The sequence below is a fragment of the Watersipora subatra genome, chromosome 5 (genome assembly GCF_963576615.1).
Source record: "Watersipora subatra chromosome 5, tzWatSuba1.1, whole genome shotgun sequence".
Lineage (NCBI taxonomy): Eukaryota > Metazoa > Bryozoa > Gymnolaemata > Cheilostomatida > Watersiporidae > Watersipora > Watersipora subatra.
The window spans coordinates 30,244,387-30,316,475 of NC_088712.1; the positions used below are offsets into that span (position 1 = coordinate 30,244,387).

Sequence of the window (72,089 nt, forward strand, 5' to 3'; positions counted from 1 at the left end):
CCGACATCACTCCTACATTACTCCTACCTTACTCCTACATTACTCCTACATTACTCCTACCTTACTCCTACATTACTCCTACATTACTCCTACATTACTCCTACACTACTCGTACATTACTCCGACATCACTCCTACATTACTACTACATTACTCCGACATTACTCCTACATTACTCCTACACTACTCGTACATTACTCCTACATCACTCCTACATTACTCCTACATTACTACCACATTACTTCTACATTACTCCTACATTACTCCTACATTACTCCTACACTACTCGTACATTACTCCGACATTACTCCTACATTACTCCTACACTACTCGTACATTACTCCTACATCACTCCTACATTACTCCTACATTACTACCACATTACTCCTACATCACTCCTACATCACTCCTACATTACTCCTACATTACTCTTACATTACTCCTACATTACTATCACACTGATCCTACATTACTCGTATATTACTCCTACATTACTCCTACATTACTCCTGCATTACTACAGATGGAGCTGATATGTGGTTACATTTCCTAATAAAGGCTGCCTCAGCCCAAAGCATTCAAGTAAATTAATATCGGCTTGTACTTGACCTCTGTCTTTTTAGCCATTGCTGGTCTGCTATCACCCTTAAGGTATGGCCACACGTGATGATTTTATTGTTGGTTCTGACCGAAATCACGAAATGAATAAAAAACACAGAATTATTCGGCTGAAATTCACAGAATTATCAGAGCTGTGCATGTACACCGAAATCGTCGATGAAACGCTTTAAATTGGTTGAACAAATTATTAGCGAGCAACGATTCTAGCAGCTTTTGCGATTGTTATAGTCCAAGACACATGACGCGACCCGCAAGAAAAATACTTACGCGATTTAACATAGTAAATACGATGCAACTGACTTGATTGCGCTAAAGATGGCAACTCTTTTTACTACGAAACTTTTGCTGCTAAAAATAAACTGTTATTGTTAAAAAAGAAAAAAAAATTGTTTAAAAAGTAACTATTTGTAGCCATGATTGCCAGACCCAATGAAAAAACGTCACGTGTTGCCATACCTTTAACCAATGTTTATAGTTTACTCAAAGCCCAATATAACACAGGCAATTCCCCATTCGGTTTGCCGCAGTAGGCAGTGACATCTTCCAGGAATTTTCCAAAGCCTCACATTTTTACTCTGTTTTTGGAATCTAATTTTGAAATCCCAGTTCAATATTTCATTTGGCATGGCTTAAATATAATGGGCAGTATTGGTGATAAAAATTGGCACCTCTCTGTTCATTGTGCTTAGTTAATGGAAGGTTTAATCTCGGCTAGTTCACCAGGCAGGGCAGGGTTGCGCAACAACTGACTCATGAAAACACTCTTACACTCATGAAACACTCTTACAAGTCTAGCAACTATGTCTTGTGTTAGATAGATGCAAACAGAGCTTGAGTTAGTGTTACTTGTTTCCTTAACATTTCATTAAGTATTAAACCCTGAGTTATGAAGGATTGACTGGTGGTAGTACACAGACAACTTCACCTTTACCTTTACTCTGTGGTCGGATGATTGTACAATCAGCTACCTCTACTACTCTAAACCATGGATAATAATGAAGTGTATTCGTCCATTTTGTAAGAACTCCAGCTATAAATAGCATAAAAAATGGAAACAAACCTGGTTAATAACTGGCTTGCTCCTCACACAAAGTAACTTAATCATAAACAACAGTATGTACCAAATAATTCAAGCAATGCTGGCATCCATATAACTAAATGCATGCTCCTATCTTGATAATCCAATGTGGCCTCATATCCTGATAACCTTATGCAAGCTCATATCCTGATAAACCAATGCATGCCAATATTCTAATAACCCAATGCATGCACATATCCTGATAACCCAATCCATGATCATATCTTAATAACTTGATGAGGTTGATGCACTCTTTTATCCTAATAATATAATCATGCTCCTAATAAACCTTTGCATGCTTTTATTCTATTAATTTCAAATTGTTTGTGGTTGTAGTTAGTAAGTATAGTTGACTTGTGAACAAGTGTGAAACACACCATGAAACCTCTATTTGAGCGCTATGGCACTGTATTTATTAACCTTTCCCTTATAGTGGCATTCTATTAGAGGTGGTGTTCAAATAGAGGTTTTACGGTAATCATGTTAGAAGCATTCACAGTTATCACCAAATGTAATCTTTGAACCCGAGACTTTTAAATAGAAACTCGAAGAAATTGAGAAGAAACCTGTGGTTTGTAGTGTTTTTATATTGTATTTAGGCAAATGTAATATGTTTTAGTGCTCCCTACTATGGCCACAAATGCTATTATAATCGGGCATTTTACGCTTATAGCTATGAACTGTTCAGACATACATGTACATTAAATCATAGTTTTGTGTTAACACCCAGAGAAAACTGCTTATGCACATTGATTTTAGATCATTACTACTGGCTATAGAATGTCGATGATAAAAATCTGTGTTAGCTAAAAATTTACCTTCGATTAGAAAGATTTCAGCCATACACCTCAGGTCTCTCATGTCTCTCAGGTCTCTCAGGTTTCTCAGGACTCAGGAGACTCAGGTCACCCTGAGTGACCTTCAGCCATACACCCTGAGTGAGTTTACAAGTGACCCCTGAATGACCTTCAGTTGTACACCCTGAGTAAGTTTACAAGCTTCTTACAAGTTCTTAAAAGGTAAGTCATGTGAAAAATGGGCTGAAGTGAACTGCCATATTAAACTTGCCTTTCCTTTATCCTCAAACTCTCTGATTCAGTGTCTACCAACATTTGCAAGTACTTGTATCATCTTATCACTGCATGACAAATTGCTACATACGTTGCTTATTAAAATATCACTTCACTATCACTATTAAACTTAGAGAAGCGATTGACAAAAGGTGGCAAAGTGTCTCATTCACTGCGATCCATGCATCTAAATCACCAACGGAAAAAATTGCATAAAATCAATTAATAAAGTTTTTTCTCATGAGCTCTGCAGGCTTGAGATATGAGATATATGCAGTGAGACTTGTTTAGACATTATGTATACACAGCATAAGCTACACATAGAAAGCTCATGTCCTGTATATCATACGCAATGACTGTGCATAATTGACTAATGACTAGATCTTGTACCGGCCAGCCAACACAACTATAGTAGACACTGTTATTACATAAACCTCTTTTTACGTAAATTTCCACTTAATGTAAGGAATTCATATAAAGTTTTTGCTTCGAATAATGTAAAAAGTAAATAAATGTTCAAATAATGCCTCTATATAACGTTAAGCGTCAAATTCTCAAACATGTTATGAATAGCGAGAGTTTGGCTATTTAGCCCTATGAGTATTCATTTTCTTTCTCACTTCACTTGGGAGAGAAAACAAATCCATTTTCGTAACCTCTAAACCCAGGTTCGGACAGATGGACAGACAGACAGACAGGCAGACAGGCAGACACTGCACTCATTATAATGAAAAAATATTTTTCTTTCACTTTATTTTAGGCATATACAATGTATTTTTTTTCCGTTTCAGCATAGTCCTTGCTGTAGAAAAAAAGGTACACAAATCAATTTAAACTGACATTAAAGGCTTCTAATTGTAAACTTACTGTAATCATGGACCATAAATCAAGTGAATGTGACAGGAATACTACAGTTACCCAATAATACTACAGTTACCCAGTAATACTACAGTTACCCAGTAATACTACAGTTACCCAGTAATACTACAGTTACCCAATAATACTACAGTTACCCAGTAATACTACAGTTACCCAGTAATACTACAGTTACCCAGTAATACTACAGTTACCCAGTAATACTACAGTTACCCAGTAATACTACAGTTACCCAATAATACTACAGTTACCCAGTAATACTACAGTTACCCAGTAATACTACAGTTACCCAATAATACTACAGTTACCCAGTAATACTACAGTTACCCAGTAATACTACAGTTACCCAGTAATACTACAGTTACCCAGTAATACTACAGTTACCCAGTAATACTACAGTTACCCAGTAATACTACAGTTACCCAGTAATACTACAGTTACCCAGTAATACTACAGTTACCCAGTAATACTACAGTTACCCAGTAATACTACAGTTACCCAGTAATACTACAGTTACCCAGTAATACTACAGTTACCCAGTAATACTACAGTTACCCAGTAATACTACAGTTACCCAGTAATACTACAGTTACCCAGTAATACTACAGTTACGATACAGGCATTAAATTAAAGTGTTAAGTGTAGCTCCTTTTACGTTGAAGGGCCAAAGGGAGGAGTTTGGGAAGATCTTGAAAAAATGATGAAATTTGCATGTTTTATGGTTTGTGTAACGTAAAATTCCTATAACGTAAACATTTTTGGAATGGATTATTTACGGAGTCGGAGTGTCTACCGTATATATACATTGTAAGAGTGTCTACTGTACGTATATATACATTGTAAGAGTGTCTACTGTACGTATATATATACATTGTAAGAGTGTCTACTGTACGTATATATACATTGTAGGAGTGTCTACTGTACATATATATACATTGTAAGAGTGTCTACTGTACGTATATATATACATTGTAAGAGTGTCTACTGTACGTATATATATACATTGTAGGAGTGTCTACTGTACGTATATATATACATTGTAAGAGTGTCTACTGTACGTATATATATACATTGTAGGAGTGTCTACTGTACGTATATATATACATTGTAGGAGTGTCTACTGTACGTATATATATACATTGTAGGAGTGTCTACTGTACGTATATATACATTGTAAGAGTGTCTACTGTACGTATATATATACATTGTAGGAGTGTCTACTGTACGTATATATACATTGTAGGAGTGTCTACTGCACGTATATATACATTGTAGGAGTGTCTACTGTACATATATACATTAATATTGTTACGGGTGTAATTCCTTATATTCAAATCACTCCTCATTCTCATCATTGCTCTTGCTGGCTGACCTAGTGGCCGCTGTCCTAATAATAATATTAATCAGGCAAGTATATGGCATGTTGGCATATGACAGTTTTACAGCATTTAAACATCATGCCAGTTAGGTAATTCTGAGAGGATTTGCTTGCAAATTATTTTGAATGTCTTCAATACATCTTGACCTCTGACCTCTGATCCCTGACCTTTTTTTGCTAACATTGTCAGCTTTTATTACCTGCCCCATTATACGGTTCATTGGGCACAGTCTTACTTCCAACAAAGAGATTGGCTTATTAGTTAGTTGCCATGGTTACAGGCCCGGACAGCTTGTTTGTATATACAGTATTATGATTGAATCACTATTTGATAGAGTAGGGCAACATAAGTGAGCCAGTTAATCTATTGACGCAAACGTGCAAGCACCTTTTCTTACTTGTCGCCAAACATGGACATTCGGAGAGGGAGAACCTGAATTAACCTGATATTGGTACTGCAATAGATATTGCACTGGAAGGATATAGGATAAAATAGCTTTGCTTTAAAGGTATGTCAAAATCTACAATATATTACAATTAACATAACTCCTTATAAATAATACAACATCTTATAAATAATATATTATTTTATTATTTTAATAAAAATATTTTACAAGAATTACAATATCATACATTTATTATATCATCTAACAAATGTTGCAATATCAGCTATCATTACAATTAATGGAATATCCTATCAATAATACTATATTTTTCAAATCATAAAAATATGCAGTATACATATATAAATATCAGTGTTTGTCTGTTGTCTGTCACCCTAAATATGAACTTGGAACCCCAGGCCTGTAGACCATCAAACTAACCCAATACACTATGCCGCGTTTACTATTCTATGATATAATAGGGCACATATTTATGCACTTGCAAAAATGATATCGGCCAGCTTAATGTTACAAATAATGTCATTTCGAGTGATGCCAATCTGGCTTCACGGCTATTATTATAGTAAAAATTTAGACTAGCTCAAGTTACTAGCTTACCAGGTAAGTTACTCAAATTCATTAGGTAGTTATTTTATTAGCCAATGAATAAAATACAATGCCAGGCATTCAGCAATTAGCTTATAAACAGAGAGAATTGAAACAGCCAGTTAAATACTTGCATCACAAAGCAGTGTCAAGTTAAGGGGATAGTAAGGCTTGCATGGTGCTAGTCTTACCACAGAGTTTACTTCTGGTGACAGTTGCAGTTATGCTCTCCCGTTCATTGTTAATGAGGCACATGATGTCACTAAGGGTACCATAATTACTTTATCATTTGCTCAATTTCATCCAATACTAACTCATGTTGAAATCGGTCCAACAAATACCTGGAATACAGAGACCAATACGTAAGGTTTGCATACAACTACGAAGCACCTGCCAAAGCTGTCACTAATACCTGACAACAAATTCTTCTAATAATTAGACCTATTACTTTTGCATTTTAAAAACCTTTGAAAGGCAGGCTGCAAAATAGACAGGTTGACATCTACTACCGTTTTCAAAGAGTGAAGAAAGGAAGGAATGCGAGAAACCTAGGCCATTTGGCATTAGTCAAGTTTCTTCAGAGGACCCGCTATGACTCCCCCTAGGACAATTAACACATAGGACTAGCCAACTAATTACCAGAATTGATGACCCTATTAAGAATAGCCAGGCAATTGTTTCTCAACTATATCTACTGGCAGCAGCCCATAAAACTGAGCAAGTGTTTGGAGGTAGTTGAATGCTTGCTATTTGCGTCCTGGGATGAGGCTTCCCTACTAACCCCAAACCTGGTGTAAACTTCAGCACTCAGCTCACAGATATAAGCTGTTCATCTAGCCTGCTATGGGTATAAATATCATATACTCAGTTGATCACTTACAATCAGTGTTATCTTAAACCATAACTGTCACGTACAACTTTTATCGTAGTTTCTAGGTAAATCAGCCACGTTGATTCCGATTTTGTACTCAAAATAAAGATTGGTCCACTAACCTTCAAAGTCATTTAGGCTTTTTTAAAGCGTTTCAATATCCGTTTCGAAAACAACGCAATCGGCATTACAAGCTCCGCCCATAAATATGTGACGAAACCTAGCTTTTTCAGGAACAGAGGTTAAGAATGTTTAGTCCGATTTAGAATAATAGAGATGGGTGTCTTAAAACCCATTATTTAAATCCAGCCTGTAAAATAATCTCAGTCTTTTATGAATGGTATATAAACTATTTAAAATTGCTCGTAGCTTGTTACATGATGTTTAAATAGGCTGAACGCCGAGAAAAATGAGCTCACAAAGCGTGGTTTTATCACAAGCTAGCGTTGTTATCGGGCTTTTTTAAATATGCAATGTTAAATAGCTTGTTTACCTTTCAGAAAAGACTGAGATTATTTTTAAGGCTGAATTTAGATATTAATGGATTTTAAAACACCCATCTCTATTATTCTAAATTGGTCTAAACATTCCTACGCAATTTCTGTTCCTAAAAAGCTAGGTTACGTCACGTATTTATGGGCGGAGCTTGCTGTGCCGATCGTGTTGTTTTCGAGACCGATATTAAAACACTGTAAAAAAGTCTTCACTTCTCTGAAAGTTAGTGGACTAATCTTTATTTTGAGTACAAAATCAAAATCAGCGTGTCTGATTTACCTAGTGAATACGATAAAAGTTGTACGTGACAGTTATGGTTTAAATTACAAACTTATATATTATGTATTATAATAATAAATACGCATGTATTAAAATCTCAGCCCATAAAATTAATTTTTTTTCACATTTACTTTGTCAATTAAAACTACCAAATATTGGAGCAGATATTCTTATAAGCGTACTTTAGTCTCAAAAAGCATTGATGAATACTTCAAGTAATTATATATTACATAAAAATGTATTTATTTAGTAAAACTATCGAAAAAACCAAATGTTAAACTTGAATTATTTAAAAAAGTAAATTAATGAGGTAATAGTCAGAAAAAAAGGTTTTGTAGTGATATTTCATTTTAGAGAAATGTAAGCAGAGGTAAGTAACTGTAATCTACACAAGATAAACTAAATACCGTACAGGATGAATTTATTCGCGGAGTTATATTTCGCGAAAATTGTCTTTTCATGCATATTCGCGGATGAATTTATTCGCGGTTGAAAACTGCCACTCTCTAGGAAAAGTTAACTCTATTACGTCTAGCAATAGAGTTAACATTACGCATGCGCGGCTGCGCGCATTGCGCGTTCCGTTTTCTATTTAGCTTACAACTACGGGTGGATCGTACTAAGCTATAAATTCTTTGTTGCGTTCAGAAGTTTTCACGAATATTCACAGATTTTGAGGCCTTTGATGAACCAACAATTTGTGGTAAGTAATGAGTTTTTCACATTTACTAAATTAGTTGAATCTTACTTTGGTTCTTCGGTAAAACGCAATATTCATGTTTCCCATCCCTACCAATTCATTATTTGTTTTAGTGTGAGAGAGAGATTTTTCATCATACACGGAAGAACAATGATTGCAAGGGTGGTGTATGTCATTTTTAGAAGATCACGAATCATTCAGGGAAGTCTGGAAATTCAGATAGAAGTGACCGCAGCTACTTACGAGGAGAATATATCTGATTTAAAAAAAGAGCAAAAACGCCTTTACGAGCACAAATCTTTGGCCAGCCGGCAGAACTTTGCAATAGTAAGCTACGAGGAGAGTTCTGATGATAACTTCTTTACCAGCCATGTAGTAGCAAGAGAATCGTCTTTAACATCTACCCAAGACAGTAACAGCGATGTAGAGCTGCTATTACCAAAATAACTAGTCGGAGAGCGCCATTACACGCTAGTATTCACTTATCAAGAGTCCCAGTTTAATTTTTTTGCTCTAGACAACCGCAATATAGACTAAACTGTTTATATTTACTCCATTCATCGTTTGTAAAATTTTATTTGTACACTCAAGTTTGTAATAAATTATAATATATCTATACATGAAATAAAATATATAATTTAATCATGTTTGCTGCAGCGATATCAAGGAGTTGTTGTCAATGAAGGGGTCTAGGTTGCCTGGTTGCTTCTCTGCCAATATTCCTGCCTTGATGAATAATACTACTTGTCTCTAGTTTTCGTAATCGGAGTAGGTTGTTTTATTCTCAATCTGCAGTAAACACAAAAAAGAAAAAAATCTTAACAAGTGTCAAGGAAGTACAAAATCAATAGCTGAAGTATTTAATGAAAGCGATCAGTTTTTAAACAAAAGAATTAACTAATGCAGTTAATAATGGAAAAACGTATCTGCACAGCACATCAAGTACATACCATAATGTCCAGATCAGAATCATGATCGTCCTCAACTTCGGTATTAAAGATTGATGGAGTTGATTTCAATGTAAAAAGACTAGGAGAGCTTTTTGCGATGATGAAGCCATGCCGAACTACTTGTAAAAACCTTGAATAATTTTGTAAAGTTTGCTGCAATGGCAATAAAACTCGAACCCCGGCGATGATTTTAAAGAAGTTTTGGAACTCGGCTACGTTTAGTACTTCTGCCTAGTGGCTATTTTCGCTGTGACGCCATTCTGCCTATCTTGTGACAACCTTGAATAATTTTGTAAATAAATGTGATGCATTGGCAATGGTGTTAGCTCAAAGCCTAGGCAATGATTTTAAAAATGTTTTGGAACTCACCTACGTTTAGTAGTTATATTAAAAACTAGCCTAGCGACTAGTTTTCAATTTGATACAGTAGTTATTCTCCCTTGTGATAAAAAATAGAACTAATTATTCACGGAATTTAATAATTCGCGGAGTTTACTGCTCGCGAAATCGCGAATTTTTATATCCATCGGATATTTTCATCCTGTACGGTATAAGCAGAGGTAAGTAACTGTAACCTACACTAGGTAAACTAAATGTAAGCAGAGGTAAGTAACTGTAATCTACACTAGGTAAACTAAATATAAGCAGAGGTAAGTAACTGTAACCTACACTAGGTAAACTAAATATGGATTGAATCAATTTGAGATAATTTTATGTTTTATCTTTAATTTCTACCAGTTTTCTTTCTTATAAATCAGCAGTTTTAAAAAGCTCAAATATCATGTTATGAAATATTTTAGATGAAAATAATAATTTGTCCAATTTTATGTCTAAAGAGTTTGTATGTAGAAGTGATTGTATGTCAAGGTTGGACTATATATTATCCATTATTAAATAACTTTGACCAATCACAATTCAACAAGGAAAAAATATGGTTTCTGGCAGCTAGGCTAATGCTGATCTGGTCACGTCCTTTAGCTCCTCCTTCCTAGATATTATTTTCTAAAACCATTAATGGATATGCACTGTCAGAGTTCTAAGGTAATAAGAAAGAAGCACTACTCTACGAGTGATATGCTAGTATTTTTATAGGTCTATAATATTAATATTGTTATTATTAATATTGATTAGGAATGAAACCTTGATTAGGAGTGAAACCTTGATAAGAGTGAAACCTTGATAGAAGTGAAACCTTGATAGGAGTAAAACCTTGATAGGAGTGAAACCTTGATAAGAGTGAAACCTTGATAGGAATGAAACCTTGATAGGAGTGAAACCTTGATAAGAGTGAAACCTTGATAGGAGTGAAACCTTGATTAGGAGTGAAACCTTGATAAGAGTGAAACCTTGATAGAAGTGAAACCTTGATAGAAGTGAAACCTTGATAGGAGTAAAACCTTGATAGGAGTGAAACCTTGATAAGAGTGAAACCTTGATAGGAATGAAGCCTTGAATTAAAACTATTCAAGGGCTTGTGACTATCCGAGCAGGGCTTTGACCAAAAAGGATGTTTAGAGGTTGTCTTATTTGATTATCAATTGTTTTTAAATTTTCAAGTTTCCAATTGGCTTTTAAGTTTTCAAGTTCTCTGGATAATAAATGTGATAGCTAATGAAAGTATTTCATAAGCAATATAATATCTATATATAATATAATTATATATATAATATCTAAGATATAATACCTTTTGTTAAATATATACATTTTTACACACCTTTTTTGTATTCAGTATTCTTCAGGGCTCTTGCTAGCATTGTCAGTGCAGAGGTCAGTTGAACAACAGCTTATAGCGGTTTTCAGCACCTGTCAGCAACTGTCAGCAACTAGCAGTGACTGTTAGCACCTGTCAGCAACTAGCAGCAACTGTTAGCATATGTCAGCAACTGCCAGCAACTGTCAGCAACTGTCAGTAACTGTCATTAACTGCTAATGCTACCTAATTAGCATCGAAGTGTTACCATTGAATGCTGCTAAAATTGATTTCTCCCACTAGTCACATTAGGTCGACTAGCGAGAGTGTGAGAGGTGTTTGTCATAGCACTGCTAGGTATAACCTTTTGCACAATTATATACCAGTCTAATTAAGATGAAACAGTTATGGCCCATCAATTACTCACGAGGCAAATACGCAAATACGTGGTTTTGCTCAATGGCCATACAATGATGGGAGATGCATATATTACCATACCTATTACAAAACAGAAAAATTGTTTTAATCACAGCCATCAAATTTTCTGGGGTTAGCTCAAAACCTGAACAAACCATTAAAACGGCTGTTATTGAATTCCGCTGTGACAAGCAGTTTCACGGTTATTGACACAGATGTCACTCCATCACTTTCTTGAATACACAACAATGTATATACACTACCTTATCTCTGATCAAATTAAATGGTCAGTTTTATTATTGTTGAATGGAAGGCAATCAGCTGATAGCAACCAACAACTACAATAGCCATCCTTAGTCTCTGCAATGTACATAGTATGAAATATAATACAATACAAAATATATAATAACATGTTAATAATATTATACAATATACTGCAATATTGTATTATTATGTAGTACAATGTTATGTTTTATGGCATAATAAAATGTAATGTAAGGCTATGTAATATAATACAGTTTAATGCAAAGCACTTTAATGTGAAAATATATTATAACTTCATTTAAAATAGTGGAATATAATAATTCATTATTTTATAGTGTTGCAACAATATTACTATATTGAAATGTAATGTATTACAGCATACTGTGTGATTTTTAAGGTATTATAGTATCTTATGTTGAACTATATAGTCAGTTGTTTTATTAGGGCAGACCATATGAAACTATATTAGTTTCCATTGATAACCACAACAAAACTTACTTTTACAGGAAGATGGGTAGCAGAAGCAGCAACACGACAGTGTTTGACTACCATGTGACAGAGAAAGTAGACACTAGCATTACCAGCGTTGTCTTGGTTCTCTACTGCATAGTATCAGTTGTGGGCGTATGTGGTAACACCCTCACTATATTATCGATACTACTCAACAAGAAACTCAAATCTATCCCAAATGTATACATCGGCAATCTCGCCATCGCTGACTCGATTGTATGCGCTGTCATCGCACCATTCTCAGCTATCGTTTTATCTTCAACGAGTCAAGAGATATCAAGCAATGTCTGTATTTTTATAGGAGCGCTCAATGCTGCTATGCTCGGCAGCACCATGTTTAACCTGGCAGCCATAGCTGTCAATAGATATGTGTTAGTTGTGAAGGGCTCATCACTATATACTAAATTGTACACTAGACGTCGAGTAATTATTAGTATAGTTATCCTCTGGCTGCTTCCCGTATTGTTAGTGCTGCCAGGTCTGTTAGGGCTGGGCAGATTTGGATACAACACCAAGATGGGCACCTGTATATTTATATCATATGATAAAATGACTTACATCTATGTTCAAGGAATTCTTCATGGAGTTTGTGTCGCACCAAGTATCTTCATCACCGTCTTCTCATACGTCAGCATTATCATCTACTTCAGAAAAGCGCAAAATCGTTTAAAGATGTCAGCAAAGAAATCAAGCCATACTCCAACAACGGGAACAAAGACTGATTCAACGGGTGTTGAGTACACCCCTCAAGATTCTTGTAAAGTAGAAGACTATGAGCTCTCAAGCTCTGGTCCGAGCAACAATAACTCAGCTAGTCACATACAGGCGGCGAAACGAAATCGAGCATCCCGCCGAGTTGTTATGAACCTTTGCACGGTTTTTATTGCCTTCATTTGCTGCTGGATGCCGGTTGTCTCAATTTATACTATAGACTTTCACAGTGTACTCCCAGCGTCTGTTTATCATATACTTTATATTATAGCCGTCTCAAACTCTTGTCTCAATGTCTTCATCTATGCTGGCATGAACCGGATCTTCCGCAGAACGTATTCGCAAATCCTGACTTGCCGTTTCTCTCAAGTTGACTCTACATTTTAAAATAAATGATTTTTTTGTTCTCAAATTAGCATTTTTACCTTCTCGGTTATGTTGTTCATTCTTTATTGACCAATATAATTTGACCCAAACCTAATCAGTAGACTGGTGATTATCAGGGCAGAACTTTCTAAAATATGCTGTTGGCCAAACTGTTTAGTTAGCGTATCAATTGTTTATAAATCAACTCATCTGTTTAGCCTTATTAATGTAGTATGTGACACTTAACTAATATCTTGGTATTTGTATAATGAACACAAAGCTCGAAACCTGTCAGCTAACGCAGACAACAATTAGTCAGTTGAAAAGTGGCTTGTCAAACCCTGGCAATGTTTCTGCATCCATGATATATTAATCTTTCAACGGTTTGTCCACTCACCTCGAATGGTGATTGATTTCCAAATACTTTATTTATATCTATATAGTTTCAAGTGCTTAGTTTAGCTTTGCGCTAACTACGAAGTGTGCTTAGTTTAGCTTTGCGCTATATACGAAGTGTGCTTAGTTTAGCTTTGCGCTAAATACGAAGTGTGATTAGTTTAGCTTTGCGCTATATACGAAGTGTGCTTAGTTTAGCTTTGCGCTATATACGAAGTGTGATTAGTTTAGCTTTGCGCTATATACGAAGTGTGATTAGTTTAGCTTTGCGCTATATACGAAGTGTGATTAGTTTAGCTTTGCGCTATATACGAAGTGTGCTTAGTTTAGCTTTGCGCTATATACGAAGTGTGATTAGTTTAGCTTTGCGCTATATACGAAGTGTGATTAGTTTAGCTTTGCGCTATATACGAAGTGTGATTAGTTTAGCTTTGCGCTAAATACGAAGTGTGATTAGTTTAGCTTTGCGCTATATACGAAGTGTGCTTAGTTTAGCTTTGCGCTATATACGAAGTGTGATTAGTTTAGCTTTGCGCTATATACGAAGTGTGATTAGTTTAGCTTTGCGCTATATACGAAGTGTGCTTAGTTTAGCTTTGCGCTATATACGAAGTGTGATTAGTTTAGCTTTGCGCTATATACGAAGTGTGATTAGTTTAGCTTTGCGCTATATACGAAGTGTGCTTAGTTTAGCTTTGCGCTATATACGAAGTGTGATTAGTTTAGCTTTGCGCTATATACGAAGTATGATTAGTTTAGCTTTGCGCTATATACGAAGTGTGCTTAGTTTAGCTTTGCGCTATATACGAAGTGTGATTAGTTTAGCTTTGCGCTATATACGAAGTATGATTAGTTTAGCTTTGCGCTATATACGAAGTGTGCTTAGTTTAGCTTTGCGCTATATACGAAGTGTGATTAGTTTAGCTTTGCGCTATATACGAAGTGTGCTTAGTTTAGCTTTGCGCTATATACGAAGTGTGATTAGTTTAGCTTTGCGCTATATACGAAGTATGATTAGTTTAGCTTTGCGCTATATACGAAGTGTGGTTAGTTTAGCTTTGCGCTATATACGAAGTGTGATTAGTTTAGCTTTGCGCTATATACGAAGTGTGGTTAGTTTAGCTTTGCGCTATATACGAAGTGTGATTAGTTTAGCTTTGCGCTATATACGAAGTGTGGTTAGTTTAGCTTTGCGCTATATACGAAGTGTGATTAGTTTAGCTTTGCGCTATATACGAAGTGTGATTAGTTTAGCTTTGCGCTATATACGAAGTGTGATTAGTTTAGCTTTGCGCTATATACGAAGTGTGGTTAGTTTAGCTTTGCGCTATATACGAAGTGTGATTAGTTTAGCTTTGCGCTATATACGAAGTGTGATTAGTTTAGCTTTGCGCTATATACGAAGTGTGGTTAGTTTAGCTTTGCGCTATATACGAAGTGTGATTAGTTTAGCTTTGCGCTATATACGAAGTGTGATTAGAAAAATTTCATATATTCTTATATAAACTTTCAAAAGTTCCCAGAATTCCCAAATACCTGCATTCTTCTATAACTGTTGTTGTGATAAAGGCTGAAGCTAACGATCTTTGGTTAGGGCAAATATTTGCTCCAGGAGAGAAGATAGAAAACAATTACGCTTGCCCTTTTAGAAGAACGAAATGACTAATCAACAAACTTGGAACTTATTGATCAAGTTGCAATACTGATCCCCTTAGTTTTAGTTTTAATGCTCTTTGTAGTTTCCTATACATCTAACCATTTCTCTAATCACCTCTCTAACCACCTCTCTAACTATGGCTCTAACCATCTCTCTAACCATCACTCTAACCACCTCTCTAACTATGGCTCTAACCACCTCTCTAACCATCACTCTAACGGCCTCTCTATCCACCTCTCTATCCACCTATCTAAACACCTATCTAACCACCACGCTCACCACCTCTCTAACCATCTCTCTAACCACCTCTCTAACCACCTCTCTAACCATCACTCTAACCACCTTTCTAACCACCTTTCTAACTATGGCTCTAACCATCACTCTCACCACCTCTCTAACTATGGCTCTAACCATCTCTCTAACCATCACTCTCACCACCTCTCTAACTATGGCTCTAACCATCTCTCTAACCATCACTCTAACGGCCTCTCTATCCACCTCTCTATCCACCTCTCCAACCACCTCTCTAACCACCTCTCTCACCACCTCTCTAACCACCTCTCTATCCACCTCTCTCACCACCTCTCTATCCACCTCTCTAACCACCTCTCTATCCACCTCTCTAACCACCTCTCTAACCCTCTCTCTAACCACCTCTCTAACCACCTCTCTAACCACCTCTCTAACCACCTCTCTAACCACCTCTCTAACCACCTCTCTATCCACCTCTCTATCCACCTCTCTAACCACCTCTCTAACCACCTCTCTATCCACCTCTCTAACCACCTCTCTATCCACCTCTCTAACCACCTCTCTAACCACCTCTCTAACCATCTCTCTAACCACCTCTCTAACCACCTCTCTAACCACCTCTCTAACCACCTCTCTATCCACCTCTCTATCCACCTCTCTAACCACCTCTCTAACCACCTCTCTATCCACCTCTCTAACCACCTCTCTATCCACCTCTCTAACCACCTCTCTATCCACCTCTCTAACCACCTCTCTAACCCTCTCTCTAACCACCTCTCTAACCACCTCTCTAACCACCTCTCTAACCACCTCTCTAACCACCTCTCTAACCACCCCTCTAACCACCTCTCTAACCACCTCTCTAATCACCTCTCTAACCATCGCTCTAACCACCTCTCTAACCCTCTCTCTAACTATTTCTTTACCTATTTTTCTAACTGTTACACTCCACTGATATTTGTTCACCAAATGTTGTTAGAGCAAATCTTGAACTGCTCATGTCTAAAAAAAAGTTATTTCATCGGCAGAACACAAGCTAACGGAAAAAAACAGGTTTTTAGTAACACTCAAGGCTTTGATTGATTCTGTAACTGCTCCTACAACAACCAATTATTGCAAAATGTGTTCCATATTTTTAATTGCTATGCGTTGTCTCTGTGAGCTTATATTATTATTCATATTTATAGCACTTAGAGCCATCACCTAATCTTTTTAACATGACATGTAGGTTAATCACTCATCGCAGTATTTTTGTACATCAGAATCGTTTGCTCTTGCATCCTGCTTGTTTATAAAGTAATCAAAGATCAATGAAGAAGAATTGCTGCGAGTACACAGCCAATATTGGTACACTAGAGTTGTCTGTACATATCTCCTTAGGATGTTTTGAACTCAGCTTTAGAATGCTTTGATTTATTTCATTAAATCAAATCATTTAGTGAAAAATCGTTGAATAAATGATTTTTCTTTCTTTTAAACATCATACTTTACCAGATTTCATCATTTATGTTTTATTTGCTTGCAGTGAGTTGTCATTTTGTGACAAGAACTCCAAGATTGTAGTCTTATTGTAATTCTTCACTACTCTTCCATTATTGCCATAACTTTATAGTCTTATTACGTTGTTAAGTTCCCGCTTTCATAATGTAAACCACACAATGTTAAGTCTATAATATGCCAAATCAATGACAAACCAACCTACAAAACATCTCTATCTCAATTCAAGGCTAAGATATTACTAGCTGAATGAAAACTGTAAACTGTAATAGCTTTAATATGTTTTTTGATGCCATTTGGTCACAGTGATTGTGACTGGCAGCATGAGATTAACTATCAGTTATAGTGGCTGGCAGCGTTAGATTAACTGTCAGTTATGGTGCCTGGCAGCGTGAGATTATTTATCAACTATGGTGGCTGGCAGCATGAGATTAACTGCAGTTAGACCTGTTTAGAGGCCTATACTGTTTCACATTGCCTAAATGATACAGCAGAATAATAACTGTTTGCCCAAAAACCATGAAATCATCTGACTATGTACTATATTTCAAAGCACGTGACTTGTGTCCCTGATAACAATTCAGCTGGTCTCATGATAAACATCTCTGTATATTTAGTTTACTTGACATTCAAAATTTCTAGTAATGAACAATAGTTTACACTTCAGTTTGCTTTATTTTTACCCAGCCAGACAATACAGCCGGTAATCATGTCACACTACTTATCATTTGAAAATATTATGAAGGATAATCCTAGTTTACGCTGATTGCATTCAGTATACAGGACTCTTTTCACAAAGAGTTATCTCAATTACATCAGCTTATTGCAGTTTTGTGGTTGCGGAAGAATCGTTCTTTGAACAAGTTGCTTTTTCATTGTTTATATCGTTAAAGAGAGTCATCCTCTCTTTACTTGTGCTTCACAGTTTACAGTTCAATTTGGAGTTATTGTCACAATGCTAATTGCTTTAACATGTTTGTTTATATGCATCTAACAAACACTGAAATCATTATCATTCCTCATATATGTGCTGTACAGCAATCTATTATTTTTAGTCATATTTAAAAAGCTTGCCTTCGAAATTTTAAAACTGCATTTATTGTATCACACTTTGTTCCCAATTACAATCAAGTTTTATTTTTCCATTAGAGCTCTGAAGCTAAATTTTAAACAGAATGGAAAGTGCAACATTGAAGACTTCTTTCTTGCCTACTACCTGTAGGCAACTGTAGGCAAGAATGAAGAGTGTACACCACTGAAAATTATTTCATAGAACTAACATCACAAAAGCTCATAGAACTATCAGCACAAAATTTCATAGAAATACCAGCACAAAATCTCATAAAACTACCGGCACAAAATTTGAAAAATAATTTCTGTCCTATGTTTATGTTTCTGTCCATGTTGACTCTGTACTTGTATGACTCTGTGCTCTGTATGGAATATGTGTATATGCCATATGTATACAAGCTTCTATCACATTTCTATGTGTATATGCCATATGTATACATGTCTGTATCATTTCTACCAATGTGTATGGGTGTCTGCACCCTATGCATACAAAGCTACATCATTGATATAAATTTTTATATAATATAAATAGGCGTGTATATCACATGTACACATATCTGTACCATATGGTATACATATCTAGACTATATGTATATCTTTCTACGCTATATATGCCTGCTTAAAGTATGTCATAAATTATTGGGAGTTGTGTCCCCATCATGGCTGAATGCTGACAGAGGCTAATGAGAAACTGAATTTAACATGTAAAAGGAGACAATTTCAAAGAGAATGGTGAAGGCTTGCTTGATCTCATCACTCCAATCATCTGCCATCGCTTCTTTTATGGCTATGAGGAAGTAGCTGAGCAGCACCTGAAGCAATAGAATAAAATAAACAGCTACAGATTAAACAACTCTAAAGAAAACTGCGACATTAGTTTGCATAAGTGACCAAATATGAGATGATACATTGGCTGAGAAATGGCTTACACTGCCACGCATGTACATACGTACGCACGCACACACGCACACACACACACACGCACACACGCACACACGCACACACGCACACACGCACACACGCACACATGCCATTCATGCTCACGCATCAATAAAAGTATATCAAAGCCATATTGTGATACCTTTCTTTTTATTCATTATTTTTTGCAGCATTATATGTAAAACTATTTTTTATAAAAATGATTATGGGCTGCCCAATAAAAATATATATTATATATAATATATAAAATAAGACATTATATAATATGATATATGATATAGTATATGTAATATATAATACAAGATATACATATTCTTTTATAAAAATATATATTATATATAATATAATAATATTATATATAATATATTATATACTAATATTTATATATACATGTATATAGATATATATGCGGGTTAACAGTGTTGTAGAAACATGGTGTTGCTCACATCACCTGTCACACTTGTCAATGTACATGTTCTGTGATGAGTCACACTGAGATATGTAAACTGGCTCAAGTACAATTAGTTAATGCACTGGTTTTGTCTCCCTGTTGGCAGCATCTGACTTTACTGCCAGATCATAAACAATTAACGGCTATAGCATTCTTGCCATATGCATTATGGCAAACAATTAATCTGCTACATTGTTGCCTAGTTGTGTAAGGAGCTCGAAAACTGTCAAGTTCTTATAGATAAAACCAGTGCAACTTTAGATAAAACCAGTGCAACTTTAGATAAAACCAGTGCAACTCTAGATAAAACCAGTGCAACTCTAGATAAAACTAGTGCAACTCTAGATAAAACCAGTGCAACTTTAGATAAAACCAGTGCAACTCTAGATAAAACAAGTGCAACTCTAGATAAAACCAGTGCAATTCTAGATAAAACCAGTGCAACTCTAGATAAAACTAGTGCAACTCTAGATAAAACTAGTGCAACTCTAGATAAAACTAGTGCAACTCTAGATAAAACCAGTGCAACTCTAGATAAAACAAGTGCAACTTTAGATAAAACTAGTGCAACTCTAGATAAAACTAGTGCAACTCTAGATAAAACCAGTGCAACTTTAGATAAAACCAGTGCAACTCTAGATAAAACAAGTGCAACTCTAGATAAAACCAGTGCAATTCTAGATAAAACCAGTGCAACTCTAGATAAAACTAGTGCAACTCTAGATAAAACTAGTGCAACTCTAGATAAAACTAGTGCAACTCTAGATAAAACTAGTGCAACTCTAGATAAAACCAGTGCAACTTTAGATAAAACCAGTGCAACTCTAGATAAAACAAGTGCAACTCTAGATAAAACTAGTGCAACTCTAGATAAAATAATCTTTATGACGCGGTTAGTTCGCAAGTTTACGTCATCCCCAAAATGAAAATGACAGAAACTCGCAAGTCAATCGATCGAGTTTTGTTCCTTGCCAATTTTTAAAAAATTTTTCATTCTTGCGAAAGATGAAGAATGCACTCGTGAATGATACACAAGAAAATGCTGCACAAGATATTCCATTCTAAACATTTTCCACATTTCAGTCGTTCTTTTTTCGAAAACGTGCTGATAAGTGACAGAGATAGGAGTGCGCCGCTATGACTTTTGGCGTAGAATTCCTTATCTTTTAGAAAACCGTCCGCAATAATCCACAACAATCGAATGCCAATTGAAACACTTATCGCCCTCTAACTCAATGTGTACACAACTCCAAATTCTCATTATCAGCACAATCGAAATGTAGTGTATCACATTCCTGCCATATGCATTTTGGCAAACAATCAAACAGCTACGTCGTTGATTAGGTGCAACATGATATCGAAGACTGCTGAGTTTTATTAGAGAAACCCGTGCGACCAGACAAAATCATGGTGTGAACTTTGGCAGTTGTGCTTTAACCCTTTCTCTAGTACACATCATCCAGTATCTGTTCGTAATTTTTTATACCCAGAAGCTAATTAGCTCCTATGAGAAGTGGTTAGCGTCTCTAATCATATTATTCCTTTGCTAACTAACGTTTGATATATCATAATGCGATATTTGATGGATGGACTGCGTCACAGTAATCAGACAGCGGACAGCCGACAACAGAGAAGAGAGAGCAGAAATCAAAGCATAAGTCATAAGATTCTTATTTAAGCCAAAAATTACCACCGACACAGACAGGCAGACAGACAGCCCAAGAGACAAAAATAATTTGTGTTGCTGCAAAAGGCTGCTGCGTGTAAAAATTGAATGAAGAACACCTAAAATACATAAGATAAAAATCTTTACTTTCTAAAGAAGATAAAAGAAAACTGCTTGTAGCAAAATCAGCGCTGTCAATGATGATATAATCAGCCCGATCAACCCCAATAGAGTGTCTCGCAAGCAAAGCTTAATATGATCAAGTGAAGCGTAAGACTCAGGTTATGGTAGTTCACTTGTTCAATCTATGGGATGAGTATTTGTTGGTGGAGTCATAATCTATCTATATACTTATAAAGCTCTAATCGCGCAATCTTGCTTAAAATCGTCGCGCCAAAGAAATACTATAAGCAATAAATAGAGGTGATTGAGACAGATTGCATTTAGTATGATTTGAACATGTCTCAGAACTGGAACTCTACTGTCTATACCACTATGTCCAAATTCTCACGATGTAAGTTACAGTGGAACATACTGCGAGAGTTCTGTGTGTTGCTTGCGGCTTACTAACGTAAAAAAGAGGCCCATCTTAAGCAATGCCAAGTTCAATTGGTAATCTTAGACTTTTCTTTTACCATATAAATTCACAATCTACATGTATGTGAGTAGAGACTCTAGAATGCACTTTGCAAGCATTAAGGGGAGTTGTCTTCTATGAGCAGAAGGCAACTGTGTTCATGGATTGTTGTCATCAAAGCAGTCTAGAAGTTAGCTTTGAAAATGAATGAGATTACAAGCAAAGCCAGCTTACAGCTAATTATATATATAGACGGCGTCAGTATCAGTAAATTATTAATCAAGTCGATATTTCCTGTTGTCATACGTTTACACAAGCTACCGTTTAGCTGTTTACAGATTCGTCTAAACTTAGAGATACCCCTAAACATAGAAATACGCCTAAACTTAGAGATACTCTAGCCCTTCACAATACTAATTATTTGTAATTGGGTGTTATTCGTATGACATAAATCGTGCATTTTGTGTTTTTTAAACAAGCATGATTCGTTTCGCAAGCAGTCAACAAATTTATTTGCAATTCTCCAAAGACTTTTCTCATCTTCGGTAAAACAGATTATAATCAAAACCCTTCAGTAGCAAAATCAGTAGTTGCTACAAAATCGCTACAGAAATTAGTTTAACTATTACCCTTGACCTATTACCCTTGACCTATTACCCTTGACCTATTACCCTTGATCCATTACTTAGTGCACCGTGAGAGATCGTTTGGTCTAATAACTACCTGCACAATAATAACACACCATGTCAAGGTGGTCAAGTGACGCAGACAGTAATGCGCCTGATTGTTAAGCCAATTGTGGAGTTCAAATCCCGAGCCGGTGATTCATTTATTCCAACTATTACACCCGTGGCTTCGAATGTACACAGCTCCTATTATAGTAAAGATTTGTGACAGTGGTCAAGTTAAGCACTCTTGTTGCATATGAAAGGTAAGTTGAGGCACCTCTGCTAATAACTATTTTAAGCAATATGTCTGAAGGTAGATGTCAGAATTGTGACTAAACATATTTATAAGACTAAATAGTATGTTCTGGGAAACCCGTTTAAAGAGTTACTCACATCAAATTAAAAAAAATCTTATCAGAAAGTATAGAAATTTTTTCTGTCGTTCGAGATTTTATATGTTGTTTGAGGTTAACTGACTGCCAGGATGTTTCAAGATCAAAATTAACAAAACTTAATTGCAGATCAACTGTTCAGGAGAAAAATACTTGTTCAAAATGACATTAATAGTTGCACTTCCTGTTTGTCCTTTTCATCATGACATCAGCTAGGCCTAATGCATTCAGGTTTTAGTGTTACACGTTTCTATTGACATATATTTTATATTGTATTTGCTCATTATTGTCGAAATAAAACTTTGAATTTAGCCTCAGAGACATCGCTACAGATGTTTCAAATGATTTAACAATGTAGGTTGGTTAGAAATTGTCCAACCATTTTTCTCAAAATGCTGTGTAAACATATGAATATCTGATGCTAATGAAACCATCTATTTATTCCTTATAAACATATGCTGTTGAAGATAAACGGCTGAAACTGGTGCTTCCGCACTTTGACATAACCAGAATCTTTATAAAATTGTTCCATTTTATTGGAACAATAAAATATTAAAACAATAAAATGGAACAACAAAATTAGGTAAAACAACTTGCCCTACAGAGCAAGTTGTTTTTTACCTAATTGAAAGGAATAATTCTTTCAAAACATTCTGATATTGCCAGTAATGTCATGCTTTCCACCCTATAATAAAAAAAACAGGACACAACTCCATAAATTTGGTGATTTGTTTGGGCTTAACCTGTCAGCCTCAACATCTGTGTTTGATTTCACAGCAAGATGTGAGTCTGGTTACTATAATGATGAGTGTAAGCTGTTTCTATAGCGCGGATAGTAGAAACATTTGCGAAGTCATTCACAAAATGAAAACGGCAAAAAACTTCAAGTCAAGTGAGTTTTGTCGCTTACAAATTTTTGTTTAATGTTTCATGATTGCAAAAGGTGGAAACAGCACTCGTGTATAATACACAAGAAAATGCCGCGCTAGCTATTCCATTTTAAAAGTTTTCTACAATTGTGTCAAAAAATGCAGCTGCAGGAGTGCGGCGCTATGACCTCTGGCGTAGAATTCCTTTCTTCAAAAATAAGGCGCCTGAGTTAATCCACAACGGGCGAATGTAATACTGAAAACCGTTAAAACACTTATCACATGGTAACTCAACGTGAGGACAATTCCAGATTTGCATCATCTGGGCATTGAAGCGATAGAGAAGATGTGCGCATGAAGCTCAAATAACTTGTTGTGGAGTGCTGAACACTGCACTAAGTGGGTGAGTAAACATTGAGCGTTGACACGCCCTCATTCATTAGACTGCTTAATGACCGCTTTGGCAGATGAAATGAGAGCATAACTTGGCTACCGACAACGTCCTACTTGGAATGCATGCCAAGCAGCAGGTCTGAAAGGCTATTGCAATTGTTTGGAGTTTTCTTGGCTGAAGTGAGAGAATACCGGCACGCCTACATCGTCTAGCAGAAGGGAGTTGTTCAGCTTTGCTTATGAGAGTTTAGCACTTATCTTAGATTAGCCTAGAGAGCTCTTGAGTCAACCTTAGGGGTGCACTTGATGAGCTCACCTTTCATGACACATTTTGTTTTCTAAGCAGAAGCCCCTAAGCAGGTTATCACTGCTAGAATAAACTACAGTCATAGTTACCCATATCGAATTAATGCTTCACTGAGAATTAGTGTATATATTTGCTGTAGTTACAAATGAGTTGACAAATAAATTGACCAATGAGAGTTAAGGCAGGTTCACACTATATCGTCGTACCTCGGCGTTGATGCCACAATACTTCGCTGATCGTCGATGATTACCATGTTCACACTATCACAAACCCATCTGTGTTTGCATCAGGAAATACTCCATGGCGTAATGCTCTCATTTATCTTTTAAAATTTTCGCGAAAAAACCTCTTTGTTTTGGCCTGATGGAATCAGAAACAAGTCTCGCAGCGACTATCACAAACGAATATGAATAAATTACCCTATGGCGACCACGAATTACCATCGCTGAAATGGTCCACATTTGAAAGGCGGTCGTCGATACTTGGTGAAATATTGGGAAAGTTTGACAGCTGCTAATTTTCCTGACGTGTCCGCGATGCTTTGTCGATGCCATCAATTCACGGTTCACATAATCGATGATGAACGACGAAAAGGAAACGCTGACCAACGGCGATATAGTGTGAACCAGTCTTTAATGCCAGTTGCGTGAAGCTAATGACGTTCTCAGTAGACTTTCCAGTTCACTTTTACCGTTGGTTTATTTATTACCATTAATGAAGGATAGTCAGGGTATTTATTACCATTAATGAAGGATAGTCAGGGTTGAATGAACCTAAAATTGGCTCATCACGTATTTTTAACGGCAATAAAGTTTGTGCATTTTATTTTTGCTCAAAGAAAAATGTGTTACAGATAAAAACAGCTGAGTGCGAAAATACATTTAGTCCATGACATAAAGTGAATTACAGAAAAAAATTATTATTGACAAATTTAGTTACCACACAAATGATCTTTTAAAAACAGTTTTCCAATATCTACTAGTGGCCGCCATGTTTATGTCACATGTGAGAATATATGTGAACATATATATGTCAATAGTTGTATGTGCCAAGTCTTGTTGTCAATGTCCCCCAAAGGTTGTCAAGGTATTGTTTGCATTATTGATATTATTATTGATTATTGATATTATTATTGATTATTGATAAAATAAAGGTTTGGATACTTTCCTAGTTTATTGAAATTTATACAGTGCAATAATAATATATAATAATATTTAAATAAATATAATAATACATATTTGTCATTCAATGCCAAATTGATTCTTTTATTTTGATGCAAAGCGGTTTAAAAATAGAGCCATAACCTCGACACCAAAATGATGAGGCCAAAAAACACTAAATTATTCTTGGGAAGGGGGCATAATTGCTTTGAGATTACTGTAGCCAAAAGCTTATGATATCTGTGTTCTACTTCTCTCAGAGAAAATTAAACTAGGATGCTTATAATAGCATACTCCAGGGCCAAAGCTGCCTGGAGATAAAGCTGTATCCATCTATGATTAAAATGCTATTAATTTAAACATGAAAGCAACACTTGAGAGGTCATTGAACACTTGAGAGGTCGTTGCACACTTCAGTTAATGGAGATTTCATGCTCTGAGCTTAATTAGAAAGAGCAGAATATTAGCAAGACACTTGAGAGGGTAAGCTGCTGCTGCCGCTGCTGGCAGCAACCACCTCTCATGTTTCCACTGATTGTTTATAAAAGAATTGGTGACAGAATTAAGAATGAACATTTACTTTAACACAATAATTAAAGTATTACAAAAAATTATATTCAAATAAACTTTGGACCAAACTGAGATTAAGGAGTGAGTGGGCTAAAGGCAACCTGGGCAAATACAAAGTTCTCTAACAGTCGTGTGCATCTAAGCTTCATCTTTTTGCGTATCATTTCCAAGATCCAATTCCATTTTCCGCAAGCATGAAATATTCAGTAAATATTTGCAAATAACAAAACTTGTTTGATTTGCAGATTTTTGCCATTTTGATCTTTCGGATGATGCAAACTTATGGACCAATCATGTCATTGAAACATTGTGAGTAGGAATCTGGAGTCTTTAAATTTAAACGTAGTATCATTTAGTTAGCTGTTTGGATTCATCTAGGAGCTACACCTTGAAACGCCTTGTCTGTATGATTACTATGGAAACTGCATGACTCATACATAGAATTATTCTATCAGTTATACCAACTTGGGTGGTACGATTCTCTTTGAACTTAATCACACTCTTGTACTAAGAAGACTACTCCAATGACGTTGCCGCACAGTATAGCATAGAAAACATGCGCAATCTAGTATAGAGCCTCAGTTGATAATCGATACTGTTCCAAAGATCTTTACCAGAGATATCCGTGCATATGATAGAACAGAAAAACATTTATAATAGAGATCTATTTTTGTGTGCTAGGGCCTACGACAGAGAGTGATACGTTTCCTTGCTTAGAAAAGAGTTTATGTTTGTTGATCACAAAATGCTGTCAGGTGTACATTCAAGTGGCTTCAAAGCAACTAACGAAAGCGATTTTAATTTAAAAAATGTAGTTGAAAAAACCTTGTTGATATCGTTTTACTTTTTATTTCACATTAAGGTTCACTCACTTGAATGTACTGAGGGTCAAACTTATATTCCTTGTAATGCCGGCAGCCAAGCTTGTGAATATACAGAGAGTAGTCTTTATGGCTGCTGATGGCCTCAACAACTTTCCCGACAGCGCCCTTCACTCTGCTGCCGTGCCTGTGCAGCACCTCATTATAGTGATCATCCTTCACATTGATTTCAGCAAAGATACCGAAGGCATCTTTAGACTCGGGGCTCTCGCTGAACATTCTGCAGAAAAAGCACAGACTTCTAGCATCAGTCATCAAGAGGAAAAGAGTTTAGGCAGAAATACTCATGCTATAGTTTGGAGAGCAGTAAGCTGAATTGAGTTTAGAAAACTGCATGATAATTAGCTAAGTAGTAGAGTTCAATGATCTCTAAATATAAAATTAGATTACAATTCTTGTAAAGGTAGGAGGAGGAAAAGAGAAATCATTCACGTAAAACAAATTTATTTATTACTTTTTAACACATGTTAACCAACGCGGAACTCATGCAAATTAACTTTTACTGCATATAAACCAACGTTGAATACACGTAGAGTTACAGTAAAAATGAGCGATATACTAATTTGAATTGTCAGCTGTTGAATGCTCACAGCGGGTTACCTCTAGTTCTGTAACTCTGTGAAGTTTAAAGTAAGTCTGGCATGAATAGACTTCAGCAATTGGAATCTATTCACTTTTAAAACTGCAACAAGCAATATTAAAGAAAAATATTGCTTGTAGCAGTTCCAGGAATGTTTTTAGTACAAACAGCTACAACACAGCCTCTATACATCTTCAGACAATTAGAGACTGCCAGATGTACTGGTTATCTCTGTTCCGTTTAATGGCATAGACATAGACATAGACATAGGCATACTGACAACATCTGGACAGGTAGAGACTAGGCCATAGACATACTGGTCAAAGAATTTGGCTCCAATAAACTCATCCTTGTGTATGTGCTTATACCAGTTCTTTGTGATCAAAGTCTTTTGTTTCTTTGTGAGGCTGACTGGAGGCTTAGCTGGTTTGCCATCAGCTGTGTTTCCCATGGCTGCCTCACTTCTTCTCGAATACTCCTTTTCTTTTGAGTTTCTTGGTTACCTGAACAGAAACAGCCACATGAGATACCTGAGAGTGGTACCTCAATATCTCAGTCTAAAGCCTGGTTCCTGTATTGAATGCGAGGCCTCGGCGGTAATCTCGCGCAGCAAAACACTTGCGGCGCTAGGCTTGGCGGTCATGCTTACATAACGCTGCATTGCTGGGGATCGAGTAAAAATGGTCGCTAGCCATGTCGTCTCAAAAGTGCTGACTTTCCCACATACAGTGCATTTTGGGAAGGCTTTGCCTGCGGCTCTTCGCGAAAGTTGAACAGCGCTGAACTCTTGCGTTGACTACCGACGAGTACCCGCGGTATTCGGGGAGTAGGTTCACATTTCACCGCTGACAGCCCTGCGGCACTTCCGGCGTATATGGGAACCAGGGGAACCAGGCGTATATGGGAACCAGGCTTTAGCATGAAACTCAACTAATCATTGATAACAACCAGTCCTTCCCGTGTTTCAATACAAACGTTGTCTCTGTTGTCTTCTCTTACCTACAGCTAATTGTGCTACGGAACACGGCTAGCAACTAGATATACTCATACCTGTACTATACTCAGCTCAGAAACATAGGTATAAAACAAAATTGCTGTTTAAAATACTCAAATCATATCTGCGATCTGCCTGACTAACCCACTACATTCATATTTATACCAGTAGACCTTATACCAGACACTAACACTTTATACACATTATAGAACCACGTTATACAAAAAGAGCTTTTTTTCAATATGCTTCATTTACATTATTCTTTTTTGTTTTTTTATTTTAATTTCTTAAATTTTTTTATTTAATTTTTTAATTTAATTTTAATTAGCTTTAAACAGCACTGACCAGGGATATTAGAATTCAGGTCTATCTATATATATCTATTAATCTCTATATATATCTATTAATCTCTATATATACATAATTTCTATGTTTACTGTAAATCCTCCTCTATAAGCCACACCCCAAAACCTTGAAGGTTATTTTTTGGTTTACAAGTATACAGCATGGATGAGCCCCACCCACAGGTTTCCATTCATTTAATACACTTAATTTAACCAGGCAAGTTATTCGCAAAGTTGTCTCTATTTGTCATCATACACATGCATGTAGCCAAGGAGGCTGCAATCGACCAATAACTGTTTTCACTTTTGATGCGAGGGGGAGGGAAGAGGCAGGTTGCACTACACCTTCTACAAATTACCAGTAAACAGTAAACAGGTACTAAATTAATGAGCATATTTTGTATTGCATCTCATCAAGAAGGGCAAACACAGCATCTAAATTCAAAGTTGAAGACTGTAGCTTTGGAACCTACCAACCGGAAGGCTGCCGGAGTTTTTTGCATTAACGGAAAACAACCTAACAAGTGGAATCTAATGCTGGACAAGTCGTATGACAGGGACCACAACTAATGACTTCATTATGGCAGTATAAGCACTGGATTTTTCCTGACTTAAACTAAATAATTAACTTTGCAGTAATAATAATTACTTATTATTACTATTAACTAAAAATTCCACTGTCATACAGCCCACGACCAAAGTGATATTCCACTGTCATACAGCCCACGACCAAAGTGATATTCCAATGTCATACAGCCCACGACCAAAGAGATATTCCACTGTCATACAGCCCACGACCAAAGTGATATTCCACTGTCATACAGCCCACGACCAAAGTGATATTCCCTGTCATACAGCCCACGACCAAAGTGATATTCCACTGTCATACAGCCCACGACCAAAGTGATATTCCACTGTCATACAGCCCACGACCAAAGTGATATTCCACTGTCATACAGCCCCCGACCAAAGTGATATTCCACTGTCATACAGCCCACGACCAAAGTGATATTCCACTGTCATACAGCCCACGACCAAAGTGATATTCCCCTGTCATACAGCCCACGACCAAAGTGATATTCCCCAGTCATACAGCCCACGACCAAAGTGATATTCCACTGTCATACAGCCCACGACCAAAGTGATATTCCACTGTCATACAGCCCACGACCAAAGTGATATTCCCCTGTCATACAGCCCACGGCCAAAGTGATATTCCCCAGTCATACAGCCCACGACCAAAGTGATATTCCCCAGTCATACAGCCCACGACCAAAGTGATATTCCCCTGTCATACAGCCCACGACCAAAGTGATATTCCCCAGTCATACAGCCCACGACCAAAGTGATATTCCACTGTCATACAGCCCACGACCAAAGTGATATTCCCCAGTCATACAGCCCACGACCAAAGTGATATTCCACTGTCATACAGCCCACGACCAAAGTGATATTCCCCTGTCATACAGCCCACGACCAAAGAGATATTCCACTGTCATACAGCCCACAACCAAAGTGATATTGGAAAAAAGAAAGGGGTTGAGAAATGCAATATTAGCAGCCAAATGGTACTGCAGTGCAATAGGATAACTGCAATGGTAGCTGTAATGTACTGGGTGTGGGTGATATTATATACAACAAATAGCAATCATGAAAGGAAAAGATTATATGTTTATATCTCTCCCCCAGCAATAGGAGAAATGCAATATTGGCCAATATTAGAAGTAAAATGCACTGATATTATTAGAATAACCAATATTATTAATATAGTAATACAGTAATAATAGAAAACCAATGCACAATTTTGTTTACATTTAAAAACATCAAGCTAACAATATCAAGAAGTATCAAAAAGAATATCCAAACTTAGTAATAGTAATACAGTAATAATAGAAAACCAATGCACAATTTTGTTTACATTTCAAAACGTAATAGCTAACAATATCAAGAAGTATCAAGAATAATATCCAAAGTTATAATTAAATATCGTAATCTCATAAGAATCGTTAGAAAACAATATCATCGTCATTTCCTTTACTTACACTGCGTTGGACATCAGTTAGAATACCAAAGTACTCGAATGTCTCTAAAAAGTCGGATACTTTGAAATCGGCAAAGATGAAACGATTTCAGTACTTTTATGTTAGTTACAGAAATCTTCGGCAATTCGACAATGCTATAGACTGGTGAAATGTGCACGTTTTTTTTGTGAACTGCGCACGACTTAATCGTTCTATCCCTGTCGCTCAGCGTTTCAATTTCTGGTCTTAACTTTGATAAATGTGAGGCTTAGCAAGTTTTAATAACGAGTTTCGGCCAAATTAATCTGTCTATTTGTGTATAATCCGATCAGATGAGTAAGTTTTAAGAGAATTTCGATAATTTACAAAGACTTTGTAACATATTTAAATAGGTTTGTATGTGTTTTGTATTGTTATTATACTTTAACTAATCTACAAAACGATGGTTAAATTTGTTCATGAAATTTTAATACAAGGGTTCGTCTCAATGTTGATGAATAATTTTCATAAGTTGTGTGCACATGCATTTATCATAAAAACTCTCAAACTTCGCCTCTGCTCGTTTGGTCGTGGGATTAACTGCGTCTTATTATTGAATAAATTTTTATTATAAAATAAATAATTTTAGCATTTGAACATTTCTACAGCTCAGTCAAACTGTTTTAATTATTACTACTATAAAAAATCTTATTTGAATTTATTAATATTTAATATAACTCTTTTAGGCCTATATAGTTATATTTACATCGTTTTATTATATGTCACCTTGGATTTATCACGTGATCATGAATGTACTGGAGAGTTTACAGGTATAATTTTTAGACTGCGTGCATAAGTCGCACCCCAAACTTTTAAACAAAATTTTAGGTTCACAGGTTTATAGGATGTACAGTACTTCTTTTTTCACATAATAGACTTCACATGGTACAGCGCTCTCCTATTCACTTCCATCACTACACCCCCTACGACTGGTGAGGTTTGTCTCGCACCCCTTGGTTAGTCCCTATTCGCTTCCATCACTACACCCCCTACGACTGGTGAGGTTTGTCTCGCACCCCTTGCTTAGTCCCTATTCGCTTCCATCACTACACCCCTTATGACTGGTGAGGTTTGTCTCGCACCCCTTGCTTAGTCCCTATTCGCTTCCATCACTACACCCCTTACGACTGGTGAGGTTTGTCTCGCACCCCTTGGTTAGTCCCTATTCGCTTCCATCACTACACCCCTTATGACTGATGAGGTTTGTCTCGCACCCCTTGCTTAGTCCCTATTCGCTTCCATCACTACACCCCTTATGACTGGTGAGGTTTGTCTCGCACTCCTTGCTCAGTACCTATTCGCTTCCATCACTACACCCCTATGACTGTTGAGGTTTGTCTCGCACCCCTTGCTCAGTACCTATTCGCTTCCATCACTACACCCCTACGACTGGTGAGGTTTGTCTCGCATCCTTGCTTAGAATAAAACTTTTTTGTTTTATTCTAAACGAGGGGACTCCAAACATAATGAAAAACAGACATATTCAAAATATATGAAAATAATATGTTATTTAAAAGGTTAATTAAAAAGAGTCTAACATGTTCACACAGCAGTGACATAATTATACATAAAAACAACTCACTTTTGATCTTTGACATCAATCTGTTCAATTATTTTTTACATAATAGCCTTTACATAGTAACTGCCTGCACATCTAGATATACTCGTAGGTAGATCACTACATGTAGAACAATGACAGCGCAAGCTGGCTTCCTTTCAGACTGCTGCTGTCTCTTTCATCATTGTTATAATCAAAAAACTGGAGTGGGAATCAATAGCGTCTGCATGTAAACGCATTTTGACAGCAAAAAATATGCACGGACTCACGGGAATGCGAAGATGGGAAAATAAAGCCTTATATAAGAAAACATTGTAATTATGGTTATTGCATCAAACAAAGGAGTTATGCATGACCTATGGGAAAGCGGTCAAATCATTTCTCCTATCTCGCACGTGTGGCATACCAACACAAAGACACGACTGCTGCCCTGTTCTATGGCTTGCTGGTCAACAGATGACGTGTAATATCCTATTATTACCCGTGGGACTAGATAATGATGCACTCTCATATCGAATGTAAGCAATTAAACCTGGCCCAAGTCGTCACAAAGACTGATAGATCAAACTACACGTAGATTATGCTCATGGTTGTACATACGACAAAGATTTGAAGTCATCTACATGTACCATCGCTCCTTGTTTCATGTTTGACAGGCTAATTTATTGAGCTGTACACATTTATATTAGAAAACTATCTTTAAAAAGACAGACAGTTGGACAGACGATCTAGAGGTGTTGGCAAAGTGCCGGATCCAAGCAAACAAGATAATAGATAGATAATATTAGCGAGCTTAACACCATTCAACAAATCGCCATCTAACAGTTAGGAAAATCACACAACAAAAGAGTTGCCCTGTTAGAGTTAAGCCAACAAAAAATTGGAAGATTTGTCATACTGAAGTAAGGTCAACCCTACATTAGATGATTTGTCCTGTTAGAGTAAGGTCAGCCAGCTGGAGATCTGTCCTGTTACAGCAAAATCGACAAAGAAATTTTGGTTAAAGTCATCTAACAAAAAAGTGGCCTTGTCACAGTCATCACAAGGCCATCACAAGGTCATCACAAGGTCGTCACAAGGTCGTCACAAGGTCATCGTAAGGTCAGAGTGAGTCCATCCATAGAAGGCTCCGCCTGCTTCAGTTTGATAAATGTTGACTGATAGCAAAGAATAAATGACAAACCAGTATTAATAATACTAGTATGATTATAAACAGCAAAAATTCAGTAATAAAAAGAATAACAGTAATTGCAATAACAATGATAGAACTGGCCATGGTGCTTGTATGAGTACACTTGTGACCAAAATATGTGACCCAAATAGGAACACGCCGAAGGTTTTATTCGATCCTGTAAACAAAGTCTCATACTGCTATTTGTTATTTTATAATCACCTTGTCTAGTAATAGTATATTATATATTATATAAATTATATATTAAATATTAATATATATTATATATTAAGTATATTATATACTAGATGTCAATTACTGACTGTTTTATAGCTGATTCTCAATTCATTCACAAACATAGTATATTACTTTTTATGATATAAAGTTATCTCTAATTATCAATTGTATTTTAATACTAAAAACTTATTTTAGAATTAAAAAAAATGTTATTTGACTAAAACACATTGTGAGAAAGATCAACAAAATTAAAGAATTTGAAAGAAGGTTGAACCAATACCAAAAAGCATAACTTCAATATGACCAAACTTTTTACTAAAATTATCAGATTTTTCAATAATCTGCCAAGAGTATTTTAATTGACCCTAAAAGTTAATCGTTTTCTTTTTAAATGTATTGACTGCTCTGCTCTACCACTGAATGTATAGGTTTAATTTAAATGCGAACTGTCTCTACACATTCCTCTACACATTCCTGTCTCTACACATTCCTGTGTCTAAACATTCCTGTCTCTACACATTCCTCTACACATTCCTGTCTCTACACATTCCTGTGTCTAAACATTCCTGTCTCTACCCATTCCTGTCTCTACACATTCCTGTCTCTACACATTCCTGTGTCTAAACATTCCTGTCTCTACACATTCCTCTACACATTCCTGTCTCTACACATTCCTGTGTCTACCCATTCCTGTCTCTACCCATTCCTGTCTCTACCCATTCCTGTCTCTACCCATTCCTGTTTCTACCAATTCCTGTACCCATTCCTGTCTCTACACATTCCTGTCTCTACACATTCCTGTCTCTACACATTCCTGTCTCTACACATTCCTGTCTCTACACATTCCTGTCTCTACCCATTCCTGTCTCTACACATTCCTGTCTCTACACATTCCTGTCTCTACCCATTCCTGTCTCTACCCATTCCTGTCTCTACACATTCCTGTCTCTACACATTCCTGTCTCTACACATTCCTGTCTCTAAACATCCCTCTACACATTCCTGTGTCTACCCATTCCTGTCTCTACACATTCCTGTCTTTACCCATTCCTGTCTTTACCCATTCCTGTTTCTACCCATTCCTGTCTCTACACATTCCTGTCTCTACACATTCCTGTCTCTACACATTCCTGTCTCTACACATTCCTGTCTCTACCCATTCCTGTCTCTACCCATTCCTGTCTCTATTCCTGTCTCTACACATTCCTGTCTCTACACATTCCTGTCTCTACACATTCCTGTCTCTACCCATTCCTGTCTCTACCCATTCCTGTTTCTACCCATTCCTGTCTCTACCCATTCCTGTCTCTACACATTCCTGTCTCTACACATTCCTGTCTCTACACATTCCTGTCTCTACACATTCCTGTCTCTACACATTCCTGTCTCTACCCATTCCTGTTTCTACCCATTCCTGTCTTTACCCATTCCTGTCTCTACACATTCCTGTCTCTACACATTCCTGTCTCTACACATTCCTGTCTCTACAAATTCCTGTCTCTACACATTCCTGTCTCTACCCATTCCTGTCTCTAACCATTCCTGTCTCTATACATTCCTGTCTCTAACCATTCTTGTCTCTGTGCATTCCAATTTCTATACTTTCCAATCTCTACAAATTCTTGTCATCTTCAACTCAAATACTTTGTTTTTTGTTTATCATTTTTATTTTTCTCCATGTTATCAGAAAGTTATTTGAATAAACTCAAATATGTGTACAGTCAAACCTCGGTGAGTGAAGGTAATACTATTGTGGATGTGCTTTATACACCAACCCCGCTGTTTGCTTTGTATTTCATTGATTTTGTTCGACTGCTCAAAAGGTGTAATGACGAATACTCAAGTAACTACGTGCAGCATTCAAACAAATGCATATACAAACAAATGTCTAAAATTATAAACGTATGTATGAAACTGAATAATTTAAAAATAATAATCAATACATAGAAGTTTTGATTGTCTTTCCGTTCTTACGTTAGGAACAAGTAAATTGAAGCGTAGCCTCAGAGACACAAGATATAGACTAAGCATACATGGTGATCTAAATACAAATTTAGTGTAACTCAGCTTACAAAGAATTTAAATTAACACAAATTATTTTGCACGCTTGGCAGTGCCGTGCACTGAGTAAACCCAATATGCATGATTAATTTATGAAGAGGCCTGGTAGTCGAGTGGTGTGGTGATTAGAGCACGTGTCGGTAAATTGTAACTAGGGGAGTTCAATTGCTGTGCAAGGCAGCTTTTTTTCTAACATTGTTAACGTGGTTTCAGACAAATGAACAAACAGACGGACGGACAGAATGAGGGATAGACAGACAAACGGACGAACGAACGAACAGATGAACAGACGGAGAACGGATGTACATAGCTCTTATTATAATAAGATTATTTGTTTATATATTTCCCAAGTTTTATACTCTATCATCAATTATATCTAAATCTATCTTATGCTTTTACTCGTCTTGTTCTTTATTCTTTTCATCTAACTCTCTATTTGCTCGTCACAATATCTAATTAACTGTCTTAACATAATCTTAAATATGTTATTCAACGATTTTGTTCTTCTTCATCCATAGTCTTATGTTTAAACTTTACAGATAGCGTTGCCTTCCTTATTTTTCCCTAACTCTACCACTAGTGTTTTGGAATTTATGATTTGGAAGCGAAAACAGAAAGGCATAAAGCACTGTTTAACACAATTAGAACACCAGATGCTGAATGTGTAATATGAAGAATTTTATAAATATATAATGAGGTAAGAAATGACATCCTTTCATCAAACTCGCATAAAAAATGATGGCAAGACATTGAGTTGGCTCGAGATGTTGTATTTAACCTATACAACAAATGCTATTGTCACACCAACAGACTGCTATAAAACAGCTATTATCACATCAACAGACTGATATAATAACAGCTATTATCACACCAACAGACTGCTATAATAACAGCTATTGTCACACCAACAGACTGTTATAATAACAGCTATTGTCACACCAACAGACTGCTATAATAACAGCTATTATCACACCAACAGACTACTATGATAACAACTATTATCACACCAACAGACTACTATAATAACAGCTATTGTCACACCAACAGACTGCTATAATAACAGCTATTGTCACACCAACAGACTGCTATAATAACAGCTATTGTCACACCAACAGACTGTTATAATAACAGCTATTATCACACCAACAGACTGCTATAATAACAGCTATTATCACACCAACAGACTACTATAATAACAACTATTATCACACCAACAGACTACTATAATAACAGCTATTATCACACCAACAGACTGCTATAACAACAGCTATTGTCACACCAACAAACTGATATAATAACAGCTATTATCACACCAACAGACTGCTATAACAACAGCTATTGTCACACCAACAAACTGATATAATAACAGCTATTGTCACACCAACAGACTGCTATAATAACAGCTATTATCACACCAACAGACTGTTATAATAACAGCTACTATCACACCAACAGACTGCTATAATAACAGCTATTATCACACCAACAGACTACTATAATAACAACTATTATCACACCAACAGACTACTATAATAACAGCTATTATCACACCAACAAACTGATATAATAACAGCTATTGTCACACCAACAGACTACTATAATAACAGCTATTGTCACAACAACAGACTGCTATAATAACAGCTATCATCACACCAACAGACTGCTATAATAACTGCTATTATCACACCAACAGACTACTATAATAACAGCTATTATCACACCAACAGACTACTATAATAACAGCTATTGTCACAACAACAGACTGCTATAATAACAGCTATTGTCACACCAACAGACTGCTATAATAACAGCTATTGTCACAACAACAGACTGCTATAATAACAGCTATTATCACACCAACAGACTACTATAATAACAGCTATTGTCACAACAACAGACTGCTATAATAACAGCTATTATCACACCAACAGACTACTATAATAACAGCTATTGTCACACCAACAGACTGCTATAATAACAGCTATTGTCACACCAACAGACTGCTATAATAACATCTATTATCACACCAACAGACTGCTATAATAACAGCTATTGTTACACCAACAGACTGCTATAATAACAGCTATTGTCACACCAACAGACTGCTATAATAACAGCTATTATCACACCAACAGACTGATATAATAACAACTATTGTCACACCAACAGACTGCTATAATAACAGCTATTGTCACACCAACAGACTGCTATAATAACAGCTATTATCACACCAACAGACTGCTATAATAACAGCTATTATCACACCAACAGACTGCTATAATAACTGCTATTGTCACACCAACAGACTGCTATAATAACATCTATTATCACACCAACAGACTGCTATAATGACAGCTATTATCACACCAACAGACTGATATAATAACAGCTATTATCACACCAACAGACTGCTATAATAACAGCTATTTTCACACCAACAGACTACTATAATAACTGCTATTATCACACCAACAGACTGCTATAATAACTGCTATTATCACACCAACAGACTGCTATAATAACAGCTATTGTCACACCAACAGACTGCTATAATAACATCTATTATCACACCAACAGACTGCTATAATGACAGCTATTATCACACCAACAGACTGATATAATAACAGCTATTATCACACCAACAGACTGCTATAATAACAGCTATTTTCACACCAACAGACTACTATAATAACTGCTATTATCACACCAACAGACTGCTATAATAACTGCTATTATCACACCAACAGACTGCTATAATAACAGCTATTGTCACACCAACAGACTACTATAATAACTGCTATTATCACACCAACAGACTGCTATAATAACAGCTATTGTCACACCAACAGACTGCTATAATAACAGCTATTGTCACACCAACAGACTATTATAATAACTGCTATTATCACACCAACAGACTGCTATAATAACAGCTATTGTCACACCAACAGACTGCTATAATAACAGCTATTGTCACACCAACAGACTACTATAATAACAACTATTATCACACCAACAGACTGCTATAATAACAGCTATTGTCACAACAACAAACTGCTATAATAACAGCTATTATCACAACAACAGACTGCTATAATAACAACTATTGTCACACCAACAGACTGCTAATATGACATCTATTGCCACACCAACCGACTGCTATGACAATAATGATGACAGAGTTGCAATGTTTTGTGAAATTTTAGTTTTCACGCTTTTGATGTTAAAAATCTCTCGGTATTTAGAGACAAATGCGTGCTCAAAGTCATGTTGTGTCTTAAACAGAATTCATGTAAAAGTGTTGGTAAGACAAGAGTAGACTGCGTGGGTGCATTGAACTGACATGAACAGACAATTTAATAATCAGAATTATTCAAGTCTTGAGAATAACGCCTGTTGGAATGGATGAGACTAAGCTAGCATCTATAGCTTTTTATAGATAGCATCTATAACTCTTTATAGCTAGTATCTATAGCTCTCTATAGATGCTAGCTATAGATAAATCTATAGCATTTATAGCTCTCAAGGAACATTAGTTTCTATACTCTTTACAATACACAAGATCTGCTTAAAAAGACCAAGTTTGAAAAAAAATTCTTGAAGGTTGACTTGCAACAAAATTCACATTACAGTTGTTTGGTACCAAAAGATTCACCATGTTTACTCTGCTCTCTTGCAGGGGCAAAATATGTGGAAATTTGATTACAAGCTTTTAAAACCTCAAAAACGAACAGTTAATTGCTGCCATCACGAAAACGCTGTAGGTTGGAATCAATTTGTTTCTCTGACGTACTCAAATGATTTGGTTATTGTTTTGACATGTGATGTTATCACGTGAATTGAAAGGCCAATAAAAGGCTCGATATAAAATGTCTCACAGCACTAGTTTATAAGAAACACTTCGGGTTCCACAGAACAGCCCATATCAAATATAAATGCCCGCTACTTTCCCATTTTGTTTCGGCTTGGTCTAATCGTCTAGTCGTAATCTGATCATGTGACCCATACTTCTTGCCAAACACCCCGAATAATTTCTGCAGCATTTTTTGACTACCACAGGTGACCAACAGGCTTATCATGTTTATCAGAGAATGATATGTTTTCCTTCGAGCTATGGTTCAAAAATTAAACGAATTTTTATGGTAGGTGTTGAGATATCAGTGCTCAAAGTGACAGCATTACAATGATGATGAAACAGACAGGCAAGGACAATAGACATGGTTTTATTGAATGTGTGAACTATATGTGTAAAAATATTTCGACGAATGAGGTTGCATGAACGTGTAAACTGAAGCCATCTCATTCAAGTACATCCCAATTGAGCCGTTTTGGAAAGAGACTTTAATCTACAGCGTTTTTGTGATGGCCGCGATTAACTGTTCGTTTTTGAGCTTTTAAAAGCTTGTAGTCACATTTCCACATATTTTGCACCTACAACACAACAGAGTAAAACATGGTGAATCCTTTGATACAAAATAACTGTAATGTGAACTTTGTTGCAAGTCAACCTTTTAAATCTTTTCATACACAGTGCCTTTCTATGGACCAGCGTTATTTGGATAATAGATCTATTCATTCTGATAAGTAAGTTGCGCATTTATTTTATCATCTAAATACAACCGACAGGGATGAATATTTATTTATAGAAAACATGTTTTAGTTGGCAGGCAGCGCAGCATTTGTTAGAAATGCCATATGACCTGTTGGAAGTCTTCAGAGACCCATAGATAGATTAGCATGTTTAGCAAGTTCTTCGATAACTGAGATTGCTCTAGTTTCCATACAATTTGAATAAAGAAGTGTACTTGAAATACCATTCAATACTAACAGGTTATATTCATGATATCCAGATAACGGAAACATGGAGTAATGCGTATGCACAAACTACATGTACTTAGGTGCTTATTCTAATATTGCAGCTTGCGGGACCTTCCGGCTTTTCTCTTTAGTTATGTAATCGTTAGGAGTACGTGAGAGGAGAGTCAGAGCAGTTAAGTGAGAGGGGTAAATGAGAGGAGTAAGTAAGAGGGGTGAGTGAGAGGGGTAAGTGAGAGGGGTAAGTGAGAGGGGTAAGTGAGAAGGGTAAGTGAGAGGGATAAGTGAGAGGGGTAAGTGAGAGGGGTAAGTGTGAGGGGTAGGTGAGAGGGGTTAATGAGAGGGGTAAGTGAGAGGGTAAGTGAGCGGGGTAAGTGAGAGGGGTAAGGGAGAGGGGTAAGTGAGAGGGGTAAGTAAGAGGGGTAAGCGAGAGGGGTAAGCGAGAGGGGTAAGCGAGAGGGGTAAGCGAGAGGGGTAAGCGAGAGGGGTAAGCGAGAGGGGTAAGCGAGAGGGGTAAGCGAGAGGGGTAAGCAAAAAGGGTAGGTGAGAAGGGGAAGTGAGAGGCGTAGGGGAACCCGGCTGAGCTCATCGTTCTCAGGGAAAAGAAAGCGGTGTATTTTGGGACTCCATTGCACAGGTTCATCAAACTTAGCCTACTTAAGCCCCGTGGGAGACAAAGTGCGCGCGTCCCTCAGTCAACACAGCCACCATAATCCAACTAAGTTTTTGAAGGAAACTAAAACAGGCTGTAGACATACACATAGATTCTAATTCCTCTGGTGTTTGGAAGAGGTTATGTGAGAATAACTAGAATTGAAGCACTCCATTCTCTGCCAATGCTATATGTTTAGTCAGCCTCTGAATACTTTAAACCCTTGGCAGCCGCTTACATGAAATACTATGTTATGTATTATAGTGAGATGGGTAGCCATAAAGTCTCATATTTGCACTGGTAGGAGTTCTCGATTTAGATAAAGGGTAATCAAGCGTAGTAAATAAATACTGATGTGGGCCACGCTGCCTGTGACCTTTACCAAACTGATTTGACCTCTCCAGTGCTAGGCTGAGCTCCCCACCGTGCTTTGACCTCTGTCCAAAATCTATCAACCAAAAGAAACAGACCAATCCGTACTCATTACACAATATTCTATCAGGTAGAAACCGCCTGAAAGGTTTCTAACCCACTGAGTCCTAATGCTGTGTTGATCCTCTATGTAAGAGGATTTGAAGTGAGCTGTTTTAATGACATACCAGCATTACAAACATCCCTGGTGAGAAGCTGGATAAGTTTCACTACAGAATATTATATATTTTGAGCAACAACTTAATTCACAAAAAAATTCAATATATGTTTATTATTACTATATTTTTATAATTACTAGTACCCTGGCAGTCAGAGTCTGCTGTGAGAGATCGTCAAGAGTGTCAGTAAAGCCCAGACTAAGAATATGAGCAGTAAGTCTTAAACATTTGATTAGTGCAGGTAGCATGCTGGGTGGCAAAGCCAAATGTTGCGAGTTTGATTCCTATGCGGTGCAATCATTTTTCTAACCTCTAAGCGTTGAACAGACGGACAGACACAGTTCTTATTATAGTAAAGATAACAGTTTTTATATTTTGTGTTCTTACGCCGCTTTTTAAAATGAGTTCAAGTACTTTCCAAAGCGTTCTCTCTTTTTAAAATTTGAAGGTAAAAAGTCCAAGTTCTCGAAAGATTCAATATAGTTCATGAATTACTAAAATCAAGGCATGCGCTGTGCTTCAAAATTACCAGTTCACATAATATAATAACCAGATAAATTCACTACCTGATAGCGTTCAGCTCCTCATCTGTAAGTTGCTCTGCTGGGCTTAAAGTCGTTAATATTCACAAACAAGTTAATAGGAACTTTCACCTATAACAGCTCAGAAAACGGTAGAGCTCTAGTATATCAGGAGCATGTGAGCGGCAGCGTGTGCGGCAGCAGCATGTGTGAAAATGAGCCCTATTGATCTCGACAAGCTTTATCAATTCTAAGCATTGATCAGGCAGCAGTTCAATTAGAAGAGTTTATTTCATTTGCTAATTCCTGACATCACGTGGTGCGGCTTAGCCGCTGCCCCTCCAAATATACATACGAGTGGATCACATTTCAATTTGTCTTGTCATCCATAGTACCTTGACACGCTTATCCTGCGTTTATTGACACTCCTTCCAGCATCTATTAGTGTTATTTGTCCATGGCTTTGGCCGATTCCAAACATGCATAGATGAGCTAATAATAACCAATGTTTTATTGTTGATACGAACACTCGTCTTGTCCCCCTTACCTACAGCTGATTATGCTATGGAACACAACTAGAGACTAAATATACTTATATTTGTACCATATTCATGAAATCGTTTTTGTTCACTAACTTTTCTAGATAATAGTCTTTGTATAGTGCAGCACTCCCCTATACAGTTTCACCCCTACAACTGATGAGGGCACTCTCGCACCCTTGGCTTAAAATTAAAGGTTCATAACATAATGACAAACAGACATATTCAGAATGTATGAAAACAATATGTTATTGGAAGGTAATTCTAAGAAATATCAAATTTCCTAACAGCAGCAACATATAAAAAAACAGCTCACTTTATGATCTTTGACTGATTTCCTGACTTTTTTCTGCTATTATCTGTGGTTCCTTGTAAGTGAAGCCCACAGATCATTTTCAGAATTGTTAGCGTACCAATCCTGAAAATTGCAGTATTATTTTTCAATATTTATTACAATATAATTTACAATATTTATTTTTTATTTTTGATATTTAGAAGATATATAAAGATCCGGATTTACATTGACAAGTTGCTGTAATGACAAGTACACTTTCTTCCTCATGATTGATTTTTACGCCCCACTAACAACAGCTCGCACCCCTCAGGGGTGAGAGCATCTTTAATCAGGAAGCCCTGGCATTGTAACTGTCTGCAAGACTCAGATACTGAACTTGGCATCATCTTCATACAGTAACTTATATCATGGAGGCTCTCATAAGTTTTAAAACCAAGTATAATTAACCAAAATTGCTTCTGACTTTTGGTACATCTTTTAAGGAAACCGATCTCGTAAGTGTGCTGTTTCTACCAGACCAACGGCAGACTAGCACAGACTTGAAGAGTATAGCTAATGTATCGATGCACTGACCCAAACTACCCGTTGGCTGCTATCTTTTTACAAACTGCTTCAAGACATCGAATAATGAGATACATTTACTGCTAAGACATGAAATAATGAGATACATCTACTGTTAAGATGTTATGGTTAAATGTCTATTAATGTCTAGGTAGATCTATCAATTCCCTGCAGCGTTGTTGACAGTGACCTTTAGGTATACACTTCAGCGTTAAGGACACCAAAGTGGCTTTGCAACACAAATCAATGAGCATGAAAACAGCTGGGATTTTCTACACTTGAAGTTGTATAAATTGTAGCAAGCTATTGTCATACCCCTAACTGACGGCTTCCCTATTAGCCTCAGTTCCTTATTAGCGGTACAAGCTGTAGTTCGCAGGAGTGCAAGAATTTATGTTGTTGCTGTGTGAACATGCTAGACTCTTTATAGAATGACCTTCCAAGAACATATTGTTTTCATATATTCCGAGTATGTCTGTTTTTTATTACGTTGTAAGCCTTTGTGTTTCATTCTAAACAAGTGGGTGCGAGATTGCCCTTGTCCGTCTTGGGGTTTGGTGATAAAACGGAGAAGAGAGCGATGCTCTAACTGAAGATTAGCTCTTACGAGTTTAGTAATAATATTTGTTTATTAGCGTAAGTATATTTACACTAAACGCGCACTAGCCAGAGTTACTATAGAGAAGCCCTTCTCAATATTTAACACTTTCATTACTCGAGCAACACCTGGTCAGGCTGACTATATACATAAATCTCATTGTTCGTCTGTCGTCGTTCGTCTGTCCAGATATAGCGATAAAAATCATCATCGTACTGAATTTGAACTCGCAACATTTAAATTGCAAGTATACTAATAAGCGCGTAACCACAAGGCTACGCTGTTCTTGTTACACCCATTGCTCTTATCTCATTCTGTATATTCTTTTCGGATTGCGCACGCTAAATGTACAATTTTTATTTTACGGCCTGCCCTTGGGCCACAATGATACTGCTATACAATCTTTTCTGCCTTGCGATATGGAACACAATGTTTTTTCCATTCTCGCCATATGGCATTCTTCGGCTATATGATACCAGCAATAAATTATCTCAAGATTCAAATTTGGCAGTGAGTATGCTGAATACGTCGAAATAATAAAGAATCCAATGTGCTATTCGCCGAAATCTCTATCAAAAAGCATGAAAGAGATACGATGCTCGCTCTTCTCTCAGTTCAGCATTATTCGTTATAAGTTGTAGTAAAAATGAAACCGGTAACAAAGTGATAAGATTTTAGCCGAAAACAAAATTACAGTTTAGTTAAATAAAATATGTGTGTGTTTAATATAAAGAATATGTGTTTAGTAAACTAACTTCATTTTAAGTTAAATTCCACGCTTATGATATACGTCTGTCTCAAAGGTAAAAACTCTCTACGATACGTACTGCACATAGTACATTGTAATGGTACATTTTCTTGCAGATTATAACCCCTAAATACACTAAAATTATTGTAAGTAACTATAGTTACTAGGATTAATATACTATTTTGTTACTAATCTTTAATATGTAGAGTGCGTATATAAAATTTGGATGATTTTTATCAGGAGTTTTTGCATTAGATAATTACTATGGGTTTCTATACCCCTCTATACAAAACTTTGCCTTACGATGCCAACACTAAAACAATTTAAAATCATATGGTGCGGGTCTACACGTGCATTAATTAATATTATGTTTTGCTTTTGTTATTTTTTTGAAATTTTTTTAAAAAGCCATTTTTTTTCAATGACACAACTTTTTTTAATTTGTAATTTTTAAATGTGCCGTTACACTCATATTCCCGGTTTCGGTAAATCTCTAAAGGCTAAATTCTTTTCAAGTGGGCCGTTGTACTATCTGTGATATGAATTGCCTCTACATTCCCTCCCTGTTTAGTCAGACAAAGAACCAGACAAAGAAAGTATTGTATCTCATTTTTACGTTTGTACCAGTATCAAGAGGTACCAGTATTGTTGATCAAAACTTTGAATGCAACCAGATTCTGCTGCAACAGTAACCTTTTTTCGTCTGTTGAACATCCAAAGGCGTTGCTTGCATACACATCATAGAATGACCTTTTCACTTTTAGCATTGCAACTTATTATTTCTACATAAATAGCACATAAAAAGGAAAAGTTAACTAATTAGAGATTTTCAATGACATTCCATCCTTTTGCGCAACTGTCGATGTTATGTAATTTGACGGTTAGACTATTGAGTTATCACCGCTCTTATGTTTAATAGGTATGCGAGAGAGATTATCAGCTGTTCAAATATTTAACATTTTTAACTGTAAACACCGTAAGCTTCTTATATCAGCCGTAAGCGTGAAAGCGCTTAGTTCACTTGTCATGAGTCTTTCATATCGACAGAGTTTCATTCTGATTCCCAGATCGTGCACTAACTAATGTGGTTCATATCTTTTATCATGAAATAGTTTTGCTCTTTCCCTATAGTAACTACACAGCCCAAGTTTCTGTATAGCTCTGTGTTACCGTCAACAGGCCTGACTGCACAAAGATGACGTTTCAGAGCTGTTTGCAAATAGTAATGGCATGCTTCTGTCATGTGGCAGTGTTCTCATGTTCTCTAGTAGAGAAACACATCTCAGGACTAGTTTTTTATAAGCTACCTTAGGCGGTCCTAACACTTATAGAGGGCTTCTTCTGGAACTGTCAGATTAACCTGAAAGCCATTTCACTTGCCCAATTTGCTAAGGACAGAGGTAGATCTTTAACGTGCCCACGTTGTCAGTGTGGTACACAGGGCCTCCAAGTTATGGTCCAGATCCGAAAGACCCAGCAATTTTAGGTTGAAAGCTTGCTGAAAGCTTTTTGTTAGATCGGCATTAAGCAGGGCTCGAACCACCAACCCCATGGTTGATAGTCAAAGATGCTTGCTACCCACTAGGCCAGGGATCAGCAACCCGCGGCTCTTTCATTCCCTCACTGCGGTTTCCTCTGACTTTGGATTTTTTTCTTTTTCCTTGTTTTACCATACGTTATGCCACGTAATTCATAAAAGTATAGAAGTTTTATCACTAAATTTTGTAGAAAAATTTAAAAAATTGTAATTGTGGTGATAAATCAAACGCTGTCGCTTGTTATGCGTCATTATTTATGCGCCAATAAAACCGCCAATATTACACCAGCTGGCACAACATTTCTTGATTTTTTACCACCAGGTAGGCAAACTATGGCGAATATTAAGGAAAAAAAGTGACAGAGGAAAATAGAACATTTAATCCTCTATGGACTGATTCGTTTACTTTCACTGCTCATGAGACCGGTTCACCAGTTTGCTTAATATGTAATGAGAAATTTGCAAACAAAAACTCAAATGTCGCAAGACACTTTCAGAATAAACACACAGCCCTTGCTCAAAAATATCTAGAGGGAGTTGAGACAAAAAGGCCATTTCGGAACTGAGCGTAATTTGAGCAAAAATTGCTGCATGAATGGCATTTGCTGCAGTTAAAATTCAAGTTCGGCATTTTGTTAAAAGAAGGTCTGAATTAAACATGAAATTGCAATTTTTTTTAAAGTAACTTCATACACAACGTAATATTTTCACGTTAAGATAAAGTTATTATTACCTATTTTATTGTTCTTTGCAAAAATGTAATTTTTTTTCTCAGCTATTAAATCATTATACATGCCACACATTTTCGTTTTGGTACAAAAGCATTAATAGCAAAACAAAAACGTTTCATGTCGTATTTATGTATTTTCTAATTTAAACTATCGAAGGGGGTTTGTGGCTCCCATTGCGTGTTCTTTCCTGCAGAAAACGAGTCCAAATGGCTCGTTGAGTGGAAAAGGTTGCAGACCCCTGCACTAGGCCACTCTGACACCCCAAATAACAGCCTGTTTGCAAATAACAGCGTGTTCAACACATGCTTTGCATGAATAATGCGATGCATATGTAAAATATGTCTGATATGGAGAGATGTGTTTGATATATAGAGAGGTGTTTGATATAGAGAGGTGTTTGATATAGAGAGATGTGTTTGATATAGAGAGGTGTTTGATATAGAGAGATGTGTTTGATATATAGAGAGGTGTTTGATATATAGAGAAGTGTTTGATATAGAGAGAGGTTTGATATAGAGAGGTGTTTGATATATAGAGAGATGTTTGATAGAGAGAGGTGTTTGATATATAGAGATGTGTTTGATATAGAGAGATGTGTTTGATATATAGAGAGGTGTTTGTGTGTTTTTGTTGCTTTAAAACTAGTTGAATAACAACTAGCTTTAAAGCTATGGACATTTCCTATGTACGTAGTTCTGTTCGTAGTTCTGTACGTAGTTCTGTTCGTAGTTCTGTACGTAGTTCTGTACGTAGTTCTGTACGTAGTTCTGTACGTAGTTCTGTTCGTAGTTCTGTACGTAGTTCTGTACGTAGTTCTGTACGTAGTTCTGTTCAATGTCTTTCATCTCTTATGCAATCATGCAAGTGTTGTAGAGGAAACCAGACAGCTGCAACTCACTGCTCATACTATTCTAATCATAGACATCAATATTTGCTGCCGCATGTTATGCTTTGTTTCTTTCTAGGTCTGTAGACTATGATTGAGCAGCCTATTTTCAAATACATAACTAAAACTAGTCATTAATAATCTACTCTGGACTATCTGCGTACAAGCTCTAGCGTGTGCCTATCTTCAACTACACATAAAAAGCTCATGTCCTGTATATCATACGCAATGACTGTGCATAATTAACTAATGACTAGATCTTGTGCCCGCCAACACAACTATATTAGACGTTGTTATCACATAAACCTCCTTTTATGTAAATTCTGCTAAGGATAAATAATTTAGGTTTTTTTTCTTATGTATTACGTAAGAAGTTCCATATTACGTATAGCGTTTAGTAAGTATATGTTCTCAAATTTGATTTAAATAACGACAGTCCCATTGTTAGCAATTAGTTAGCAGTTTTTTTCTCATGCCAGATTTGGGAAAAAAAATGTAAATGTATCTATATTAGAAATATCTCATCTAATAGAGATACCTCTATTAGATGAGATATCTCTATTAAAGATATATCATAGTGATACATTGATGAGCAGTTCATCAAATAAATGCTATGATGTCTACTTGGCTTAGTGCAAGCAGAGGCTGTGCAAGTATTTGTTAAGAGCACTGTTACATTGTTACACCAATAATGTGTCTGCGATCTTTACTGGAAATAATCTGAATCTAGCTGCAATGTAACCTCAACAACTGGAGACATGCCCAGTTGCAGAGAGCAATTTAAGGTTGAATGCCAATCCTGTCAACACTGGTGGTCTATATTGAGAGTTGAACCCTAACCTGTTGTTTGCAATTTAGTTGTATTAGACCACTAGAGCGGGCGGCTGCTCTCTGTTAACCTATCTCCAATCTATCTCTATGAGATCTCTATCACTCTGCAACTGATTTATTGCTTTGCTTATAAACTTGTCATTATATTTTACTTTGTCAGTTACCTCGTAAAAACCATCTGTTAAAAATCTTACGATGACCTAAAATTGATCCAGAAATAAACAAGGAAACTTGCTAAGAAAGAAGAGAGAGAATATAACAAGTGGTACTAACCTTCTTCATGCTGCTCTCTAGCGCTGACGAGTCAATAGTTCAGATTTCCGCTAGACGGCTGCTCCTACGGATGCTATCGATAAATGTTAACCTTTGAGTAATGAAAACACTTAGACACAAAAGTTGCACTAGTGAAGATTGAAATTAACAGCAAGCAGAGAAAAGAGCAAATCAAAAGTTCGTTAAATTAGCATTTTGGAGAAAATGACATGGAAATGCGAAACTATATAGTTATATCTAAACTTAATAGTTTCCTATTTTATTTCTATAAATTTTTGTTTTTGTAAAACCACATGGCAGTACCTTTCTTTAATTTATTTTTCATTGCGCCATATATAAAACATTTTTTTATATATAGTGCAATAATAATTATAATAATCATGGACTGTCCAATAAAAGTATATGTATGTTGCTATGAAATATAATTTCAAAGAATTTCCTTTGAAGCATTTTTGAAAGTATCACCATTGGTATGCCTGGAGGCAGCTAAAATTATAATGCCCATGTAGCAACCCTATGTGAAAACAACTTTTTACTAAAGCGCTCAACATTTGCGACTAGGGTGTCCCACTAGTTGGTCATTCTTTGTGAGAAAAGAGGAGTGAAGCAAGCTGCAGATCTCCAATTATCATGATGATTTGTGTGAGCACAGAATTTGAAAGATTAGATGCATATGATTCCAGAGCGGAGAGTCATCACAGTCTGAGCAATCCTTTGAAGAGTGGGTATGATCTCTTCTTAGCATACTGCAAGCAGACATCAAAGTGCTCGGAAACACTGCAAATCACGATAGCGCTCAAGAAATTTACCCAGAGGGAAGGGAATGTAATACTCAATATACAGACCACCAGCTATCTTATTCTATCAGGACTCCTCAGTAAGATTCAACAGAAAGTTGTAGTAACAGAAAGTTCATAAATTGAAACATCCACCATCGCTTGTTTCAGTTTTGAACTTTCTGTGTCTATAACCTTCAATTCACTATCCTGACTCTCTGTAATACTATTAGATTATCAACTTTTAAAACACTTTTGTTCAACTCACTCAATAATGTCTTTCTTTCAACTAATTTCCAATAATTTCCCAATAAGTGCTTTCGAGTTAATTTCTAGTGTGAAGCACATTTTTGTTCCTAGATTTTGATCATTATAACTGGACACATGAACAACAGATGACAAATAGACAAACAAACACTCATATTTATATATATAGATTATTAACTTTCAAATCACGTCTGTTCAACTCACTCAATAATTTCTCAGATAACGAAAAATATCATTTTGTTGATGATCACTAATGGCAGTAAAAGTTATCCATACATATGACATGGGGAGACAATTTCCCTTCAGAGTGTCTACTATGCAGGAAATTCAGTCTGAGACAAGCTCTAATTGAGATTGTGCTAGCTTAGAAGCAGGGTGCTAAGTAGTTTGCTTGGGATACCTGCTGTTCCATGGGTGTCATATGCAAGCATTACTAGCTAAGACCTTCCTCACATTTGTCAATTGCTTATATGCATCATGTGGCTCCATGTAGGCTGGTGATGTATGCTAAAAACTTTCTAAGCGACACTCATTTAATTATTAATATATTTAGGTATTCACTTTTTGTCAGCCTTAAGGATGCTGATTTTATAAATAAGCGTGATTGTTTCTGAAGCGAACATTGTTTTATCTGACGTCAGATCAGCTGTTCATAAATATTTTAAAACACGTGCTGAGATTTATGACAATAAAAAGGTCCTGAGGGAAACAGTCAATCATTTGCTCTGATTACTGCTTGTTGATTGGATAACTCGCAATTGTATAAAGGTGAATCTCAGTCTGAGAAAACTGACTAAGGAAGGAAATTACCGAGAGATAATTAAAATGTGTCAAGTAATGCTTGAGACATGTATGTAAACACTCTGTGCACCCTCCTTCAGTCAATCTATATATATATATATATATACTTATATATATGCTGTTTTGTCCATGCACTTCCTAAACATAAACTAGATTGATTAAGGTGTTGTAGCAGTTATGACAATCGCCTTTATAGCGTTACGTAAGGGAAAAAGTATTATTGGTCATAAAGTTGATCAGCGATGGGGATTACAACTAGCACTCTGTTGCTCACACTCTTTGTCAAAAGAATATTATGGTAAGAGCTAAAAATTATCACTATATAGTATTTCCTAACATAAGTTAGTTATTATCAATATTGTTCATAATCAAAAGGTTTTGAATTGTTCTCTTCCAAGTAGCAAATAGATATATAGATTACTAGTAACTCTATATCTTTTCATTCCATGCTCAATCATTGACAAATAATTTGTAGATTTTTGTCTCTAATTGACTAAAAACCCTTTTTTCATTAATTTACCTGTAAATCTGAAACTACAATTGTTCCGTCATGAACTAACATAACATTGAGTTGACTCGTTTTTGCAGCAGCGAATGTGTGACTATAGATGGGTTTATGACAAAAAACCGTAGTACACTTTATCAAGGGGAGACAAATCACGCGATCAATGGAGAAAGGTGTGCAGGCTCTATGATCAGGTATCAGTATGCCTTGACGTACTTACAAAGTTCATAAGGAGTTTTTGGAGTTGTCTCATCTTTGTTAATTGGATTGCGAGCCAGCTGCTCCATACTTGTGTGATAAAATATACTGACAATATATGCAGGGCCGTATCTACCTGTTTGAAAATGGTACTGCAGGGAAAGTCTGGGACGGGTGCCAAACGCCCTCTCGGTGGAGGGGGTGGAGAGGATGGAGGGGGTCCGGGGGCTCTCCCCGGAAAATTTTTAGTATAACTAGTCAAAATGGTGCAAATCTAGCACACTTGGCTCCTGATGGGGCACATGTTCTAACAGAAAATTTGACATTATAATCCAGTTTTCTAAATATAAAACTGTGTATTGAGATTGTCTTTAACAACGCTTATTTAAAATACAATGTGAATGAGAACTGCTAAAGGGGTTGACCACAGCTAGCATGAAATAGAATTATCACCAGGTACAATGCTGAATGGTATAGGAGATGAGTAGTCTCCCATGAAATAATTTAATTAAATAATATTGTAGAGTTAAAAAGTACAATTAATAGAGCACCATGTTAAAAATAACGCACTTATACTATAGTCTATAATACTGAGCAAGTAGTAGTAGATTTAAGTTTGAGCTATGCATGTTACATGCATAGATCAAACTTAAATTTATTTCTATGAACAAAATCTTTTATACATTAGCATTAATTTACATATCTACTACTACAAAAAAATACAACCATGTACAACTGTCTCTGTATGAAATGCTTGGAAGCATTCCTTTCGGTAGAGTCCAACTCTATAACATTGCCGTGCGAGCTACCATAACGATAGCTTTTCTCTGTATATTCCAAGTATAATAAAAGTCTAAAAGGTTTACATCACTTCTATCATCTAAATTATTTTTATCCTGATCACACAAAAATCACTGGCAATCGCCGGATCAAGTAATATTTTATTTTACCGTTTTGGAAGTCGAGCCGATGTTGACTGGTTTTTTCAACTTGTATTCTTTTCCAAGGAGGCGCGATTTATTTAGCTTTAAGCACAAAGCAACGCCTTTCGGATAATCGTATCATATTGTAATTTATCGACTAACATAGTTTTGATTATATTACAACTTACTAGCATTCATATCCTTCTCAACGTTACTAGATGACAGCTTTATAAACGTCTACCGAAAGCGTCATAAATGTCGTCTCCCCATGCAACCGATAAACAACATTTTGGTCGTTTCCCCAGCCAGTGTTAAATTCAAGCAAAAATGGCGTGAGTTCCGGGATTTTTAGCCTCAAAAAATGGTACTGCCATGGCAGTAGCTGCAGTATAGGAGGATACGGCCCTGAATACATGTCATAGTTATCAAGAAAGACAGGCCTAATAACGGAAGCTAGAGTTGTCTTTTCATGAGAGGATAAATCTAATTGCTCCGCAGGAATTCAAGAGGGTTAAAAAGGTATTGGGAAATTTTATGATTATTTTGCTGGTTTGTGCATTTCAACTAAAGTTTGTATAAGTTCGTACTATCTTAACACCCAAATTTATCAGAGACAATCAGTTTTCCATGTTCGCTGTTTCCCTGACCAACATAAAGGGTGTGTACTTCTCCTCCTTCTGCTTGGAATTCAACTATTGTTTGAACTCTAGAGGTGATTGGTCTATTGGCAGAACTTAGGCTAAACAATCAGTATGTGAACACTGACGGTTCCTGCTATACTGTTTACTGCTGCACCGTAATTCTATTGATTATTGTAATGAAAGTATATATTGAGTAGATTCATATTAGTAAGTAATCTTTATAATGATAAGAACCATGTCCTGCCCCTTGAAGCCACGGTCAGGGATTGGGAAAAATGATACGGGATACGGGATTCAAACCCAGACATTCAGTTTAGCAGCCAGGCACCCTACCGTGTCCACCACTAGACCACCTTGCTGCAATTCAGAGTAATTGTGCAAATACACATGGCCATCTCTCAAGGTGCAACGGACTGCTAGAGTACTAGTACCATATTAGTACAATAGCAAGTACCACATCAATAAGTAATATTGTTACTAATATTATTACATAATAGTATTAACAATATTTAGTAATATATATATACTTATTAACATCGTTAAAAAAAATCTACATATATATATATATGTATATTATATATACATATATATACATATATATGTATACATGTATATATATGTATATTTTTTATATTTTTTTATATGTGTGCATGAGTGTGTGTGCCTGTGCGTGTTAGTCTTCGTAAACGTTATATATTTTCACATTTTTTGCCCAATTTTATCCATACTTCACAAACATATGCTCGTGCATCCGCCAGATTGCTCAACATATTTGGTCTCCAAGCTTCATCTGGTTCTTGAGAATCACTTTCTCAAACACTCACCAGCAATCTATCGGTTCGAATATGAAGGAATTACCAGGCTTGCTGGTAGTAAACTACATTGTGTAAGTAGGTTACAATGTTAACCCTACTATGTATTTAACTGTATATTTAACCTATTATGATAACATATGTGCCATCCTTTAGTAATCAACCTGCCCTAATATCAGCTGATACACCGTTCTACATTGTTATACACATCTACAGTGCAACTACTATTGTGATTAGTAGCTACATGTAACAATACTTTGCCATCACAAAGAAAAGACAACTCCACTCTGTCTACTAAATATATCCAATTAGTAGTCCTATTACACTCATTATGACAGGCAGCTAATGTAATACACTGAGTGTATAGATGCTGTCATACTTTCCTAAAGAAGCACTAATGACCTTTGAGATCATGCTAATGAATAATCACTCCTATTCTATTGAAATAATTGCTACGTTTTCCTTTAAAATGTTATCGTTTGAGAGAACCGATATAGCTTTTCTACTTACAGTACTTTATTTGAGATAGTCAAACAGGATGTATCATGACTGCAACATTTCATAATTTATATATTTGTTAACTTTACTTTGAATGCACCCAAATTTATTCCAATTTTTATTCCAATTCTGTAATAGCCAAGTAAACAACAGCCCTTTAGACTGGTTGACTACTTCTACCACAGCCCAATGTAAACTTTACACAGGTCTCAAAATGTTCCAGAATCTTCCATTACTCCTTGAGTGATGAATGAGTAGCAATCACATAGCCTTAGTTACTATTCTTGGTGACTGAGCAGCAATGACATACCAGCAATATATATATATATATATATATATATATATATATATATATATATATATATATATATATATATATATATATATATATATATATATATATATATATATATATATATATATATGTACTGGTACACTGGCAGTCTAGAGTGCTATGAGAGATCGGCAGGCATGCCAATAAGGCACAGAGAATAAGTATGCGCACAATTATGTAAAAGCTGCACAAGGTAGCTGATTAGTGCAAGTGACAGAGCGTTGGTCTACAAAGGCAAATGGCATGAGGTCGAATTCAGCATGATGTAATCATTTTTTGATCTATTTGTAAAAGCTGATGTTTACAGCTCTTATTATAATACAGACTAGAGCAGTGTTTTTCAACTTTTTTGAGCCAAGGCGCAATATTACATTTGAAGATATTGTGGTACACAACTAACCAAAAATGTTATAAAATGACACTCTGAACAGTATATTTAATCACAATATAGTTTCTCTATTTATTTACACTCAGTCAGTATGAAACCCTGGGCCTGTTTAGATTAACCCAAAGCCAGTAGTCTAGCGCCACCCCTTATTCGAAGGCCACCTATAAATAATTAGTAATCAAAGGTGCTTAACTAGGCATATTGTACTAAACGACCTGTCCGATTTCGATGGACTGAGTTTGTGGGTCAGTATTAAATGCGTTGACTGTGCATCAAACACGTGAATAGACACGCCTAGATCATGGTGCCTGGAGATTGAGCCAACTACATCAAGGACTGGGCACAGGCCTGCCAACCCAAGAGTGGGGCAATGCGTGAGATTTAATTTTGGGGCAATTGATGTATCAATGATAGTATATATAAAATTGTGGAAATTGGAGCAAAAATCTCACGCATTTTCATTTTTTCTTAGGGGTGAATACGTGAGTCTCACGCCCAATGCGTGAGAGTTGGCAGGTATGACTGGGCATTCAATTAAAACGCTCCTACGGCGTAAGTTACGTGTTAAACTTCAGAGCACTACGAGAGCGTACGTATAAACTTTAGCAGACACGTCGAGCAGGCAAGAATCGGAAGATGCTAATCGGCAAGCTGTTCAAGGGATATAGAATGACAGACGCACTAAACGGCTCTGAAAATAACAATATTCATCGTTTCAGGTCAGTCGTCCGATTATTACTGGACTGGAGTGTCTCTAGCAAGCGCGTGTTATTGCTGACATTACCAATAAAATGACATTCAAATATTCGACGCTGATTCTAGAGCGACTTTAGTACTAACCGACAGTTCTAGAGAATGATATGGGACCTTACAGTGTCCCAAGTTTGCAACTCGAGTTGATAAACAGAGTTATATTTACAAATTCGAGCTTGCAAATATAAGGTGCAGTATACTGATATTACGGTACAATAACCGTAGATCTGGTTTCAACAATGGTACACCGACAGCCACCCGTTAGCTAACAGAAATTAAATTATGTGTGTACTGTAAAACTAAAACTTATTGCTTTTACCAGGAACTCGAGTTTACAACACACAAGTTATAAACCAATTTTGAAGAATTCGGCCTCTGCAAACCGGGAAAATCTCGAAAACAAGTTAAAAACCCCGAGTTACTGTTTCCGAGTTGGCAATAATCCAACTCGAGTTTTTACATATAACCCGAGTTTATCAACTCGGGTTCCAAACCCAGGATGCTCTAATTCGCCATAAATTTTAGTTTTACAATACATACATAATACATTGCACCTTATTTTTACAAACTCGAGTTTGTAAATATAACTCGAGTTGTAAACACAACTGGAGTTCATCAAAAACCCAGCCGAGTTCTTTGAACAGCAACCCGGGTTCAACAACTCGGCTTGAGAACATGGAACGCGAGGCACTGTAAGGCTCCATAGAATGACGAGGACTGTTGCAATAGTGATGTATTATTTGATTTTCATCATTAAACATTTTATCACATGCTAGTAATCACCACGTTATTTTGTATTATATGCAGGTCTACCAACCCAAAAGTGGGGCAATGCTTGAGATTCGGTTTTGGAGCAATTGATGTATCAATCATAGTACATGTATATATAAAATTGTGGAAGTTGGGGCAAAAATCTCACGCATTTCTCATTCATTTTCATTTTTTTGGTGTGATTGCTTGAGTCTCACGCCCAATGCGTGTGAGTTGGCAGGCCTGATTATATGTCTTGGAGTAAATTTTTGTCTTGTAATGTTATGTTGGTTGATATTTTATTATTGGTTGTTCGTTGAATTATCTTATAATATAACTTTATGCTGGATGTTTTGTTATTATTTGTTATTTGTTTTTTGAAGTCTAACTTACCAGAATCTGTTGTATAACTTGGTTATTCTATCGAGTCAAGGAATATGACTTCTAGAGAATACGGACTTCCGGTTGGGATCCGAAATAAAGTTGGCCGCACTGTTCACTCTTATTAATTATTGATCTAGACGCATCGCCCTTACTACCCATATTCACACATGGTGGCAGCGATATATTTGTGAAATGGGAGATGAAGAAGACGCCCAACAACCACAAACCGTTATCGTACAACGAAATGCTCCTAGAATTGAGCCTCCTGGTGAAATCGTTCTTGATTGTGAACGTGAGCTTAACTTTAGACGTTTTAAGAGCAGGTGGCAATCATATTACATTTTGTCTAGGCTTTCAGAAGAGAAGGAAGATTACCAGCGTGCTCTGCTATTATATACAATTGGTGACAATGCTGCTAAAGTAGTTGAAAATAGTGATAAATACACAACAGACCAGTCCCTCAACACTATATTAGATATTCTTGAACATTATTGTATAGGCGACAGAAACATTGTGCATGAGCGTTACAAATTTAACGTGCGAAATCAACTGCCTAATGAGCCATTTGATGCTTTTTATGCTGACTTACGTTCGTTGGCAGACAAATGTGCATACAACCACCGTCCTGCAACTACAGGGGGAGTTGCTCCACTAGACGAGATGTTGAGAGATCGCATAGTGCTAGGTATTGTAGATGACAATGTAAGAAAGAAACTAATTTCTCAAGGCAACAATTTGACACTAGCTGAAGCAGTTAGGGTTTGCAGAAGCAATGAAGTTACGTCGGCTGTCATGCAATCGGTGGCAAAAAGTGCAGGTCCTGGGGCAATAGATGCTGTAGTAAAAAGGTCAAGTATTGCGTCACAAGGACAGAGGCCTAGCCAACCAATAAGACAAAGAGACTATAACCAACACACTTCACAAACACAACAGCAACAGCCTCGAGTTGCTCCACTCAGCACCAACACATACCAAAGCCAATGCTATCGGTGTGGGAAGCAATCTCATGCTAAAAGAGATTGTCCTGCTAAAGAGGCGAAATGCAGAAACTGTGGCAAGTTTGGTCACTGGCAGGCTATGTGTAGGAGTAGAGCAATACATGAAGCTTCTGCATGGATTGATCAGGAGTTTTTGTTTACTGGAGAACTCTGTATAAATCAAATTACTGAGAAGACCTGGATGGCTGAAGTAGATGTTAATGGAAATAAAACCAAATTCAAACTAGACACTGGTGCCGATGGTACCATTATTGGTGATCAAGAGGCATGGCTAAAAGACCGACAACTGGAGAAATCACATGTTACTTTACTAGGACCAGGTCGCAAACGGCTTTCTGTTCTAGGTACCCTGAAGGCTCGGCTGACTTACAAGGAAAGATCTATAACAGAAACAGCATACGTCATCAAAGACCAACCAGTTTCGCTTCTGAGTAGACATGCCTGTGAGAGGCTAGAGCTGGTCACTTGTCACATCAAAGACCAACTGGAAGTAACAAAGGAAATTCGAGCTGATTTTCCAAATCTGTTTAGAGGGCTGTTTGTGGTTGTTGGACTTCTAAAAGGTTATTGTTACAAAATCTCACTTCAACATGAGAGCAAACCAGTCTGTATATTCACACCAAGGAAGGTACCACTGCCTTTAAGAGAAAAAGCTAGACTAAAGCTTGAGGAGATGGTACACCAAGGAGTGATATCCCCTATGACTGAGGCCACTGACTGGTGCAGTGGCATGGTACCAGTTTTAAAACCTTCAGGTGAAGTACGAATCTGTGTGGACCTAACTGGCCTAAACAGAGCTGTTAGAAGAGAAATATTTCCTATGCCAGCAGTTGATGATAGCATAGCTCTCTTAGGAAACAGCAAAGTATTCTCAAAACTTGATGCCAACAGTGGGTTTTGGCAGATATGTCTAGATGAAAGCTCCAGAAAGCTCACAATGTTTTTGACACCGTTTGGCCGGTACTGTTATAACAGATTACTTTTTGGAATCTCCAGTGCTCCTGAAATATTCTCACGAGCCATGTCAGGGTTACTAACGGGCATAGATAATGTTATATGTCACATGGATGACATCTTAGTTCACGGTGCTGATGCCGAGAGTCATGACAGAACTCTGCGCTTGGTGTTAGCTAGGTTGGAACACGCAGGGCTCAACCTCAATGAAGCAAAATGTGACATCGGCAAAACTTGTGTAAAGTTTCTTGGTCACATAATTGATGCTGGAGGAGTGAGCACAGATCCTGCTAAGATAAAGGCCATACAAGAGTATCTAGTGCCGACTAACAAGACTGAGCTAAGAAGATTAAATGGAATGCTCAATCAGCTAGCTCGCTTTATACCTCATCTTTCATCAATCAATGCACCAATGAGGGAATTGTTGAAAGAGAGCAAGACATGGGTCTGGGGACTCCCACAAGAAGAAGCTTTTCAGGAGATTAAAAAGGTCCTCACCTCAACAGCAGTCATGTCTCATTATGACTGTTCACTACAAACCATTGTAACTACTGATGCTAGCCAATACGGAATCGGGGCCATCATGTTCCAGATTCAAAAGGATGGAACAAGGAGGCCAGTTTATTATGCATCTAGATCTCTTACTGACGTCGAAAGAAACTATGCAGTGATTGAGAAGGAGGCCCTCGCGATGGCTTGGGCTTGCGACAAGTTAGATCAGTTCTTGAGAGGTCTAGTTTTTACTGTGGAAACTGACCACAAGCCGCTCGTTCAGCTTATGAATGTGAAAGACCTGGATCAGGTGCCAGCCAGAGTTTTGAGAATGCGTCTCAGATTGATGCGATATGCTCCCATAGTTGAGTATGTTCGAGGCAGTCAGAATCATCTCTCTGACGCTCTATCTAGGGCACCTGTTGAGTAACCTTCTGTTGTAGATCTTGCCTTTGTCTCGGAACTGAATATCTGTACTACACCTATACTAATTGAAGATCCACAGATTAGCAAGATCAAAGAAGCACAGCGTATTGACACTATTTGTCAGGAGGTTCTGAAGTCAATGAGACTAGGATGGTCCGCTTACAAGACAGACGCCAACACGGCGTTACACTCGTACTGGGACAAGAAGGGACACTTCACGGAGGTTGATGGCTTACTGTTATATAATCAACGGATTGTTATTCCCATCGAGATGCGGCTAGAGGTTTTAGATCAGATTCACCAGGCTCACCAGGGCATTACAAAATGTCTAGGAAGAGCCAGGAGATCTGTTTGGTGGCCAGGAATGTCAGCTCAGATGAAAGAAATGGTACAAAGCTGCCGCCAATGCAAGATCAACTCACCCACTCCTGTTGAGCCTCTCAATCATTCAACGTTTCCTGACAGTGCTTGGTCGAGACTGGGAACAGACATATTTGAGTTTAAGAAACAACAATATCTATTGGTTGTGGACTATTATAGTTGCTATATAGAGGTCAGACGATTGGACTCAATGGGAACTCTTACTGTCATAGACAAACTTAAGGCTATTTTTTTAGCTCATGGCATTCCACAAGTCATGATATCTGATAATGGTCCCCAGTTTAGCTCAAAAGAATTTTATGAGTTCTCTCGTTTTAATGGCTTTCAGCATATTACTAGCTCTCCTCGCTATCCTAAGTCAAACGGAGAAGCTAAGAGAGCTGTTGGCACTGTAAAGAGGATGTGGATGAAATCAGCAAATCCCTATTTGAGCTTAATGATCTACAAAGCTACACCCTTAAAAAATGGCTTTACTCCATCGGAGCTCTTGATGGGCCGACTTCTCAGAACTACTCTGCCGATCCTTCCTGCTCAATGTTCTCTGCAGAGGGACACTGAATCAGTAGTTGACAAAGAGAAGGAAATAAGAGAAAGGACCATGATGAACTACAACAAAAGACACAGAGCACACCAGTTACCGGCGCTCAAGCCTGGCTCACCAGTTTATGTTAGGGACATGAAACAGGAAAGCACAGTACTAAGTAACATTGCTCCACGTTCTTACAATGTGCAGACTGCTAAGGGAACAATCAGAAGAAACAGGAGTGCTCTGGTGTCTGTCCAGGAGGAGAGCCCTGAGGTGCCATCACCTAAAGCTTCTCTGCCGGGTCCTGAGAGTACAGAGGTGCCAGGTCATATGATTAACATTGAGGCCGACTTTTCAGGACTGCAGGCACCTGATTTGGATAGCGCAGAGGGCACGAGTTCGCATCTAACTCACTCCGCCAATTATCCTAGATCAGGTAAGGGTTATGCTCTAGCTAGAGAGCGAAGAATACCTAAAAAACTAGAGGATTACCAGCTCTATTAATATGGACATGCATTCTAAAGACAATCAATGCTACATGCTACCGACTACTTAACTTTCTTTAACAATAGCCGACTCCTAATACTTGAGGATAGCAATTAACACAACCTTAACTAAGACTCTCATTTTACTGTTTACTTTAGTACTATTTGTTCAAGTTGTATACTTACTTTATAAGCTTTCAAGTCGTACGCTTACTTTAGCCTCTGTATTTAGTTTTCCCCAAAAGTGCCTGTGCGATTCATTTAGTTCAGATGGTTACCCGCTTAAAAAGGGAGATGTTGTATAACTTGGTTATTCTATCGAGTCAAGGAATATGACTTCTAGAAAATATGGACTTCCGGTTGGGATCCGAAATAAAGTTGGCCGCACTATTCACTCTTATTAATTATTGATCTAGACGCATCGCCCTTACTACCCATATTCACACAAAATCTTTAACAGCTAGCTGAAAAATTGAATGCCACCCTTTTATTGGACGTCATCTCTCATTAAACACCATCATTAAAGCAAGGTCGAAAAATAGAACGCCACAATGCTCAAATAGAGGTTTTCCAGTAAATTACCTTCCCAGTATTTACATCAAGAACACCAGACAATGATATAATATTTTGTGATGGATTTACTAAGCTGAGCTGCTTTAATTACCAGGAAGTGTTCAGCTATTCTCAAATTATCCCTGTAATTTAAAAGCCAGCTTGCGTGGAAAGCCTGTAGATTAATACTCAGCCTTTGCTATAAAAGCGAAGATGCTCCAGTGTTAAGGGGGAGAACAAACAGCGCAGAGCAAGTAATACAGACTAAGAATGACAAAACGAAGGACTGAGAATTACGAAGAGTTACGAATCATTAAGAATAGCGTGGTAACATTAACTTATCTCTGTGCAGCTTTGTGTATACATATATTACATTTACAAGAGTAACTGTTTGAGTATTTATTATTTGTGAACTCAATTCCGCAATACGCTTGATTGTATTGAATTTTATTTTAATTGTTCTGTCTTTTTATGCTTATAGAGCTTGTGTAATAAAGAACCATACTCATTCACCAGTCATTTTGCTTGCAACAATTACAGTTGTGCATGAGAGCTATTACTCATTCGGTGTAAGACAACTTGTATGCAGAACCCACTTGCAAGTGGCTAGTCAACGCTGACTTTCACAACGATTTACAGAGAAACATTAATAAATGTTGTGTAAAAATCAAATTTTAAACAAGTGACAGCGTTGGATAATTTCTCACAGTACACCTGGCAATATCTCACGGCACACTAGTGTGCCGCAGCAGTGGTTAAAAATCATTGGTCACTGTATGGCATTTGTACATATCTACAGCCTAAAAAATTTGCTGTGATCGCCAGTCAATGCTAATCAGAATTTTGCAAAATTTTGTCAGAGTTGTTGGTGAAGAAATAGATCTGACTGAGTATAACAGCAAGTGCAGGCTGTCTCCCCTCAACTACACCCTTCTAACTGGGCAGAACACTCCTGATAACCCGTGGTGTTTCAGCGCAGACAACAAGGTGATTGAGTGCCAACTACTTCCATGTCATGGTATGTTTGGGCAAACGTAAGTTTTGTTGGATGCAGCCAAAGTTACTATTGGCTTTAGCAGAAAATGGTACAGAGTTCATCTGAGCTGCTTCAACTAGATGTAGTCAGTCGTCTTCTTTAAAATTAGTAACTCTAACCCAGGAGGCAACAAGCTTTTAGAAATTAAGAGTTGTATGAAGAGCTCCCAATTTCATACCCTGACAAAGAAACATAGTTGTGAAAACTGCTTTGACCCAATTGCTGACACAAATTCGGTAAAAGACTGCCTAGGCTTTTCCCGTCAAAGTCTGATAAACATATTATGTTTCTCCGATTTTGACAACCATCATTGATCAATTATTTCACCAGTCATATACCGCAGTAGCACGGAAAATACGATAGGAGTATATTCTGTTTTACCTTACGATCGGTTAAAGATAGAATTGGGTACATCTATACCAGGATGCTTTAGAATAAATACTAATTAGTAATTACTATTTACTATGTGATTATTAAACACACATGTACATGGTACGTAGCAATGGAGTGACTCTCTTTTGTGTTTATGCTGATAAGCAGTCAAATTGAATAGATATCGACATTGTATTTCATTGGCTAAAAGCGGGGACACATTCTGTATAGTAGGAGTTGATTTGGTGTAAAGTCTTTGCAACAACATAATTCACATCATAAACAGACTAGAAGAACTAAAAATTCCAACTCTCAAATCTGTCGCAGTGAGCACAACTCTAATAAATCAGCCTGGTGTTAACGCACCTTAAAAATACAAATTTGCCTTGTTTGCTTGCGTTATACAGTAGATTATTAATGATTAATAGGGATGATCATCTCTTTCATAGATGTCTCAACGTGTATCTAGATTCTAGATAGACAGGTACTCATCTCCCTCTATGTGAGAGCTCATTTAATGAGCTCATAATAATTATCAACAATATTTGAACAATCTTTACAATATTTGATAATAAAGTATGTCTGCTTAGTTAACTGCAAACAGAGGCTGTCTGGGTTCTTTTAAAAGCAGCCTTGTACAAATGATGTGAACTTGGCTGGGCATGTCTGAGTTAGGTGGTAAGGGTATCTTGACAACTGGTGACAACTGGCCTGGTTGCGGAGAGCAATTTAAGGTTGGATGTCATCACAGCGGCTTTTTTGGGACTTGAACCCCCCTGCAATACCTGGTATGTTGTAACCGACAATATCTGGTATGTTGTAACTGACAATATCTGGTATGTTGTCACTGACAATATATGGTATGTTGTCACTGACAATATCTGGTATGTTGTAACTGACAATATCTGGTATGTTGTCACTGACAATATCAGGTATGTTGTCACTGACAATATCTGGTATGTTTTCACTGACAATATCTGGTATGTTGTCACTGACAATATCTGGTATGTCTCACTGACAATATATGGTATGTTTTCACTGACAATATCTAGTATGTTGTCACTGACAATATATGGTATGCTGTAACTGACAATATCTGGTATGTTATAACTGACAATATCTGGTATGTTGTAACTGACAATATCTGATATTTTGTCACTGACAATATCTGGTATGTTGTCACTGACAATATCTGGTATGTTGTCACTGAAAATATTTGCTGTGAATAAATTTTGAGATATTGCCATTTTTGAATGTACATAAAAGTAGGTGCAATTAAAAGGTTGCAGCATCACTTGAGATTCAGATGCAACTCACTACGGGAAGTTAAATATTTTTAGAGCAAACGGGCTGCCAACTCATGTTGTCCTTGGAGACGAACAGTTGCCGGTGGATATCTTGGAGGGGATTGTTGCTCTAGATGCTGCTTGAACAGTACACATTTCTATTTCAGATGATGGTTTAGGTACGGACTATGGCGCTACCCCGTATATAGGCCAAACACTCTTTGGACAAGGTCCAGCTAGGATGATAAACTATTACAAATCACTGGCTGAGTACAGTCAACACTACTATGTCCATCTTCCAGAGTACATTGAGTGTGTGGTGAGGCGAACTATGGCAGGAGAAGGCTACTCCCCTTCGGTGTGATTATAAACTGCTACAAGGCAGACATTTACAGTTATAAGTTATTAACATCAACCTGAAGTTTAAGTTATGAGTTTAACATTATCTTGAACTTTTTTTAAAGAAACAGCTCAATATAAAATGCTACTGTGTAGTATATCTAGTAACAAAAGGTAAACAAGGGTAGAGAAAAGCTTGAACAATTAATATTTTGTGGATTCAAAAAGAAAAAACAGTTGACAGTGTTGCAATAAGGAATTTTGCTGTCAATTACATGATTCTCATTGCATCACATATATGTTTATTCTTCAGTGTGTTTAGTGTTATTGGAGTCATACAGTTATGTGAAAGCTGACTTGTATAGTAAGGTAGTAATAGACTTGTATAGTAAGGTAGTAACAGACTTGTATAGTAAGGTAGTTATAGACTTGTATAGTAAGGTAGTTATAGACTTGTATAGTAGGGTAGTAATAGACTTGTATAATACGGTAGTAACAGACTTGTATAGTAAGGTAGTAACAGACTTGTATAGTAAGGTAGTAATAGACTTGTATAGTAAGGTAGTTATAGACTTGTATAGTAGGGTAGTAATAGACTTGTATAATACGGTAGTAACAGACTTGTATAGTAAGGTAGTAACAGACTTGTATAGTAAGGTAGTAATAGACTTGTATAGTAAGGTAGTTATAGACTTGTATAGTAGGGTAGTAATAGACTTGTATAATACGGTAGTAACAGACTTGTATAGTAAGGTAGTAACAGACTTGTATAGTAAGGTAGTTATAGACTTGTATAGTAGGGTAGTAATAGACTTGTATAATACGGTAGTAACAGACTTGTATAGTAAGGTAGTAACAGACTTGTATAGTAAGGTAGTAATAGACTTGTATAGTAAGGTAGTTATAGACTTGTATAGTAGGGTAGTAATAGACTTGTATAATACGGTAGTAACAGACTTGTATAGTAAGGTAGTAACATACTTGTATAGTAAGGTAGTTATAGACTTGTATAGTAGGGTAGTAATAGACTTGTATAATACGGTAGTAACAGACTTGTATAGTAAGGTAGTAACAGACTTGTATAGTAAGGTAGTAATAGACTTGTATAGTAAGGTAGTTATAGACTTGTATAGTAGGGTAGTAATAGACTTGTATAATACGGTAGTAACAGACTTGTATAGTAAGGTAGTAACATATTTGTATAGTAAGGTAGTAGTAGACTTGTATAGTAAGGTAGTAGTAGACTTGTATAGTAAGGTAGTTATAGACTTGTATAGTAGGGTAGTAATAGACTTGTATAATACGGTAGTAACAGACTTGTATAGTAAGGTAGTAACAGACTTGTAAAGTAAGGTAGTAACATACTTGTATAGTAAGGTAGTTATAGACTTGTATAGTAGGGTAGTAATAGACTTGTATAATACGGTAGTAACAGACTTGTATAGTAAGGTAGTAACATATTTGTATAGTAAGGTAGTAGTAGACTTGTATAGTAAGGTAGTAGTAGACTTGTATAGTAAGGTAGTTATAGACTTGTATAGTTGGGTAGTAATAGACTTGTATAATACGGTAGTAACAGACTTGTATAGTAAGGTAGTAACAGACTTGTAAAGTAAGGTAGTAACATACTTGTATAGTAAGGTAGTTATAGACTTGTATAGTAGGGTAGTAATAGACTTGTATAATACGGTAGTAACAGACTTGTATAGTAAGGTAGTAACAGACTTGTATAGTAAGGTAGTAATAGACTTGTATAGTAAGGTAGTTATAGACTTGTATAGTAGGGTAGTAATAGACTTGTATAATACGGTAGTAACAGACTTGAATAGTAAGGTAGTAACATATTTGTATAGTAAGGTAGTAGTAGACTTGTATAGTAAGGTAGTAGTAGACTTGTATAGTAAGGTAGTTATAGACTTGTATAGTAGGGTAGTAATAGACTTGTATAATACGGTAGTAACAGACTTGTATAGTAAGGTAGTAACAGACTTGTAAAGTAAGGTAGTAACATACTTGTATAGTAAGGTAGTAACAGACTTGTATAGTAAGGTAGTAACAGAGTTGTATAGTAAGGTGGTAACAGACTTGTATAGTAAGGTAGTAACAGACTTGTATAGTAAGGTAGTAACAGACTTGTATAGTAAGGTAGTAACAGACTTGTATAGTAAGGTAATAACAAACTCGTATAGTAAGATAGTTATAGACTTGTATAGTAAGGTAGTAACATATTTGTATAGTAAGGTAGTAACAGACTTGTATAGTAAGGTAGTAGTAGACTTGTATAGTAAGGTAGTAATAGACTTGTATAGTAAGGTAGTAACAGACTTGTATAATAAGGTGGTAACAGACTTGTATAATAAGGTGGTAATAGACTTGTATAGTAAGGTGGTAATAGACTTGTATAATATAATGTACAGTGTTCTAAGCAGATTTTTCTATATATTTTGTTGTTGTCTTCACGCAGTGTCAGTTATAAATTGATTTGTTTTAGAGAGGAATTTTGTCAGTTTATCTTCAAATACGCAAGTCAAATACACAGCAGCCTAGTTATGTGATGGATGATTCTACGGGGAGAATTGGTTGTAGACTCGCCTCCAATCATATTTCTGAGTCTTTAGACAGTGGTATGTTGATTGCAATCGTTCAATATTATAGTTTTGATTTCCATATATATACAGTGAAACACGGATAACTCGCCCTCGGATATAGCGAACACATGGTTAACTCGAATGGATTTGCTTGGTCCGTTCCCACGCAATGATAAATGGCTCTATATAACTCGAACTCAACACTGTTAATTCGAACTGTTTTTGGCCCAACGGCTACCGAAATGGTTGCTATCGCTTTAGAAAATCACTTTATTCCAAGCCATAGAGGTAAACCTCAACGTTTCGTAATTCATAAGCGTCGTTATTACCACCATCGGCAAAATATTTTTGTCAACGACTTTTCTAAGGGTTTGGTGAAATTTGATTTATACCAAACATCCGCGTAGCGATCGCCTTTCGAAAGCGAGGTAAAGCACTTTAAGTGAGGTAATCTTTGCATAAACTTCAAGAAAAATCGGCAAAATTGATCGTGGGTAAAACACTCAAAAGAAAAAGATGTCTTTTCTTTTGAGCATTTCAACAACGATCAAGTTTTGCCAATGTCAATCTAAAAAACGTCCTGGCAATAACATCACCTCAAACAACGAAACAATCTCAAGTGATAGAAAAATCTCTATACTTTTTGATAAAAACGTTTTAAACTTTACATTAAAAGCATTTAATTTGAAATAAGCCATTTGTGCTTTTGCTTTATATTATAGTTTGTATATGTACTGATGTCTTTTCTTTTGAGCATTTCAACAATGATCAAGTTTTGCCAATGTCAATCTAAAAAAACGTCCTGGCAATAACATCACCTCAAACAACGAAACAATCTCAAGTGATAGAAAAATCTCTATACTTTTTGATAAAAACGTTTTAAACTTTACATTAGAAGCATTTAATTTGAAACAAGCCATGTGTGCTTTTGATTTATATTATAGTTTGCATATGTACATGTATCTACTAATAAATAAGTAAATACATGGACATGTGACAGTGCTCTGATAACTTGAACGCTCTGATAATTCGAACACTTTTGCCCGGTCCCTTGAAGTTTGAGTTATCCGAGTTTCACTGTATATATGTCATTCACATGAATAGCTGTGGGTCAGCTCCTCCAGAATTAAAATTAGCACAACTACATTTTCATCACGTTAAAAATGTTCTAAATAAGGAAATATTTTGTCTTTATATTTTATATTGATTAATTCTATTCCGGTTTTCAGCAATTCATCTATCCAGCAAAAAATCAACCATTCGGTTATCGTATATCAATAAATAGATATGTGTGTTTATGTACGTATGTATATATATATGTTTGTGGATATATGTGTGTATATACCTCTCTGTATGTATATATATAAGTATATATATCTTTTATGACATAAACATTTGCATACAGTATTTACTCGTACAAAAAATATTTTGACATACGCAGACTTTGTATTGTCATATATACGGTTGCTCTTGACTTCATTGAGCCATTTTCTCACAAAAACCTGAAAGGCCAACAGTCTGCTTCCTAAGATCCAATTAATTCTGGGCTGTGGTTTAGAAGCTGATAAGACACAAAGATGAAGTAGGCATGCAGCCATAGAGATCAAGTTAGCATGTAGCCTGTCTTGACAAACTGTTGTTTTTGCGAAGTTGTCCCCCGTCAAGCGGGCAAGCATTACAACAGCTTGTCACAAAACGTACTGCACCTGATGCATCGGCTGCACTTAATGGGAGTTGCTCTCTTCCGTCTATACGGCTTGGTCGCGATGTTATGGCGGTCACTCCATTGGTAATCGTAACGGATTTCGCGCAAAAATTTAAGTAGGAAAAAATAAGAGTACGACGTTTAACCAAAAATCAGTCTCCGTTTTAAACTTTAGCAGAACTTAAGAATAAAATAAATTGAAAATAAAATGCATAAAAACAAATAAAACGGACTGATACAAAAATAGAAATAAAACTGACTGAGCGCACAAATAACGACATGTTTAGTTCCCGTTGTTGCCTAAGTTCTCAAGTTCTACTGAAGTTTACCGCAAAGACTGGTCGCTGGTTAAACGTTGTAATCTTATCTTTTTCTACATACGTACATTTTTGTGCGAAATTCGTTATGATTACCAGTGGAGCAACCGACATAACATCGCAACCAAGCCGCATAGACGGAAGAGAACAACTCCCTATACGTGCAGCTGATGCATCAGGTGCAGTACGTCTTGTGACAAGCTGTTGTTGCTCGCCCACTCGACGGGGGACAACTCCGCAAAAACAACAGTTTGTCAAGACAGGCTAGTTGGCATGCAGCCACATAGATCAAAAACAGCACTCAATTTCCATCTTTAAATTATGCTCTGTCTCAGTCAGAAATACAATCATGAGTTTCATATATGCTAGGCTCAGCTTTGAAAGCTGAAAATGTTTTCAGTGTTTCTAGTTTGACTGTAATATAATTGATAGTAAAGATCCTACAGCACTTTGTGTGGAGTTGTGCTCTCTCAGATGAAGTAAGAGCATTATGCGCTGAGAAAGAATGTGGAGACGGAGAAGAAGCTAAAAAGTATTTCTTTGTAAATGGAAGAGGACCAGCCGGTACCCACCTTGACCAAGAGAGGATACGGTTTGTGTGGTTCCCTACATAAATAATACAGCAAAAGCCTTCAGTTATGCTGCTCTATTTGCAATCTGATAAGCACCTTTATACAAAAACATTATAGAGACAAACTAAGGTTATTTTACTCATGGATTTGGATTTGTATGTACAGCCAGCGCAGCAATCAAGTCTGCAGACATGTAGATCAATATTATATATATATATGTATATACACGCACGCACGCACGCACACACACACACCATAAAATTTAAATATTGCCCCATTTATTCAAACAATTAATGGTAAAAGCATTTTTATAATGTTGTGGACAAGTAGAACTTTACAACTTAATAAGATTCATTTGTAATAAAAAAATTAAACATAATATAGCCCTCAAAGCAAACCAGTAAATCGAATGTCATTCTTAAAAATGGTGTCGCCTTCAACTCAATCTACCACCTGCCACTGCATGCGAGTTGAATTTTCTTTGAAACCCCCGAAACTGGTAAAATATTGCACATATCAAGAATATGCATATTTGTTTTTATTAGGCATGTTTTAGCTACTGATTTCCTATTCAATAGTTATTACTTGACAGAAGATTTTTTGTAGATTTGAACTTATTGATGAAACAAAAGAATCAGTGTTTAGCAAGAAAGCGGAGAGACTGTACGAGTATTTCTGGGGTGAGTTTTGTGCTACTCCCGTAGGCCTATGTGTTGGTGCCACAAATGTTCACTCTTGTTTTAGTTCTGTAAGTCTTTCTTTGCTCTCATTCCCTCTTCCCATTCTATTCCTCATTTATTCTGACACTCGCTCACTTTCCCGCTCACTCACTTTCCCGCTCACTCACTTTTCCGTTCACTCACTTTCCCGCTCACTCAATTTCCCGCTCACTCACTTTCCCGCTCATTCGCTCACTTTTCCGCTCACTCGCTCACTTTCCCCGCTTGCTTACTTTCCCGCTCGCTCACTTTCCCGCACGCTCACTTTCCCCGCTCGCTCACTTTCCCCGCTCGCTCACTTTCCCCGCTCGCTCACTTTTCCGCTCGCTCACTTTTTCGCTCGCTCACTTTTCCGCTCGCTCATTTTCCCGCTCGCTCACTTTCCCGCTCACTCAATTTCCCGCTTGCTCACTTTCCCGCTCGCTCACTTTCCCCGCTCGCTCACTTTCCCGCTCGCTCACTTTCCCGCTCGCTCACTTTCCCGCTCGCTCACTTTCCCGCTCGCTCACTTTCCCGCTCGCTCACTTTCCCGCTTACTCACTTTCCCGCTCGCTCACTTTCCCGCTTACTCACTTTCCCGCTCACTCACTTTCCCGCTCATTCGCTCACTTTCCCGCTCATTCGCTCACTTTCCCGCTCACTTTCCCCGCTCGCTCACTTTCCCCGCTCGCTCACTTTCCTGCTCGCTCACTTTCCCTCTCGCTCACTTTCCCGCTCGCT

At 36.8% G+C, this 72,089-nt stretch overlaps 4 protein-coding genes across 5 annotated transcripts; 2 read left to right on the forward strand and 2 right to left on the reverse strand.

Annotated features, from left to right (window-relative positions):
* The first annotated feature begins 5,389 nt into the window (after positions 1-5,389).
* Positions 5,390-13,372, forward strand: LOC137396265 (G-protein coupled receptor moody-like). Of its 2 annotated transcripts, none has more exons than XM_068082459.1 (2): positions 5,390-5,530; positions 12,183-13,372. In XM_068082459.1, the coding sequence occupies exon 2, from the start codon at positions 12,187-12,189 to the stop codon at positions 13,282-13,284; it is 1,098 nt and encodes a 365-aa protein (XP_067938560.1). In that variant the 5' UTR covers positions 5,390-5,530; positions 12,183-12,186; the 3' UTR covers positions 13,285-13,372. The 2 variants fall into 2 exon arrangements, with proteins under 2 accessions (XP_067938560.1, XP_067938561.1); XM_068082460.1 differs by lacking the exon at positions 5,390-5,530 and adding an exon at positions 11,209-11,352 and having other exon boundaries at positions 12,187-13,372.
* Positions 13,373-15,574: 2,202 nt separating this feature from the next.
* Positions 15,575-16,450, reverse strand: LOC137397269 (probable inactive protein kinase DDB_G0270444). Its single transcript, XM_068083557.1, has one exon. The coding sequence runs from the start codon at positions 16,448-16,450 to the stop codon at positions 15,575-15,577; it is 876 nt and encodes a 291-aa protein (XP_067939658.1).
* Positions 16,451-18,220: 1,770 nt separating this feature from the next.
* Positions 18,221-42,776, reverse strand: LOC137396909 (hemoglobin subunit zeta-like). Its single transcript, XM_068083206.1, has 4 exons — positions 42,638-42,776; positions 27,907-28,092; positions 27,001-27,229; positions 18,221-18,948 (listed from the first exon to the last, which is right to left on the reverse strand). Exons 2-4 carry the CDS (start codon positions 28,038-28,040, stop codon positions 18,817-18,819), a joined length of 495 nt encoding a protein of 164 aa, XP_067939307.1. The 5' UTR covers positions 28,041-28,092; positions 42,638-42,776; the 3' UTR covers positions 18,221-18,816.
* A 13,594-nt stretch (positions 42,777-56,370) lies between these two features.
* Positions 56,371-59,749, forward strand: LOC137397270 (uncharacterized). The gene is made up of 3 exons (XM_068083558.1): positions 56,371-56,453; positions 57,759-59,484; positions 59,699-59,749. Exons 1-3 carry the CDS (start codon positions 56,371-56,373, stop codon positions 59,747-59,749), a joined length of 1,860 nt encoding a protein of 619 aa, XP_067939659.1.
* Positions 59,750-72,089: the final 12,340 nt, after the last annotated feature.

Coding starts and splice junctions, on each gene's coding strand:
- LOC137396265 (XM_068082459.1), top strand. CDS start 12,187: ATGGGTAGCAGAAGCAGCAACACGACAGTGTTTGACTACCATGTGACA.
- LOC137397269 (XM_068083557.1), bottom strand. CDS start 16,450: ATGGTTAGAGAGGTGATTAGAGAGGTGGTTAGAGAGGTGGTTAGAGGG.
- LOC137396909 (XM_068083206.1), bottom strand. CDS start 28,040: ATGGGAAACACAGCTGATGGCAAACCAGCTAAGCCTCCAGTCAGCCTC. Junction 27,230..27,906: donor GGAGCCAAATTCTTTGACCA/GTATGTCTATGG, acceptor CTTTTTCTGCAG/AATGTTCAGCGAGAGCCCCG. Junction 18,949..27,000: donor TTGACCCTCAGTACATTCAA/GTGAGTGAACCT, acceptor CTATTGCTTCAG/GTGCTGCTCAGCTACTTCCT.
- LOC137397270 (XM_068083558.1), top strand. CDS start 56,371: ATGCTAATCGGCAAGCTGTTCAAGGGATATAGAATGACAGACGCACTA. Junction 56,454..57,758: donor AACAATATTCATCGTTTCAG/GTCAGTCGTCCG, acceptor TTATTGATCTAG/ACGCATCGCCCTTACTACCC. Junction 59,485..59,698: donor CTCTCTTAGGAAACAGCAAA/GTATTCTCAAAA, acceptor ATGACATCTTAG/TTCACGGTGCTGATGCCGAG.